General features: G+C 38.4%; 5 protein-coding genes across 5 annotated transcripts; 4 read left to right on the forward strand and 1 right to left on the reverse strand.

Annotated features, from left to right (window-relative positions):
• Positions 1-926: 926 nt before the first annotated feature.
• LOC117291373 (snaclec 8-like) lies at positions 927-2825 on the forward strand. Its single transcript, XM_033773023.1, has 3 exons — positions 927-1113; positions 1877-2129; positions 2797-2825. The coding sequence occupies exons 1-3, from the start codon at positions 985-987 to the stop codon at positions 2823-2825; spliced, it is 411 nt and encodes a 136-aa protein (XP_033628914.1). The 5' UTR covers positions 927-984.
• A 3735-nt stretch (positions 2826-6560) lies between these two features.
• LOC117291438 (histamine N-methyltransferase-like) lies at positions 6561-29449 on the forward strand. Its single transcript, XM_033773122.1, has 3 exons — positions 6561-6592; positions 26885-27211; positions 28897-29449. Exons 2-3 carry the CDS (start codon positions 27139-27141, stop codon positions 29283-29285), a joined length of 462 nt encoding a protein of 153 aa, XP_033629013.1. The 5' UTR covers positions 6561-6592; positions 26885-27138; the 3' UTR covers positions 29286-29449.
• LOC117291437 (sorcin-like) lies at positions 13146-22010 on the forward strand. Its single transcript, XM_033773121.1, has 9 exons — positions 13146-13611; positions 15288-15344; positions 16038-16082; positions 16232-16301; positions 16431-16474; positions 18158-18305; positions 18758-18871; positions 20039-20097; positions 21342-22010. The coding sequence occupies exons 1-9, from the start codon at positions 13543-13545 to the stop codon at positions 21366-21368; spliced, it is 633 nt and encodes a 210-aa protein (XP_033629012.1). The 5' UTR covers positions 13146-13542; the 3' UTR covers positions 21369-22010.
• A 1885-nt stretch (positions 29450-31334) lies between the features above and the next one.
• Positions 31335-41802, reverse strand: LOC117291106 (transmembrane protein 138-like). Its single transcript, XM_033772633.1, has 5 exons — positions 41554-41802; positions 37540-37681; positions 35717-35888; positions 34614-34689; positions 31335-32622 (listed from the first exon to the last, which is right to left on the reverse strand). The coding sequence occupies exons 2-5, from the start codon at positions 37662-37664 to the stop codon at positions 32513-32515; spliced, it is 483 nt and encodes a 160-aa protein (XP_033628524.1). The 5' UTR covers positions 37665-37681; positions 41554-41802; the 3' UTR covers positions 31335-32512.
• Positions 41803-42094: 292 nt separating this feature from the next.
• On the forward strand, positions 42095-60442 carry LOC117291739 (deoxyribose-phosphate aldolase-like). Its single transcript, XM_033773611.1, has 8 exons — positions 42095-42228; positions 48155-48252; positions 49731-49878; positions 50543-50641; positions 52485-52619; positions 55474-55602; positions 56103-56215; positions 58670-60442. The coding sequence occupies exons 1-8, from the start codon at positions 42198-42200 to the stop codon at positions 58874-58876; spliced, it is 960 nt and encodes a 319-aa protein (XP_033629502.1). The 5' UTR covers positions 42095-42197; the 3' UTR covers positions 58877-60442.
• Positions 60443-60948: the final 506 nt, after the last annotated feature.

Below are 60948 nucleotides of genomic sequence, written 5' to 3' on the forward strand. Positions count from 1 at the left end.
CTTGCTCTATACCAAATTTCTTGTCTCAATAAAGTGGATTAAGATCAGCAAGTTGTCTTGCTTGTTTGAGTTACAGTGTCAATTTGATTGTTCTCCCAGTATAAACACAAAATTGCTAATTTTGGCACATTTGATTTGTGACTTTGTCTCATTCTCATTAACGTGGTCAAGTCCAGCAACATGTAATCATTGCAATTGTGGTATCATTTTAAAGAGGAACAGTTCAGCTTTGCAATGATATATACCATATACAAAGAGAGTATTAAATAATAACAAATATACTGGATTGAAAAAAGTTTCCTTACTTTTTGTGAGCAGGGTACATACAAATGCACTCTGCATGCAGAAGACCCAAAGTGCACCTGACAAACATCATCTCGGACCAATCAAAACACAGAATATGGAAAGCTTTACATCACTGCAAGTTTCTCCAACGAAATCATTGTATCCAATGAAATCATTGGAAGCGTGTAGACTAGTGCCAGTCAGTCTAGGCCTGCAGGTGCACTTTATGTATAAGCATGGAATTCGTAAGACAATAGTTGTTGTTTTTAGTCTGTTAGTGGTATATTGGCCATGAGGCTTGTTACACTTTGGTAATCTATATTGTTTTTAGTCTTTTAGTGGTATCTTGACCATGATGCTTGTTACACTATGGTAATCTATAATGAATAAAACGATATAATGGTGTTAAGAAACACAAAGTGACACTTAATCAATGGACATCTGCGTCCTTCAAAAAACTATAACAACTCGGTTGCAATATCCTCACTACCACCTCGAGGTGTCAAACCATTCTATGTTAATCATTACCCCCATTCCATACCCCTTAGTCTATGAATACCCATACAACCAGAATTTACCTGTGGGGAGGGTTTTTTATTTACAGTAGTCTCAAGCTAGTCTCATCATTTATTCTCGTAGTCGCAGACTGAGTGAAGCCAGACTCTACAAGAGCAGTAACACTGTCACTACTTATCAACAATGGCCGGGAAAAAGTTGGTGTTCGTAGCCGTGCTTCTGTGCATAGGCATGCGATGTGAAGCCAGGTGTACTGCTGGGGAGTGCCCGCTGCAAGGATGGGTGAAATTCGGCAGCAATTCGTGCATTAAGGTATAATTGCGTTTAACTTAATCGTTTATAATCCCATTGTAGTGAACACGATTTGGGTAATTAAATAAACTATTCAAACTTGTTGTGAAATCACATTTCTGGGTTTTTGTTTCCAGTTATAGGCTTCGTATTATAATAAAAGTGTGCATTGGACAACAAACTCACATAGGATGACTTCTTCTGATCTTGACTAAATACTGTTCAAACTGGAAGTTGAAGTTTTATACTGGAAACAAATCTAGCCCCTGTAAAAGGCCTTCTATATGTTTTGTAGTTGGCAAATATGAATGTAATTTGTTTTGTAATTTCATTTCTATATTAATACAGTGTAATTATAGTAATAATAGTAACCCCACTTGGGATTACTATAGGCCTAATGTTTGAGTAATATTTTTAAAGGGACACATGGTCGGAACGAATAGGCCCTACTACTTATTAAAGCGATAATATTATTATACTCACAAAAATGGGTTGTATGGGAAGACACTGATTCCGGATAGTGTGTCCGAGCTATTTCCAGTTTAGTGTAACCCGGATTCGGTGTAAAACTTACCCCCAAAACTATAACAAAAATATGGTGAATCTAAGTGAAATTTCCATTTTAACTATTTTCCGGCTGAGCCCGATCCAGTAATGCATCAGACCATCTCGGACCTCAGCCTGGGGTCACTTTTCTGCTAAAGTGGCCTGTGGAACTTTTTGTAGAATTGTGTTGTTGTTCCTATTGTATGGTTCGTTACTAACAAAAGATATCCTCCCACAGATGTATCCTACCTTGATGAAGAACTGGGCGGAAGCAGAGGCAATCTGCCGGGTGATAGGGAGGGGATCCCACCTAGTCCGAATCAACAGCGACGAGGAGAGTTTGGCTATCAAACGTGAATTAGACTCGCTGGGTTTGCAAACCAGGTATCTCTGGATTGGACTGAATGATATTGAGCAAGAGTTGAACAGGACCTGGGTTGGGCACAAGTACGAACAGAACATGTACCAAAGTATCGACAGTTGGTTTCAAGGTCAGACTGACCCGGGGTCTAATTGTGGATGTTGGTCTATAAGCAATCCCACGGTCTGGTCGTTTCAACGCTGTACTGAACAATTTGGTTTTGTTTGCCAGCAGCCCCTTGCTCAGTTGTAGTAGTCAAAGTGAGATTCGCACCAGTTGCATAAACGCTAAGCTGTCACCATTATTCATGAACTAAGACGTCATGGGTGTCAACACTTAAATTTTAGTGGTTTGTAAAATCGGCGTCTGAAAGCTAGGTCTGGGGTGGTATTCGAACTAGGGACCACTCAGGTAGAAGGCAGTGAAAGAAACCACTTACATAATATACTAAAATGTACACACAAACGTTCACAGAGCATGTATTGTGTCTAGGAGATTAAAAACAGATTATAAAATGTAAGGTTATATGTGTTTTTTTTTTATTTTTTTTTATTTACTGTTTACATTGTTGTCAGTCAGTTTGCTAAAATTTTCCGAAATATAAGAAAACGAGCATCACCATCAAACTAAAATGGTACACATTTACATCTAATCGTTCCAGCTTTTCTGTATAGGATTTACCTATAGGTCAGCTGAAAGTTCAATGGATGAGTCCTAGGGAAGTTCTGAAGTATATTCGTTGTTAAAAAACTTGTAAATATTAAAAGGATTGAGTTTGAATTTGTCTTGGGTTTCAGAGATTTCACTCTCATGGACCTGGGGGTAAACTGCATTTACTTCGTGCAAATGAGCCCACATCTTCCTACTTAAACTTGTTTGTGGTTAATTCACTTTTGCACAAAAACAACAAATTATCTGGCTAAAGATGGTGGAGATTTAATTTAACCTACAATATGTTAGAAAAGGTAGAGGATTACTAAGACAAGCATGAGCTCATCGAGTTGTTACTAACGCTCAACACAAGGCCCACTTATAGAGCTGCTAACCGTGAGACTTCTTCTTGCGCTGCTAACCGTAAGAACACGAAAAGGCGTGCTAACTTTTTAGTGGTGCTTACAGAACGAAAATAAATGACGTCACAATGCAAATCCATGGTGAATGCGCAATATGACCGCATAATTATTCTGCTAACCTGTAAAATACGCCTATACCTTAGCAAATTTGTCTGATACAGTAAGCACGACAAATTGCTTATCGTTAAGCAGCGCTATGAAATTGGGCCCGAGTGGCTGGTCAGCCCTGCCCTACAACTCAAGTCATGACAGCCCCTTTCACACGTTTTAAAACAAAGCAAGGACAATATCTACTACGACAATTCAATTCTGTACACCAAGAATTTACCTTACATCTTTGGTGACGAGTTGGCAAAAAGAACATGCATCGATATCAGTACCAAAGAGTGTTGTTTACCAGAGGGCCCAAAATTCATAGAGCTGCTTCGTCACTAAGCAGATAAGCATAACATGCTTACCAGAATAAGGGATCCAATCAAACTCACCATGTCGCATGTACAATGTGAGTGGTTTCCTGCTAAGCAGAAATATTATGTCAAGCATCTTTTCTACGTAAGCAGTTATATGAAATTGGGCCCTGGGGTATTCTTTAAAGTTTTAGGTTACATGGCCGGAAGATTGGACTTAGCCGACGTCCTAGTCACATAAGACTTATACAAACATTCCATGTTCACATTAAAAGTGATGAAATGACAGTTTTGCGCAATTGCCTTTTTTGCCCATGAATTGCATTGTTACATGATTCCTTTAAACATTATATTTTCAAGTTTGGTATTATGACCCATAAATACCAAATTGAGTAGTTTCATTTGATGTATCTCAACATATGCGTGCTTTCAGATGCTTTATATCGAGACTTCAAAATCTAATTCTGAGGTCTCGAAATCAAATTCGTTGAAAATTTACTCCTTTCTCAAAAACTAAAAAAAAATGTGTTATACTATCAACAGCTTTCTATTGCTCATTACCAAGTTAGTTTATTAGCACAAAACTTTACTTGGTGACGAGTGATGGGGAGAGGTTGATGGTATAAAACTTTGTGAGAAACGGCTCCCTCTGAAGTAACATAGTTTTCGAGTAAGAAGTAATTTTACACGAATTTGATTTCGAGACCTCAGGTTTAGAACTGGAGGTCTCGAAATCAACCATCTAAACGCACACAACTTCGTGTGACAAGGGTGTTTTTTCTTTCATTATTATCTCGCAAGTTCGATGACCGATTGAGCTCAAATTTTCACAGGTTTGTTTTATGCATATGTTGAGATACACCAACTGTGAAGGCTAGTCTTTGACAATTACCAATAGTGTCCAGTGTCTTTAACATTATAGAAAATAGACAGAGCTGGGCCCAATTTCAAAGAAAATACTTCTGGCTAGAAGTATTTTATTTTTTTAGTGAGAAATTACCTCTTTCTCAAAATCTTTGCTACTTCAGAGGGAGCCGTTCTCACAATGTTTTATACTATCAGCAGCTCTCCAATGCTCGTTACCAAGTCACTTTTTAAGTTAATATTTGTTTTGAGTAATTACCAAACGTGTACCTTCCCTTTAACGTAACTTTTTTGCCGCATCTTCTCGTCTCTTCTTCACTGTACTGTGTTGTAATAAAGTGACGCATGCAGGTGCATGTGACAAAACGTGTTTTGTTTCATGTACTGTTGGCTTCTTATCGACAGATTATAAAGACCGGTAATGACTAGTAGGACATTTTGTTTAAATGATTAAAATCATTACGTCATTGTTGAACCTATAGATTTCCCAAACGACAATTTGTCAAACAACTTGAACATTAATGTCATGCTCCGAGTTGTATTCAGGAGACCACGTTTGCATAACCACTGGAATGGAAGACCACGTGCGCAAGCCGAGGTGTGGCAATCGACTGCTTGGTTTCCCGTTCCAGTCGATTGGGATCACGGCTCTCCAAGCAACGAAGGTCTTGACTAAAGGCTAAGGTTTGGACGGCGTAAATGAGTATGGCGTTAATGTTGACGTCATTCTTTTTCGTTACTGTGTCCTCGTGGCCTTTTTATAATTTCGGAATGTGTGGCAGTTAAATGAGCTGGGAAAGATTGGGTGCCAGTTAAATAGATCAAATCCATTCATCTCCAATTGTCGACTGAGTGGCATGACCTTGCACTCATTCAACTGTCAGTTTTTGTAGTGAATAGACTCAACTGTTTTTGCAATGAAGATATACCCACACTCTGGTGGAAACCCATTATAACACCATGAGGTAGGCCTACGATCAAGTACTTCACTTTAATAAGGCTGTTATTTTCGGAACAATTTAGTATCAAACATCAGCAATAGAGGCCCTAAAGGGAGATGGGCGACAATTATATATAGGAGAGAGGGGAGCATGCCCCCAAACAAAAACTCCTTTATCATAAAGCTCAAGTATTAAGAACATCTCCAATTACATGTACCACGATTAGTCAATTTAAATTAAATGATTCACATTAGTTATGGTAAATCACTCTTAATATTTGGATTGAATGCAAATACTTATGTGAATTAATGCTTTAAATATTAGCTAATTAATTTGTTAATTTAATTAAGTAACTAATCATACATAAATCATAGTTAGGAAAAGGCCTATCGTGCAAAACTGAAACTATCGTAAAATCAAATACAAGTATCAGCTAAATGACGGAATAGTTCTGAAATTGAATGTACAACGGTTGGGAATAACTAGTTAATAAAAAAATCGTTAATTTCTTCAACAGTAAAGATTAATTAAAATGACATCTTACGTCTGTATCGAAAGTTGGTGTGTTCAGAGCGCCTTCTCCAAAGGATGGTCCACGCATCCAAAAGATAGTCATCATTTCAGTGGGCCTCCCAAGAGGAAAACAAAACTACAACAAACGGCCCAGGGACATGTCGGACAAATAAACGTGTATAAAACAAGGCAACAAGTGCATTCTTTTAAAAAACACGATATTTCAGGCGGAAACGTTTTTTTATCCCTGAAGACTTGAAACTAATCAATATTTGTTTTGATAATTAACTAAAATGTACTTAAACAGTATAGTTCAGAACTCGTCTAGAACTAAACAAATGTGTATTCTGCACTGTTTGTCATCAATGTATTTCTGAGCATAATTGACCTAGTAACAACTTTCAATCCGTCCCAACTTGCAATTGTCACAACTGTATTGTTGGACGCTTCAACTTGACCACTCAAGTGGAACACCGATGTCAATGAGAGCCCATCCTCTTTCCCGTAAAGCCAGATTAACATAAACAAATTTCACTCATTCGGGCAACGGGAGTCGAAACAAAATGGACGGACAAATCGAGAAGTTCCACCCAACTCTTCAGCTGGACTCTGCCTACTACCAGAAATGTTATCAAACTTTTGTCAGATACATGGAGTTCAAAGAGCCATACGAACCATGGTACAGCAAAGTTCTGGGAGTGGCCATACGGGACAAACTGCTCGGAAGTCCGGTCGTTGTGTCTGCTTTGGCAAAGGACGGAAAACTCAGGCATCTCGGTGTTGGCAGCGGGTCAGGTAAAACCATTGGGCTTGGGTAGAATTCTGGAGCCAGAATTCTTTATTCAAATTTAGGGTAGGCTTTATGACTTCCGAAATTACAAATTCAGGAGAGTTCAATAGAAACAATAGTGCTTTTAAAAACCACAAACGTAAAAATTAAGTTTAATTTCATAATTGGAAAATGTTTGTACAAAACAAGGGCTAAGTGTTAAGTGAGGTGCATGCTGGTCTAGCTAAGGGTGCGTTTTGGCGACCCCAACCAAAAACTGTTTCGGTTGTTGGTCGTTGGTTCTGTTGTTCAGAATGAACGATAACCGAGTTGTGAGCTCGGTTTCCGTTTTTGTTATGACGTCAGAAACAATTATTGGTTACAGCCGCCAAAACGCACCCTTGATCGCTAGAAGACCAGCATGCACCCCATTGCACGCCGAGTTCACGCGTTATACCGAGTATTTGCGCTATGTTCTATAACCAGAAGATCAAGTAATTGTTTGCTTTCGTTTCGAAAATGAAAGCCCAAGAAAATTGTTGTCTGATTTACGCGGATAAGGGACAAGAAAATAATGGTCCAAACAACGCCATCATTGCTCACAACAATAATTATAATAACTTCGAAGCTTCCTACCTGTGATGAAAAACATTGTCTCGCAAATCAGGATTTGTGGATGACTAGAGCAAGCTGTAGTCAAAATATGAGAACAATCGTAAGAATTCATTCCACGGATGGTGAAGTTAATAACGATCCATTTATATAAAAGCTATAAAGTAGTAGTCCCAGCTGATTTTCTACCTTCCGCCCAGGTAGATTATAAAGCAATCTAAAGAACACAATCTACCAAAGTATAGATACACACACTGTCATGGTGCCTCCGCAAGCCAAACATTTATTGATATCTCACTATGCAATGCCCTAAATACCATATTATTTAAGAATAAATCATTTATTGAAGCAACACTTTTAGGGATGGTTCACACTTTTTACAAGCAACCCAGTAATAGGGAACATCCACCTCGGTAATAGGCGTTTGTTTTATCGTTGGTTTATGAGATAGTCGATCACAGCTGGAAATGGTGTTATCACTTCCAAACTTATCCAAAGCCCATTAAGTCATTTGTTTTTTTGTATAGATACACACCAGACCAGTGCACTCTTGTAGAGTCCACCATATTTCAAAAAGGCTAATATTGTGTCTGCCTGGAGTTTGGATTGATAAATACTCTTTAATAGTAAAGTAGCAGTAGGTTATCAAAATACAAATAGATGAAGTTTACTATAAGCCAGTTCTTCGACTTGAAGTTCATACTGTTTGGCTCAGTGAACCCATGCATGCTTCGAGTTTAGTTATAGTTCATACAGGTTTCGATCAATAGGCGACGCATTTTTTCTTAGTCCTTCAAGGGTGTCAATAGTATGGCATAGAGAAACCTCTGAGTTAGGCACATCAAAACAAACACTAAATCAAGGGTATTTTGTATGCAATTGACTGATGAATAAGCTTGTTATTTCATCTGACCTAAAAGAACTTCAATGAAGAGTAAATATCTATTGTGAAGGTTCATTGTTTGGATTTGATAGAAAATAGGTCAAGAGTAAGTGAAAGTACAATGCAGATTCTGTAACAGTCAAAGCAAGGTATCATTTCCATGACAGATGATCTGATCGTCTATTATTATCTTCACAGAAGACCAGTGCCCTGCACAAGTTGTGGCCACAAACAGACTTTATAACTATGTATGCCTAAGTCATACACAGAGGTTTTGTGGGAATTTGATTTCAAGTCTACATCTTCAAGTTATACCAGAGTCACACAACGACTTTATAAGTATTAATAAACCCATATTAATAGTACACGCTTCCCAGGATCGCCGATTGCTACTGAAAAGTGATTGTGACACTGGAGTCTTACATAACCTACACCCACCCACATTTTGGAAAACCATCTTACATAAAATGCACCCACACCCATTTTGGAAAACCATCTAACAAAATCTGCACCCACAACCATTTTGGAAAACCATCTTACATAATCTGCACCCACAACCATTTTGGAAAACCATCTTACATAAAATGCACCCACACCCATTTTGCAAAACCATCTTACAAAATCTGCACCCACAACCATTTTGGAAAACCATCTTACATAAAATGCACCCACACCCATTTTGAAAACCATCTTACAAAATCTGCACCTACAACCATTTTGGAAAACCATTTTACATAACCTGCACCCACAACCATTTTGGAAAACCATCTTACATAATCTGCACCCACAACCATTTTGAAAAACCATCTTACATAACCTGCACCCAAACTTTTTTGGAAAACCATCTTACATAACCTGCACCCAAACTTTTTTGGAAAACCATCTTACATAACCTGCACTCAGACCCATTTTGGAAAACCATTTTACATAATCTGCAGCCACACCCATTTTGGAAAACCATCTTACATAATCTGCACCCACAACCATTTAGGAAAACCATTTTACATAACCTGCACTCATACCCATTGGAAAAACATCTTACATAATCTGCACCCACACCCATTTTGAAAAACCATCTTACATAATCTGCACCCACACCCATTTTGGAAAACCATTTTACATAACCTGCACTCACACCCATTTTGGAAAACCATTTTACATAATCTGCAGCCACACCCATTTTGGAAAACCATCTTACATAATCTGCACCCACAACCATTTAGGAAAACCATTTTACATAACCTGCACTCATACCCATTGGAAAAACATCTTACATAATCTGCACCCACACCCATTTTGGAAAACCATCTTACATAACCTTCACCCACAACCATTTTGGAAAAACATCTTACATAATCTGCACCCACACCCATTTTGGAAAACCATCTTACATAATCTGCACCCACACCCATTTTGGAAAACCATTTTACATAACCTGCACTCACACCCATTTTGGAAAACCATTTTACATAACCTGCACTCGCACCCATTTTTGAAAACCATCTTACATAACCTGCACTCACACCCATTTTTGAAAAACCATCTTACATAATCTGCAGCCACACCCATTTTTGAAAAACCATCTTACATAACCTGCACTCACACCCATTTTTGGAAACCATTCCACATAACCTGCACCCGGCCTGTGCGTTCCCACCTGTAGCAGATTTCACGAAATGCTAATCATATCTCGAGTTAGGACGAGTAGCCTGCCCCAGGCTAACTTAACTTGTCCCAAGTCCCTAAGATTAATCCCAAGTTAGGAACAGTTTGGTGAAATCGACGGATGGACTTATATGCCTATCTCAGAGTGCCGTTTGCGTAGCGTTTTACAGCATGGGTGCGCTAGGTTTACAGCCTGGAGCTGTTCCCGTTGGACTTTTTTGGATCGGACGAGTTGGTCTTTGAAAAACGTTTGAAACCTTTTGTTATGAAATGCATATAGTTAGAGAGATATTTTAAAAGTAGAATATGATGATCCACACAAGTATCACTCGAAATTAGGAACATTGCTTTGTTAAACGTGTCCCATTAAAATTGTATCATTTATGCATGGGCCATCTATTTGCCATCGGACCATTGAGATTTCTAACATTTAAAATATAAATTATAAATAAAACGGTTGTTGGGCCTGGTCACGGTGACCTACTTAAAACAACAATTATTTTTGACAAAAGGATTGATTTTAGCATGTAATTCTCAATATTTTGATACCAATTGCATATTTTGTTATGTGATGAAAATTGAAATGGTTATGACATACTTTTACCAAAAAGGTATTCATTTTACCCTAAAAACGTCAAATTTTAGTGGTTTCTGCCCTGACCAGCATGGTAATTCGGATCGGGCTAAAAATTGGTGTGAATTCATTGCTCATTGCTACAAGCACAGTCATTGCTACAAGCACAGCTAAAAAAGTGGTCTGACATTACCCATTTGCCTTAATTTTAGACTGACATCATACGACAATACACTCTGTTTCTGAGATTGTTAATAATGTGATGACTGCGGTCTTTTTACTAATTGCCTGTGTAATTATAATTATTTATTGATTACGTACTAGTTATAATTAAGTGAGGTCGATTATTTCAGATTAGAAGCACGCCATCGTAAAACCCTCGGATTAGAACGTCTGCCATCTCTTTGGTCTGGCGACTCCCCTGCTTTTTCCAGATACGTTGGGATTACACTATAAACTTAAAAAGAAGAAAAAACTGCGGGAAAATGCGCACGTATCTATCACAGGGACCAAATTTGATAGAGCTGCTTGCTGTCGAGACAGAGAGTAGCTAACCCCAACAAAACTTTGCTTACTAGAATAAGGGGTCGTATGAATAAAAACTAGTATTATTTTTCACTTGAAAATTTGTTTACTACCATATCCGTATGAATAAAAGGAAGTAAAAAGCTTTTACTGGAAAGTATTTACTAAAATTCTAAAAGTAAATCCTTTTCGTTTTAGCACTTACTTACTTTCACATGAACAAAAAGGAGAAAATACTACAAAATGCTAGTAAGTACTGGTCATTTTCCAAGGTAGCTCCGGCGCTAAAATCGACTACTTTCGCTTGGTGAGCGCAGGCACAGCATGACGTACTACCCTATTTGGTAATCTGGAGCTCTGAGTACGCCGGAGCTCCGAGACCGCCACACCGGAAACCGAACAGCTAGAGTTTGTTCACAAACACCCATCGCTAGTTTTTCTTTTTCTTCATATTTTTCATCTTCTTCTTCTCAGCGTCACTTGCCCACTAACAAAAGCTCGTATGAACTTGAAACTTCACACATAGTTAGCGATTTATTAGGAGAAGAAACCGTGTGAGTTACGTCATGATGACGTCATCAATTCTTGAGTTATGATTATTCAAAGTTTATTAATTCAAAAAATCATAACTTTTGATCTACATGAGGGATTCTTACAATCGAAACATCATCGGAATCTTCATTGAAAACTCCGTAAACGCCCCACAGACATGACCCCATTTTGATTTTGTCTTCCGGCTCAAAAGAGAGGTTGAAAATTTCAAAATTCACGTCTAAAGAACAATGTAAATCCTATTGGTATGTGCATAGAATACACACAACGTGTAGTGTATTAGCGGTGCAGCAGAGTCACGCTCCAGTGATCATCCAGCTTCATGAAGAATATTCTTCGTTCAAGGCGGTTAAAACATACATGCCCATTGCAGTCTCTTCTACAGTCGTCAATATTTGCTAAGTTTTTCATATTTCCTAAACTGCATAAGCTATACTGACAATCTATACATCATATGAAAGGGCTTTACATACTTTACAGAAATGGATATTGTGGTAAACTTTTGTTGACCTTTTGACCTGTTTAAACCGGAAGTGACTGTGAAATGATTTGAAAGGGCGTTGTTTAATGCCTTTTAGGCTGAAATTATACATCCTTTGATGCTTTACCATCACAGCATACAAGTCTGGCAAAGGTCTGGTTTAAAAAAATATTACCGATGACGTCACCAAAATAACACTTTTACTAAATGACGTAATCATGTTGTTTTGACAGTTTTTGCAATTTGAATAATTTATTACAAATCTTGAGAACAAAGCAAGGTGTAATATTTGTTTTTTAATCCAGGCTTTTACTCCCCCGGAAACCGAACACCTTGAGTTTGTTCGCAAACTCTCAATGTCTAGTAAAATATGTTATTGTTGCAAGTTTACACAATTACAAGGGAGTTGTCATAAGATCATTGCATAAGATGTGTTCAAAATCTTTCACCTCGCACCTCACACCTCGCGTTATCGAATATCCCAGATAAAAGAGTTATTTTGGCAGGGGAAAAAATGCGAATGGCAAAGGAAGAAAAGAAAGTAGTTCCACCGGAAATAAAAAACCAATAACTACACACGCATTTGCGACTTTTCTCCCTCGGCTCTTTTTTCCCTTTCCCCTTCCCCCCCTCCCCCATTATTAATTTGTCATTTCGTCTTCCTACCTTCCCTCTTTCTCCCCCCTTTTTTTCTTCTTTTGGGGGACCCTCTTCGGGGGGGGGGGGGCTCAAGTCGTTGTCCCTATGTATATGTAAATGTTTTATGTTCCGACACAGGTGCTGTTCATAAGACATTTTTGGCGCAGACAGATAATAGAGAGTTTTTGTTTACGACGACGGTTGGTTCTGCGACGGTTAGTAGTTTTCAGCTAATAAACGTTGTCGTTTTCAGCACAACGTAGATTCATCCCAAGTACTGTTGTAGAAATTGAAGAATGAATTTTTAAACATTCCAACATTTAAAATAATTTCATGATTCTCTTTTCAAATAAAGTTCAATTTTAGGAGGAAACAAATCAGCAATTCGGTCTTAATCTTCTATTGAGGTTGCAAACCGAGGATTTCAAAGTTGTGCACGCTCATAATGCTATCGGGTTGTAGTAGGGCCCTACTTAAAACGGCTGGAATTCAAAGTAGGCCGATTGTAACTAACTTAAAAAGTCGTGTTATTTCTCCTTACGTGACCAGTAAGTTTATGTTTTCAAAACTGATATCAAAACCGGCCATATTTGATGATCAAGTGAACTATTTGCATCTCTCACGTGATTAGCGCAGGATTGCTGGCTCCCCACACAGTTACCACGAGAGCGCCGGAGCGATCTCTCACGTGATTAGCGCAGGATTGCTGGCTCCCCACACAGTTACCACGAGAGCGCCGGAGCAGGATTGCTGGCTCCCCACACAGTTACCACGAGAGCGCCGGAGCGGGATTGCTGGCTCCCCACACAGTTACCACGAGAGCGCCGGAGCGGCAATTATGCCTTTCACTACCAGAATTACAAAAGCAGTCAAAATGGCCGAAACTCTCAAAATGGCCGCCAATGAAAGGCCTATACGGGTCTTTTCTCTCTTCATGTCAGATTTGCATAACCAGATTCAGTGCCGGTTCACTCGTCCATAAAGGATTTATCGCAAAGGAGTGCCTTTACACAGGACCTTGACTAGTGCATGCAGGTACAGTGAGATGTTTTCTTCTTTGACGAACAAGGTTCAGCAGCACACCTACAGCTACAGGATTCCACGAGGCAGCATGGTAGGTATCTCTGACTCTTTTAGCCCATTTGACGAAATGGTCCTTGTAAATTATACTAGGCTATACATTGTCGTTCATTTCAGGGAATAATAATGATTAGACTGTGTCAAGAAGAAAGTACGTTCATTTTCACCAGGTTTATGTCCTGAAAAGTTACAGCGAACATAAAGGACACGCACATTTTTGAACTGTTTTCCCGGAATAACTGTTTCATTCCAGGCCTATGTATCAAAGATGAATGTTTCTGTGTGTATATAGTTCTTACTTAAAAGATCGTGATGGGATCGAATCCATCATGAGTGATTTGGGTGTTTTCCCCACTGACCCCGGGAAGCTGTAGAATAAGCAGTTCTTAATAATCGGTGTAAAAACAACTTATATGGGGGTCAATTACATACATTTATTTCCCAAACCCTATCAAAAAAATCCGTATTAATGTTGTGGGTTCTATATAGTCAGCCCCCAGTGCTTGTGGAGTGGGTCACTTGGAGGTGACCTGAGGTACATGCCGTCACCACGAGAGGGCGAGTGTGATCGTTCGTTTCACCGAGTGAGCACTCGGGGTAAGACCCAGCAGGACGTACTACTTTACATCGACCAATATTCATGCGCCAAGCTAATTACCTTAACTTGTGAACCCATAACTCATTTTAATTCTAACGTTTTTGGGTAAAGCTACTTTTAAATTTTGTAAAACATAACAGTCCATCACAACCTGGGGTTTTGGGTTTCAATTTTTCAAAGAGACTTGACTAAACTTAGGCTTTAAAGTTGGTCCTCTTTAGCTTAGGCGTTGGATGAGTGCCTGTTGAAAACTGGCGGCAAGTCGGTTTGGAAAAACAAATACATTTCCGGGCGGTTTTTCTTGGGTATTGATAACTAATAAGACAAAATTCCACAGAAAACGGCTGACCTGCCAAAAGTTGAAAAAAATCAAGTTTAGCTGTTTAAAAAATACATTTGTTTGTTTTCAAGAGCCTGAGAGACTCAATATTTTGTTGTTTTAAGAATAGTTGAATATTTAGCATTTAGCATGGCTTCGTATGTAACTGTTAGAGAGGTGCAACCCGCGAGTCACATTGAATCCTAACCCGTCACAAAGTGTCCACTGAGATGAGTGCGGGCAAAATGGACAGGTCAAGTTACAAGCAAAACCGGTGGGTATTTGAAAAAAATGGTTGACAGGATATTTCCTAAATTGTTTCAAATTTGTTTAGCACTTGTTAGCTCCAGTATTTGTTGAAACACTAATTTATACTCAGGTTGGATTCGAATCGATAACCTTTGCATTGCTAGAGAAGATGTCGTACCAATAGACCACTGAGCTAGCCCTGTAGCTACAGAGACAATTCGATTCGAATCCTAACATTCACTGCTCAAAAGAGGTCACAAGAACAACGCATAAACTTGCCTATTCTTCTGATTGTCCGCTATATAGAAACAAACCCATTTTTAAACTAAAGCGCTTAAACCTATAATATATACAGTTCCTGCTCAGACTAAGTCTTAACTTGAACAGAAATTCGTTACATAAACATGTAAACTTTCTTCAGTCGTTCGCTTCCGAAAAACAAAATAAATTTAATCCAAACACGGGCAATGCATCTTCGGGATCACTGACAAAACTGTTGAATCTATACACTCTTTTTTTCTTTACATGTTTCTATTTTTTTTAGAATATCAAAGTTGTAATCATCCTGCTAGTGTTACCATCCATATGTCTCGGACAAAATGTAAGATTTTAAATGGAGGAATCATATTAATTCATAGAACGTCAATAAATAATATTTGTGTATAAAACAAAACAGTTTGTTGGTAATCACGTATATCCGTTTCAAATAATGTATGTTAGATTACTATAGTTACCGGAGTGTTGATGGGTGGATTCTACATTCAAATTAAAGCTATATTGTTTCTAAGAACTGTGTTATTATAAGCCCTTATAAGTGTGGTTCTTCTCAATTTGTCGATAGAATGGCGAATATTTAAATTTGCAACTTGTTTTGTTCAAGCGTTAAAATAAAATGGAAATAAAGTGGCTATGTTCCCGTTTCAACAATTCGACTTTGGCTATGAGTAGATCCATAAAAAGGAGCACCGGGCCGTAATTCACGTATACCTTATTTTGAAGTCATTGCATTTTCATTGTAGCCTATGTCTGTCTATGTTTGTGACCATGTCTAAACGTTCGTTCCGGTACGAGAAACCTTGGGACCTTGAACGAGAAAGGGTTTTAAGGGGGGGGGGGGCTGTATGTATAAGCCTATAACATTCTCCACAGACTACAAAATGGATCTAAAAAATTATATTCCATGTTTATTGCATACAACTTTACGCGGTTTTGCTCATTATAATTGTTTTATTGAAAACACCAAAACACAACATCGTTTGACTTCTAAGAACCATTGCTTTGCATCTCTTAACAGGCTCCAGACCCACTATACGGCTATTTTGCAGAAGTCGCTGGACAAGTAAGTATACAACAGTTTTAAATGTTTTACGCTCATGAAAACATAATAGTAAAAGTAATAACATCTTTACCCTTAAAGCCTTATGAAAGACACATTTTTACCGATGCTGTCCTCCGTTTCTACTCCTATTTGTTCGATCGTGTCTACAGGATGGTCAAATAAGTGTAAATGAATTGCAGAGGGCTTTGACGGCGTCAGGTATAATTGGATCTTATCGAGGTATGTAAAGGGTGGTTTTAATAGCATATATCACGCAGTTCAGCCCAACAAACACGTGACCATTCAACAACATAACTCTTGCCAAACCTCTGGTGTACCTAACATTATGCTCTTCTTTTCGTTTGTCAGTTTTTAGCAGAGCAACTTGTGCTATACTGATTAGCGTTCTGGACGTATCCTTTAAATTTATAGACACTGGCACTTTATTTGTTTTACTTTCTTGTTTTAACTTACACCGATATGTGTGTTGAGCAATGTTCCTGTATTAGCATGGGCCATTGATGTGGTTTGGGATTAGGCCTATGGCACTTGCTTTCTTGTAAGGGATGTCACCATTGTTATAGTACACGAACGCGAAGCGAGGACAGTCCTCTCTATGTCACTTTATCAGACTTTAAAAAAAAAAAAAATTCATCGGTTGATACGTGTTAGCAGCCATGTTCATATAATTATATACCAAGGCGTGCAAAGTGTTTAACGCAATCGTTACAACTATTTCATTCGTAACGGCCTACGAGCCCCACATTGGGCTAATCATTGAGGAAATGTGCTAATAAGTGTCTAAAAGGATACTTATCATGCTTTTCAGTAGTTTACCCCCATTGCAACAAAACAAAACTTGTTTTCAACTGAGAAAGCAAACCCTGGATGTGAACCAAACACAGAGCTTGTTCCCTAAATTTTCATACATGAATAAAAATTGCTTTCTTGAACTTCTACATCTCAGTCGGTAAAGCATGGGACTCTTAATCCCAGGGTCGTGGGTTCGAGCCCCACATTGGGCGCACATATTTTTTGCAAATTAAAAAAACATGGGAATTTAATTTTAACTTTTTCAAAATTATGTGTATGTATCAATAAATAACGAATCGATTTACACGAACGACAGTTCAAGAAAACTGAATTTTCTTCACATTAGGCCAAATCATTCGTTGCTCCTATTTTTGTGCAGAATGCAATTATTGTGTTATGATCGATGGGGGGACTATTAGTGTCCTAAAGGTTTATAATTGTCAAGCTTTTCGGAATTTAACCACATAAAAAGAAACCCTTCAGCTTCAGCTTTTTTCAGCGTTATTGACTGAGAGAAAGCGTGAAGCAAAAACAAATATACTAACTGAGGAGCCTATTTGTTTTGTTTTTAAACGGGAAAACATTAGTGTCGCCACACCAAAATCAGTAGGTTGCTTAATTTTGGGTTATTGACCTTTCTGTACATTGGATGTTTGTTCATGAGTGATATATAACTCATCATATAATTATATACTTTTGTAATGGTTAACTACAATGTCCAAACGATAATTATGACAGAGGTAAACCCAGGGGGCGGGGAGAGGAACAGGGAATGGGGGAAATGAAAAAACAATCTCCTAAATTTGCTTTAAAATATGAATAGCTACTTTCACATGCTGTTTAAGTACAAGTCATGCTTAAAGGCATGGTCACCTTTGGTAATATTGTCAACGACCAGTATTACCACTATAGTGTATCTCAATATATGCATACAATAACAAACCTGTGAAAATTTGAACTCAATTGGTTGTCCAAGTTGCGAGAGAATGATGGAAGAACAAACACCTTTGTCACACGAAGTTGTGTGCTTTCAGATGCTTGAATTTGAGATTTCAGTTGAGGTCTTGATCTCACTATTCAAATGTTTTAGTGAGAAATTACTTCTTTCTCCAAAAATGCGTTACTTCAGCGGGAGCAGTTTCTAACAGCTCTCCATTGCTTGTTACCAAGTAAGTTTTTATGCTAACAATTATTTTGAGTAATTACAAATAGTGTCAAGGCCTTTCATTCACGTCTTGCTGTTGATATTGTTTGACCTTAACTCACAATCTGAATGGAAAAAGCGTGATTATTCTGGTAAAATGGGCTTAAATGAGTTTCAAGAGATGTGGACTGCACTCAATCAGTGGAAAGAATCGTTCGCGCGCTTTGACAGTGATCGCAGTGGTGAAATAGAAGCCCATGAGTTACAAAGTGCACTCAGTGCATTCGGTAAGTTGTTCTCTTTACGTCGTGAAATAGCACGGCACGCCATTTTGTTGAGTGAGTTTTTGACTTCTGGCCGATCACGTGTCAGTTCGCAAAGTAAAGGGAAAACCGTGCAGTTTCGTGGATATTTTTTGTGGAACCTTATATTCTACTTTTCAAATATCTTTCTTACAATATGCATTTTATTACAATTGGTCACAAACGCTTTTCATAGACCAACTCGACCGATCCAAGGTAACGTGTCCCCATATAACATCAAGCAACAGAGGCTAGCATCCTCCTGAAGACGTTTAGAACATTTTGATCTTCTCAAAACCAAAAGCAATTTCTGATTACATGATGCTACCGCAAACCTTACCTGAATATTAAAAGTCATTGTGGTTTAATTTTTGTACATCGTTATGTTTTTACAATATATGTTCTGTTTTGTTTCCCCTATTGGTTTATTAATTTAGGATATGACTTATCACCGCAAGCACAGGGCGTAATATTCAAACGATTCTCTGAAGATGGGAATATGCCATTTGATGACTATGTATTCTGTTTGGTCAAGCTGAGAGCAATCACAGGTAATTACTAACCAATTACAGTTTTTTAGTCGAGCAAACGACACCACACTGAGAGCCTAAAGACACAATAAACGAAAGTGAAATTTAAAACAGAACATTACTCAATTCATTCATTCGAAATAGTATTTCCTTGAAACACTATTTTCGTCCCCAGGAAATAACTTGGTTTGGGAACAACATTATTTTGAGGAATCGAAACAATACTTCGTAGGAACGAGAAGTAATTTGCTCGATCGAAATATCCAAGTGATTGGTACTGTTCTCCGAGATTACCGTCTGACAGCTGGTGTGTGTTTTTTGTTTAAGAAGCTAAACATGTAGGGGTGCGATAATAGTTTTATATTTCTATTCAATAATAGTCGTAATATTTGGGCATAATAATAATAACAATAACAATAACAATAACAATGTTCGTCGTGTATGTAAATTGTGGGTGGAGCTACCCAGGGAGAGCTGTTCATTGGCTCTGACGTGGTCGACCGTACGTCGCGACGTACCGCCAAAACCTGTGAACACTATACATGTAGTCAGAAGCCATCCAACCGTTAACTGCCGTCACACCCAAATTACGATACAACCTGGGAAGCGGCAGCCAGGGGATCACCTTAAGGGGATGCGACTTTTTTGTTTCAGATATCAATATAAACCACAAGGGAAACTGACTGGGTAAATTTTGAGGTTGAACAAAGAATTGACTAGAGTGGGATTCGAACCAACGACCTCCGGATTAACGTGCCGGCGCTCTACCAACTGAGCTATCTAGCCCTATATTGGCGGTGTCCCTATTTTGTCAATATCTTTGTTCGGGGGTGCTAGTCAGAAGCCATACAACCGTTAACTGCCGTGTAGCCAGGGATCACACACAAATTACGATACAACCTGTGAAGCGGCAGCCAGGGGATCACATTAAGGGGATGCGACTTTTTTGTTTCAGATAATTATTTTTAATGGGCAAATGGAACGTTCATTCCCCAATGAGGGTAGAGCCTACAAAGTTATACTTTTGTTTTAAAAATGATAAGGCTTTATCCAAGCAATCAAGTCGAGACCACACAGCATCTTGAGCAATGCTGTAACGTCAACGGCTTAGACTTGTGTTGCCATGTTAGAAGACTAGGGGACGATACGCAAGAATTAACCTCGTTATTTCTCCCTATTTGGTTATAGATCATTTCAGAAGACGTGATGCTAGTCAGAATGGATATGCAACCTTTAAGTATGATGACGTAAGTACAAGCACTTATTAAAGGTTTTTCCGGTCAATTTCAACAAAAATCCATTCATTTTAACTCCTGGCTCATTAAATTTCGTTTTGAAAATGAATGCACTTTGAATCAGCATTCAAGAGTCAAAAAGAGTTATTAAATTTCAACAGTTAAGCATTCACTGGTCAAATAAAATCATTCAATTTCATCAGGCCGCGAGACTCATTCAATTTCGTTAAAGCCAGCAGCAAGAGCTGGTCAACCATTCAATTTCATTAATGGGCAATTCAAATTCTATGTTATGTGCTTATACTTATTCGTTGCTGCCTATTATAAAGGCAGAAACTTTCAGGGGAAACTCATTTCTACACTGGCTTGACGTTTAAGCCCATACGGCCGGTTTTGAATGAAAAATGGCTGCCTGAGGTCGGTACAGAGCAAGATCAAATTGAGCTTAATATGCTTTCAAATTTTATAACGATCCATTATAATTTTAAGCTTTTTGTTTCCCTAATTTTTGTTGTTACCTTCTAATTTGACATGTTCCGGACATTAGCAGACAACAACATGAATACCAGTGCACCAAAATCTCAAGGCTAAAGCAAAAGATTTGGTTTCCATTTTAAAATTATCGGATACAGGCTTTTTTTAAGGCTAACAAAGCAAAATGAACATTTATTTCAATTAAGAAAAAAAAATGATGTAAATATAATGTGAAGTACATGGAAACACCTCTTATAAAGGACAACTTATGTGCCAGTAAAGGAGCTTTAACTTCCAGTTTACTCACAAAGCCATAACTCATATTTTAATTGAATGCAAAGAAGTTGAAATTCGTTGCACAGAAATGAAAAAGAAAACTCAAACTAGCAGAAAAATCATGTTCGCTTCGGTGGGTCTTAATTTGAATACATCAATTGCAAATAGATAGGAGAAATTCAACTTAAGAATGGTCAAAGTGTAGTCTTGAATACCTATAAATGAAATAGAATGACTGAAGCGAATCTGAACGAGAAAAATGAAATCACGTGTGCACGAAAAAAGAGACTAAATGCATTAAGAGCTAAAAAGAAACCCTGGTTTGAGAGGATTAGGGGAAAATGCGTGAATTTGAATGCATGTTAATAAAATTAAATGATTTTTTGCTGAAATTATTAATTTATAGGTCCATGTCGCTTTGAGTAACCTCTCGTTCAAATCAATTTAAAATATTTTTAAAAGAGCACTGTTACCAACTTAAGATGTATTTGTTTATTTAATTTCAGTTCATCCAAGTCACCATGATCTATTAGCATGAAGAGTCTTGATATGACTGACTGTGAAGCTGTCATCGCATCTTATGCCAAATTTCATGACGCTGCTAAGACAACAAATTTGCTTAGCATGAAACTGATTCCTTGATAAAAACAGGATTAGGCCTACCAACCAAATTTCCATTTGTTTGAAAATCACGTGAACATTTTGGTTGATATTCTGTTTTTCTCAAGGCAAACATGTCACGCTAAGCAAATTTGTGTGCTTAGCAGCTCTATGAAACTGGGCCCAGGTTTCAGTGAGCATCTTACAGAGTTACCCTAGGATTACGTTATGCTAAAGGGTTGTTGTTTGGGTGGATGGGTGGATGGGTGGGGCTGGTTTTGAAATGTGAAATCAAGTTCATTTGTTGTATACTACGGGGCGGTTGTAAGCACGGTCTGAATGTGGCTGCTGCTTGATGTTGTGGCTGCTGCTTGATGTCACGAAGCATATGTCCATCATAGCGACACCCCGTAGAGAGCAAGTTCGAGTGGGCACATTTAGTCGACCCGTGGTCGACTACTGACCAGCATCGTACGTGCGCCGTGATGCACTCACTCAAACGACTCATTTGGAAGTCTAGTCAACCTTCCGCCTTTTCGCTTCAGTGTCACTGGTTCCCCTCTGCGCTTTACACACATTCGAATGGAACATTCATGTTGGGACCAGTGAAGAAACCATGGGCTCGAGGCTGCAATCCCGGCCATATCTCGTTGGGCCCCCCTGCCCCCTTTCAATGTTGGTTCCATTTGCCGACTGTCTTCCGAATTCAGTCAACATTGGGCGGGGGGCGGGGGGCGGGCAAATGTTTTTAATGTGAATGTGAATGGGAAGTGCACAGGGAACTGTTGTTTTAGGAAAGGGTGGCCAAAGCATTTTGGCCGGGATTGTCTGAGTGGTTTTTTGAATTTTTTTTACATGCAAAGAACGCTTTGAAAAGATAATGAATGTCCAAACAAAGTGAGTGTCTAATTTTAACAGTGATTATTTTATGGGGGTAGTGGTGTTTTGTTTTTTGGCGGGGTGGGGTGGGGGGGGGGTGGGGCGGGTGAGGGACTGGCAGAGAGTGTTTATTGCTGGGTCAATGGGGGTAGTGGTGTTCTGGGTTGGTTTTTTGGTGATATTTTTTTGGGGGGGCTGTTTTGGGGGGCTGGGGGTTGGGGGGCGGGTGAGGGACTGGCAGAGAGTGGTGGAGGAGAGAGAACGTGAAGCAAAGCATTTCGATACATGGTTACAGCAAGCAAGAGCCTTTTTTCAACATGGTGTTTCGTGGTTTAATATCGAACGAAAACCGTGCATTTATTCGTCTTTTGCAAAGGAGCGGAAAATCACAGAGAGAAATAGCGGCAACGTGCAATGTATCCCGTAGTTCCGTTCAACGGATTTGTCAACGTCAAGGCCAAGTTCACCGGTGTCGTCAGCGTGGCCGAGGTGGGCGAAAAAGACTTATTTCTAAGCGGCAGGAGCGTCTTTTGGTGAGAAATAACCATGAACTTAGGAAAACAGAGGGGTCATTTACATCGGCAAGAGTGAAGTCTGCATGCGGACTGATGCACGTCTCCGACAGAACCATGAGGCGTGCCATGAACAGACTTGGATTCAAGTACAGGCAAGCGCGTAAAAAGGGACTTGTAACAGATTTGGATCTAAAGAAGAGAGTGAGGTTCGCCAAGAAGATGACCCGCCAATACCCGCCAAATGTCTGGACAGAAGTCGCCGGTTGAGTGTACCATTGTGCACACTCGAACATGCTCAGAGTTGCCAACTCTCGCTGATTCTGCAGAAGGTTCCCTGAAAATGAACCAATCTTTCTACGTTCTAATGAACATAATATTATTATTATGAGCAAATGTTATTTGAAAATCTCTCTGATTATGGAAACCTGATCCCTTCTATGTTGAATGTAATTCTAAATATCTCCCTGATTGTACAAAATTCTCCCTGATTGCAAGATGCAAATGTTGGCAGCTTTGCTGCAGTCGTAGCCACAACCGTGTACTCGGACATTATGGGATCGGGAATGCTTACAGAGTTACTGTGATTTCAATATTGAATGGAAGTTGTTTGAACTATTTGTGTATTTCTGCTTATACTCTCGTATTCTCTTGTTTTCGAAAAAGAGAGGTCACACTGCAAAACCCGGCATTTCAACGTTACAACGATTTGCAAATCCAACAATTATTCAACGTTGTTTCAACATAGAAACTTAACGTGGAAACAACGTATAAATGCCGACATTGAAACAACGTTAATATTCCCACGTTGTTTCTACGTCAGCATTTCGACGTTAAAACGATTTGCAAATCCAACTATTATTCAACGTTACTTCAACGTCGGGGTATGACGTTGTTTCAACGTTATTTCAACGTGTTTTGCCCATTGGGTTAGCTCTTGTCAGGGGCTCACCCGAGTGAGCACTGCAGGGTTGACCCAGGGAAGCTAAACGAACGCACCCTTTGTACATCATCCTGTGCAGGGCTAGGGGTAACTAAATTTTTAAAGGGTTTCCATAAATTGCAAATTAAAACCTAAAGCCAATCTCACACAAACATATTGCAGTTGTGAAGAAAAAACGAGTTGTTAAAAACTGTGATACAAGTTTAACTATACAAATTAACGACACGTTTATGGTTACGTTGTAGAAAAAGTCATCTTTATGGTTCAATGTTTTTGCACTACGTCATCACGTAACGTCCAACCGAACATCGTGTTTTTGTAATTAACAAAAATTCTATGTCTAGTTGTTTTAATGTTTTCTCAAAAAGTAAAGCATTTCATGGAATAATAATTCAAGAGAAGTCTTTTACCATTACCTTCTGTAAACCCTGTAAGTTATTTGTAAATCTGTGAACTTTTTTTGTTCTGTTCCGAAAGTGTATAATGGCTTTATAATGGCTTTAAGAGCCATTCAGCCTCGGTATATCAGAAGTATTTACTTTGTAGTAAAATAATAGTTTTATTCATGCGGAATTTAGAAGATGTTATTACTGAATGCTTCTACTTGGAAGTTTATGCTTTTACTTTATGCTAGTACTTGTCAGTAAATACTACTTTTTATTCATATCGACCATTGTGTTACTTTCCATGTGCGTCAATCGGGGGGGGGGGGGGGCAGGGGGACATGGTGTTTCCCCCCCCCATCTTTTGGAGGATAGGGGACACAATATCAAATGTCCCCCCCCATATTTTTGACCACCTTTATCATGAGCCCAGGTATTGCACTGTGATAGACCAAACCCTGTGTCCCACCATGGGCATTAATCCTGAGGGCAAGGATGACACAACTTTTTGAAGGGTGGGGGACATATCAAATGTCCCCCCTCAAAACTGGCCTAAGATTGCACCACAGAGCATCTAGAATGCAAAATTTCAACGGACCCTTAAGCGGGCCCGGACCCTTCAGCGGGCCCGGACCCATGCCGTCAAGGATTCACACTTGCATGCCCACTCTTAACAGATTTACCCCCTAATATAAAACTTGTGTCATAGATCCGCAACTGAAGATGCTGTTAACCCAAAAGGTTCTACTGCTGCTCACATATTAAAGGCTTTATGTTCTGTTCCATTCTTTGGTTGCCTCTTAATGACCTAAGATTGCACCACAGAGCATCTAGAATGAAAAAAAAATTCCGGGCCAGGACCCCAGGCCGTAAAAGGCTTCGCGTTCCGCTTTATAGCATGCCCCCATCTTTAATATATTCCCAACAACCCCCCTCCGTAACATTTCATTTCTTGTCTTAATAGTGATCATTCGTTTTACACGTTCAAAGCACCGTAGCACGTCCATATCTTGCCAATGCCCAATCACAAACTCGATACTGAAGGCTCCACCTTACTCGGACCGTTGTGTTTGTTAAACGCTATACATATTCATGTATACGTTATTCAATAGAGGCAGGAGAGCTGGAGGCATGTGTAAGCCCCAGGAAAATTCTCTTATTGTCTGCTCCTTGTAAAGCATGCAGGTAGCGAACAGTCACTCCCAAGGCAGTGTAGTGCTAGCATTCATTATAAAGGAAAGATTTACTAAGCAAGCAGGGTGTGTAAAAAACATGCAAACACTGCAATAGCCTATACAGTATAATACCACTATATACTTGTGAGCCCAATATAACATGTGCAAGTCCCTTTGGTTGGGCAGTTGGAGTCTAACAATGTAGGTGTACTCAACTTGTAAAGAAAAGGTCTGCTGTTCACATTCAAATAAGATTACGTTCATCTGTAATGATATTCAGGACTGCTGTTCACATTCAAATCAGATTACGTTCATCTTTAATGATATTCAGGACTGCTGTTCACATTCAAATAAGATTACGTTCATCTGTAATGATATTCAGGTCTGCTGTTCACATTCAAATAAGATTACGTTCATCTGTAATGATATTCAGGACTGCTGTTCACACTCAAATAAGATTAGTTGGTCACTTGCAAAATTATATTCTTTTTTTCATTTCTTTTTAAACCCTACTTTGTGTGATCCCTACTGGATTTTGGAGTTTCAATCCAACATCTGAGTGATATGAATATCGTGTTTTTGTGTCTGCACATAATAACAGTATTAGTAAGGACGCTGGAGTATCAGCTTTAACCGTTATAAATAAATCCTTATGTTATTCGGCCACAGTGACACCCAACATGCTTCGCCCAGGCCCTTCTTAACATACATTTCTTTGCAAAATAGTTTAAGAGGGTACTAAAAAAAAAAATTTGCTCCTTTTCGCCTTTTCCTTTGGTTATATTTGGCTGGGCACTAGTTGACAACAGCAATTCTTAGTAAATATTTCTTTTATATAATGAATGCTATCACTACACTGCCTTGGGAGTGATTGTTCGCTACCTGCATGCTTTACAAGGAGCAGACAATAAGAGAATTTTCCTGGGGCTTACACATGCCTCCAGCTCTCCTGCCTCTATTGAATAACATGAATATGTATAGCGTTTAACAAAGCTACGGTCCGAGTAGGGTGGAGCGTTCAGTATCCAGCTTGTGATTGGGCATTGGCAAGATCTAGACGTGCTACGGTGCTTTGAACGTGTAAAACGAATGATCACTAATCCACCCTTCGATGCTAGTGATGATATAGGGATGAAACGCCGTCTGAGAATTAAAATATGCAGAAATAATATGGATACGAAGCTGTCATTGAGTTGTTTTTTAGGTACAATAACCATGATAGCAAAAAATTGTGTATCATGGCCTAAAGCGGGCCCCGGACCCCACGCCGTAAATATTATGACTAACGGTGTCCCCCCCCCCAAACTTTAAAGACAGATTGACGTCCACGATTATATTGCTCATTTCTGCTTAGCAGACAATTATTTTATGCTTGAATGTGCCCAGACCATGAGAGTTCCCGATTACAAGAAGTCACTTCCAGTCAATATTGATTATCAATTATTCCTTGGGCCTAATATATGAATGATAAATATTGATGAATGAGCAACTGCATTTGTGGGTTTTTTAATTACTAATTCCATCGTTTTGTCCGGTTTACTTTCTGTCCTTTAACAGGTGAACTTGAAAAGCAAATATTTGTTCCTCTTTTGGACAAATTTAAGCACATCCACAACCACGTGATTGAACCAAGTGAAGAGCAAATAAGCATCTACCGTAAATCACTTCAAACTGATCAAGCAACAGCCGTAGGTGTTGAGTTTGACTGGCACCAGGAGTCATTGGAAGAGCACCAAGCCCGACACAGCAATCAAACTCTTGAGCTGTTTCATGTCGTCACCGCAGTACATTCCATTTACTATGGTGGCCGTATGGAAGTCAAAGTACCATTCCTGTACAACCTTTTGGTGGACGGTGGAGTAATGGCTTTTGTAGTAATATCAGGTATCTCTCCATATTACAGAGGCGTATTGTCACCACATGAATAAAAACAACCTTTATCTTCAAGTACGCGTTTATCATCCAATCAGATTCGCAGAATGGAGTGGTGATAAAAAAATTTATCTTCCAGTACGCGCTAATCCACCAATCAGATGCTTCAACTGGAGGGGGTATAAAAACCTATATACTACTTCCTCTGTTTTTAATGCACAGTGCGTATTGTGAATGTCAATGCGTCACGCTCCGTATATGAACAGTGCATAACTTACATTCTAAACTTTGTGTGCTTCGTCGCAAAATAACGTTCTGAAACTTTAAACCTTGCGCGTTGTGGTGAAACTGGAAGATAAGTTATAACCATAGATATAGAATAGAATAACTAGATCGGCCGCGCGTACATACGCGGGTTCTGGCATGGGGGCTGCCATTGCCTATCTCCCGTGTACATTTTCTGTGCGTTGCCGTCAGCACGTGACTTTTTGCCGTCAGCACGTGACATTTAGCGCGTCAAAGGCCTATCTCCCGTGTTAATTTTTGCGCGTCGCCTTTCGAACGTGAAATTTTTACCGCGTCCATGGCAAACAATTTTATTTTCTACACAGGTAATGGCGCGTATGTACGCGCGGCCGATCTAGTTGTTTAATTCTATATCTATGGTTATAACACGCACCCTCGTTGAATACGAAAAAATATAGCGCGTCTGCGTCTCATATCCAAATCGACCTTCGGCCTCGTTGGATATGGGACGCAGAAGCGCTATATTTTTCCGTATTCCACTCGCGCTTGTGTGATAACTTATAATATCTACTCGTGTGAACGTACACGATAACTAACACACGTACACGAAAAGTTTGGATTTATCATATCTGTACTCGACACATTTAGACGGATCATGTAAGTACGTGATAACTTATCGTGTACGTGATAACTTATCGTTTATTGATGTGGCGGCAATACACTTCCGTACATTTTACAAGCTATTATAGTGCCATTTATATAAGACCTTATGCATTGACGTCATCCAGCGGCCATCTTAGTGGAAAAACGGTGACGAAACAATTGAAACGCACAGATTTGTACGCGCGGCGCACAGGATTGGCCAATGAACAACCTCCTTTTGACCTCTGGGTGAGGGCGCCCTACTGAAATGACGTAATGTGCATAAGGTCTATTGGAAAAGTACGGACACATTCATTTTGGTCAGCGTATGCAAAATGATGATAGAAGTTTTATTTACAATTGTTCGAATGAAGCAGATAGAGCAAACACAACCATAAGAATCACGAAGAACAGTAAACTCAACATTCAATAGCGTAATAACCATTAGCTTTGTCACTCCTGAAACCAACCCAGGGCGCGATTGGCATCATGGCCCGAGGGCTTCAAATGGTTCGATAATTCATCACCAAGCCCCCCTCAAAGTAGCCTATAGGCTATTAGACATTTGCCCTATATTTGCAATTTTTCAGAATGCACGCCACAGGGCTTCACTGGAATGAAGCAAGTTATTGTACCCGAAATTGAATGAAAAATATGTCACAAGACATAATATAATGTGACCAATCTACCCGAATTCCTACGCTCCTTTTACGGCACGAGGACTTCCGAATTAGCCTGCTGCCATTTTAATGTTCACTTAATTTTGATGATTTAATAACTCAATTTGTATGACTTAATTTTTCATTCAGAGACCGACAGTCTGTGCAAAGTGCAAGGGCAGTTTCTCTCCCCAAGCATACCCGGCTACCGTTACTATACCAAACAGAGGCTTCAAGCCTTTCTCGAAAGTAACAACATCCCATATGAAACAATCGATATTCCACGGTGTTTCCTTGACGTCACAACATGCTTCGACGAACACTCAACAGAGGGCGCTGAGCTTTTGGATTTTCTTTCCCACAAGAGGCACTTTCGAAAAGACGGGGTTGAAAGAGAACAGCGGGAAGAATTTATGCAACTTCTTCGTCAGAATGCACACATGGTCGGGGAAAAGCTAACGGTAACCCACGACACGGCGGCGGTTATTGTACAGCGTGGCAGTCAAGAGTTTAGCTCCACTCTCGTGTCACAGGCCTAGAAAGAATTTACCGCCTTTTATGGACCTCTGGTCAATTTCTATGAGGGGCAGTTTATGACTAAATGAGCAGTTACAAACAAGAACGGCCCCTTATAAATTTAAGTTTTTTGTCCCTTTTGTCGTTGATCCTTTATATATTTTCGGTGGTCTTTTATATATTTTTGTTTTTATCATTATAGGCGTATGTTTTTATTTGCTTTAAAATATATGGTATTGCTCCTATATATATGGTTTTGCTCTTAAATATATGGTTTTGCTCTTAAATATAATGGTTTTGCTCTTTTATATATAGTTTTGCACTTACATATGGTTTAGCTCTTATATATTGTAACTGCTCATTTAGTCACAAAAGTCCCCTGATACTCGCTGAATGGAGATAGAAAAGTCTTTGTTCAGCCCCTCCTCACAACAAAGAAGAAAAGGAACAATAGTAAAAAACACAATAAAACACAACAATGGTGGAGCCTTTACAAACTAATGAAAAATTATTTTAAAACTGAAACAGAATGAACCATCAAGTCATGGACATATCTGGTGTTATTTTATTAATAAGCAAAACCAACAAGGGTATAACAACACACAAATTACAATGAATAAGTACTGTTTAATGTAAACAGCTGACTTTACAAGCGCACACGGGTAGGATTAATGAAAGTTGTTACAAACTATAAAGACAGGCAACACAAACGTGTGCTTGTAAGAATTAGAAATGGTTTAGTGTCTGCAGGAACACAAGACCCTCCAACACCCAAATAATTTCATTGGCTGGGGGCATATATAAAACACACCAATTCATCAATGCTTCCTTCACATTCAAGTTCAAACTCAACATTCTTTGTGTTCCCATTTTGACATGTTAAATTGATGTGCTATATGCAGTGGTTTTGTTCCCATGTTAAGTGTACATGAACATTGCACACAAAGGAAAATGTGGAGTCAACAAATTGGCTGTCATTTGACTCCTGCCTTTCAGTTAGAAATAATAGAAACTTCCTATGAGGATGACAACATTTTCAAGCAGTAAAAGGTAATTTTGGGAAATAACATTGCCAACATTGTAAAGTTGTTAAAGGATTTGGTTCTTACACACAACACAATGTCTACAGAGTTACAATAAACTTACACAGTTTGAAGATGATGAGAGTAGAAAGCTTACCTTGAAATATTACTTGCTGAGGTGCTGTAGTCTTTTAGGAATGAGTAAAACAATGTCAATGAAAAAAATATTTGTGTGACTGTTTTACTCATTTCTCAAAAACTGCAGCACCTCAGCAAGTAATGTTTCCAGGGAAGCTTTCTACCATCATTATTTTCAAACAGCGTAAGTTTGATGTCAATCTATGGACATTATTCTTTGTGTCCTAGGTAGTACCAGGCTGAATTTTTTACTGAAATTGAATTTTAGAAGTTGTTCATGCTAAACTGTAATGGGTTATTCCTATGTTATTACTTTGACTTTTATCTAAGCATAGCAATTTTAATTTATACATTACAAATGGGTCGTAAATTTTAAATTGGTAAAGATAAAAAACAAACATAGACATGAAGAAAATGTACAGCTGAAATAACCTTTTGCATGATGTAAAATCTAGTTGCTTAAAAAAAGTGAAAACCACAAGGTAACAAGCATAGATGTAAGGCACAGTACTGAGAATATTAAATGGGTTTTATATGCCCTGGTGAAATTGGCATTACATGTAGTAAGCATGATTCATCATGTAGTACTTAAAGGCAGTGGACACTATTGGTAATTACTCAAAATAATTATTAGCACAAAACCTTACTTGGTAACGATTAATGGGGAGAGGTTGGTAGTATAACACATTGTGAGAAACGGCTCCCTCTGAAGTGGAGTAGTTTTCGAGAAAAAAGCTATTTTCCACGATCTTGATTTCGAGACCTCAGATTTAGAATTTGAGATCTCGAAATCAAGCATCTGAAAGCACACAACTCCGTGTTTTTTCTTTCATTAATATCTCGGAACTTCGACGACCAATTGAGCTCAAATTTTCACAGGTTTAATATTTTATGCATATAATGTTGAGATACACCAAGTAAAAAGACTGGTCTTTGACAGTTACAATAGTGTCCACTGTCTTTAAATGTTGAAATAATAATGAAAACAACCACATCTTGGGTTGTTTTAGACACCTTACCATAGTATTCATCTCAACTTAATATTGAGTTGGACACACAAATGTCAGTTTGGACGCTATACCTGATCCGAATTAAAGGGGAGAACATAAGTGTGGAATATTCATTGAACTGTGGACGATACACTGTATTTTAGTCAAGATGTCCTCCAACTGTCTTAGTACTATTTACAAGATCCTTATTGCAAGCTGTGACGGGATGTACCAAAATATTCAGCACGACACAGTGTGAAAATACAGTGCCTGACTGTGTTTAAGAATCAACAAGAGACATTAGACATTACGTCACTGCGAGGTGGAAGCAGACTTACAATGGGTACATGCATAGACCAAGGACAAGACATGCCATTCTGGTGAACAACAATGCAACATTGGGGCGTGTTCTGGCCAAAAGAACAGTTTTATTTTTAGTCAAACAGGTCAATACACTGCAAAATCACTATAAGTTGTTGCATTGATTTGTCAAACAAACTAAAATGAAAATGCATTTTAAAAATCTTAAGTAAATTTTTAAATTGACTGTATTTTTTTTCAAATTGAAGGCACTGCCAACTGAAAATTTCCTCAATTGACATTAACAGATTATGGTTTATTTTTACTGCATGTTTTTTCTAAATCAACAGCAAAATAAAACAATAATGATAAAAAAACGTATTTACAAAAACTTGCATCATGGTCAATTTCACACACGCTCTCTAGTGGTAAAAAATGACTACACATTGGTCATGCAGATGTTTGCCAGAGTGGAATGCACACAAAAGCCAGAAATGTGTAACAATGGAAGTTTATCCAGCCTACCGTCGCCTAGCCTCACAAGTATTCTTTTATACATGTTTGCTTGAGCCTTTTCACAAAACTGAGTTACATGCACAACTATGTTGGACCGACATATTGAAATTGTTTTTATTTTTATTTTCTATTTGGCAATTAGTAAGTACACATGAAGTAGCTGGGAAACATTTCAAAATTATCTACACATTAGAGTTAATTAATTTAATTCAAAATACATATTTCAGTTGCTGATGAACACAAAAGATAAGAGATGAGAACTATGTGATAGAGGTACTGTTTAGTTTACCGAACTTTTCCAAATTGTCTTCTGAGCCAGGCTGAATCTTTGTAGAATCGTGGGTCACCTAATCTTAAAGCTGTCCGTTTGTAGTAGTAATAGTAAAACACGGCACCTGCAATGTAACAATATTATACATACATTATATGTGGCCATTAAAAAAAAAGGACAGTGATATTGCCTTCAAGGAGTGTCAAATTTCATAGATTTTAAAACAATTTACTAACAGCTTTGCTGATATTTCTATCCCGCCTGATTATATAAACACTTTATTTATGAGTGCATTTTTACAGCATCATGAGGTGAATAGGAAAGTGAACTGTGAAATGCCAGATATTTCTGATGATCATATTCTGTGACAGTGAACGAATTAGATGCATTCAAAATTGATTTATATAACTCACACATCCAAACATTCTGAAAACTCTAAATCTCTCTATTGATCAACATGGATGGCTCTACCATGGAGGAACGACACACTTCCATGGCTCTTTGTAGACATCCACCTTCCTTGTCCACCATGACATGACCTTGCTCATTTGAGTAAAAAGCGTACACATAGTTGTGGTGACTTTTACATAATGGGACCATATGGAAAAAGTCCACATAAAATTTGTCTTTGTTAAACTGTGTCCCACAAACAGGATCCTTTAAAAAAGGGAATAATAGAATAGCGAATCCCCACAACTGTGTATGTGTAAAAGACTAGATGGACAAACAGGGTGGGAAACATTTATTTTGGGAAACAATGTTGAAGCCTCCGAAGTGTCCTTTAATTACGCATATAGGACTCCTGTATTAAAGTTTGGTGCGTATCATTAGTATATATGGCAAAAAAAGGATGACACATGATTAGGGCCACTGATTTTCCGTTTCAGAAAAGTGCAAATTCCGTTTGGCAAAAACATGAATTCCGTTTCAGGCACAAAAAATTCTGTTTCATGTTTTTTTAATTAGATAAAAGGTTGTTTAATACCCAGGGACACACTTATAAAAATCAATTTGAGATAAGTTGCACTGTTGACTTCGTAAAATGTTCATTTGAACTGACAAATTTCAAAAAAATACTTTTTTTTATAATTGTGGATTATTTTGTATACTGCTGTTCTAAAAAGGTTGCATTGTGACTGCAGTATCAATGCACATGATGTGATAGACTTGATTCCAAGTCTAAAACTGCAGTTGATTCTCTGCATCAGCCACATTGTAGGCTAATGACAGGAGTGTATCCACAAGAGGGCGCTGTTTCAGCATGATCAAAGACTTGGGACCAAGTCTATGGACGTGACCATTCTCCATCCACAAACAAAATGTCAGCCATTTTGTTTTCGCTTTGGCGACAGAATGTTGACAGTTTACGGTTTTATTTTAGACCTTTCCGAGATGAAAAAACATTGTATGTGTTCTTATAGATCATAGGTAAGCTAGTTTGTGTATTATTGTTGGTAAAAGAGAGGGACAAAATGCAATTTGGGTGAACAAAAAATGTTTAAAACGTGCCGCGAATAATGCCCTTCGCTTAACCATGTTGACAACGTGTGTACATCATGTGTGTAAACATTGAGGATGGTGTGAAGTAGAACAGAATGATCCACGGTTACGATCTCGTACTTTTTAATGGTCTGATTTCTGATGCCTTTTTAGTTTAACAAAAAGAATCTTAAATAAAGAATGCAATTTCAATAGTTTTGGCGTCAAGAAAAAAAAAAAAAAAAAAAAAAATCTAATTTTCTGAAATCCCGTTTTCCGTTTCAAAGGGCGGATTCCGCGAATTCCGTCCGTTTTCCGCGATCGCGGAAAATCAGTGGCCCTACATGATGCTTGTCTCACCTCACCAATAAAATAACAAAGATCCGTGTCCATTGTATATTAAATCACAATATCAAATAACCATCACACACTTCAGGTAGCTGCTATCAGTTGTTCGTAACATTGTTGTTTTCAGATTACTCATGCCAGTTCATACTTCTGCGAATGTGATTGCGAGTGAATTTTGACGTCAAGTCTTTGTTTTTGCAGAGAATGTAACTTGGCAAGTCATTCGAGTTGAGCCTTCAAACACTGGTCCCTTTTAAACATACTTTGACTATTTGATGCTTTACCTACCTACTCTCTGGAAGACATAAAGTGCTTGGTAACCTTCATTCCATATGTATGCATCAACATCTTCCCATCTCAGGGTCTGAAACCAAAACAAACCCTTCAATTAAATGCAATGAACATCAAGGTGTACACAAATCAGGGGCCCTCTCAGGGCACATAATATTCACATGTAAAACCAGGACCCAAGTGCTGTTTAAGCAGACAATATTGTTCTTACAAATTATGTGCCAAGAAAAAAATATCAGGATACCAGTCAGAAATGGTGCCCATGCTATCGTATTTTGCCTGGCAACCTAATACTAGTAAGCATAGTTTTGTTGTGATTGGCCACTTTTGTGCTTTAGCAACTCTATAAAATTGGGCCCAGGAAAAAGAATGCAAAGTCAGTCATTTTCCAGCCAACTTGGACGAGAGACTATTTCAAGACTGCATGCGGCCATTTTAGTTTTCTGCAATTATTGTGCACATCTGGCAAAATAACATCACACGGCATACCTGTAAGGCAAAATTTGCCAAACAGATGCCAAATGAAAAACTGTATGTCACCATTCTGCCATACACGCATGTCTAGTGAAATCATTGGCCATGACATCAATATGGTATCCATAAGCTGTGTCCACAGCAGGGAATCATAGTGCAATCAAGCTCAGTAATCTATGGGTTCTGTTTCTATGGTATACAAATAAGCAATATTGGCAAGTGACATAAATTGTCAATATTTGAAAAAAGGAATGTTCCAACGATGTCGAGTAAAGTAGAATGGAACATTCCTTCTTTTAAAGCTGAGTCACACCAAACTAGTTCTCAGAACATCCGAACCCATGCACACAAAAAAAAAAACGGGTTTGGTCTGGCTAGAGTGTATACCTGTGGTCGGACAGAACAGCTATATTTGACCCTTTAGACTAGTTTGTTAAATTCTATTAAACACCGATTGACCAATCCCGGTCAACTTCTTTTTGACTTGCCCTGTAGGTACTAGACACTCACTCAAAACGTCAGGCAATTAATTTTTAGGTAACATAACGTAACATAACAATTACAATTTATAAGGTAATGGGTTTTAAAGCACAGGTTTTCAAATATATTGGTTTAAATCTACTTACCATTGTCCATATATGAAGGCCCAAGCATAGAATGAAATACAGGAACAATATAGCGATTGTAAACTTGAACTTGTTGACGAGGTATCCAACCAAGCCGGCTTGAAATACGTATGTGTTGAAGAACATTAAGAATACAACTATGGTTGCAAAGATGAGACATATGTCTTGAATACTGGAGTAAGAAAGTATAAATGACAAATCATCAAATTAAGTTACAAGATTTATAAGATATTTTAGTTCAGACTGTCAATGAATCTTTATCTTGATGTCATGCCATATCATATTGATAACCAAGGTTAGTCTTGGTGCAAACCACCAGTAAACTCTAACCTGACTTAGTCAGATTAGTGTTTACAGGCAGCTTGTGCAATATACCACAGGCCTGATACTTCTTGAGGCAACGAAGGAGATTGCCTCCATGTCCCCTGGTCATTGCTTTGGTGCCCTTGAAATGCTCCAGTCAAAAGTTACAATACCCCTCATCTCATAGTGTGCCCTTTACCAAGGAGAAAATGCCTTGGTGCCCTTGCCTTTAAAACAAAAATGAAGCATACAGGCATGATACCATGGAGCTATACACAGGTTCGTGGGGGGGGGGGGGGGGCGCTGTGAAAGGTAAACGAGAAGCATCTTGTACCAGGGATGCACAAGATACAAACGTCATGTTGTTTTTTCCACTGATCCCATAGATTGGCCCCAAGCTTCAGAGTAGTTTGCAATTTGTGAATGTGTTTGGCAATGATTTTGGTACACAAAAAAGTATTCAGGAAGGGCAAATGAGATTTAGAAATAATCACTCAGCCATAAGCATCAACTAGTCTTAACTTAAAATGTGAAATACACGAAACTATTGTATTACTCATTTTAGTTGTTAGCACCAAAACTTAATGAGCAATGGAGAGCTGTTGATACTCCCTCTGAAGTGACATAGTTTTTGAGGAAGAGGTTAATAATAATAATAATAATAATAATAATAATAATAATAATAATAATAATAATAATAATAATAATAATAATAATAATAATAATAATAATAATAATAATAATAATAATAATAATAATAATAATAATAATAATAATAATAATAATAATAATAATAATAATAATAATAATAATAATAATAATAATATTTATTCGAGCAATCACATTTACAAGCACATATACATTAAAAATGTTTAAGAAAACAAAGTAAAACAACAGTGGGGTGCCCAGGAGAGCATAAAAGTAAAAAAAATAACTTTCGCCAAAAGGCGTATGTCTCCTAAAACCCTTAAAATACATTAAGGCAAGAGGGAGCATATAAAAAAGCACAGAAGATAATACAAATCACTAAACAATTTAAAAAGGCAAACAAGCATAGACATACACAGAAAAACACACATAAAATGATATACGTTAAAAAAGCAAGTCTATACATCAAAATGGTTTAAGAGCAATACAACAAAATTCCGATAAGGGGACACGTATGAAATGACATTGTAAACAGGCAAGTAACTCTATCTAAGAGCAAAACTGCAGGGGTTGAAAAAATTTGAACAATTATAAAAATAATTAAAAAGCATAGAACATGATACAAATCAAGGAACAAAAAAGGCAAACAAGCAAAACATGAACTTATTTCTCACTCAAACAATAAAAGTGCAACAAAGGGTGTTTTTTCTTTCATTATTCTCTTGCAACTTCGATGAACAATTGAGCCCAAATTTCCACAGGTTTGTATGGGATACACATGGATACACCAAGTAAGAAAACATGTCTTTGACAATTACCAAACGTGTCCATGGCCTAATCAGATGAAAAAGATCTACAAAGATGTTACTTACATAAATAAGACCAATTGAGTAACGTTGTCAAGTCGTAGAAGATCAGCAAAAGAATTGACAAATAAATCCACAAATATTAGAAGATACTGGAGGTATAGCACCCAGCGATACTGACTTTCCCTCATGGTGGAATTATCACAACCTGCAAAAGTGAGAATTAATCATTAATTGTTAATTGACCATAGCTATGTTGAATTTTAACTTATGCACTTTGGAATATCTACATTCTCTGATCTCTAAATGGCATGGGCATGGGGGTGGGGGCAAGAAATATAGTATATGGTTGATAGTATAAAACATTGTGAGAAACAGCTCTCTCTGAAGTGATGTAGTTTTCGAGAAAGAAGTAACTTTCCACGAGTTTGATTTCGAGACCTAAGATTTAGAATTTGAGGTCTCAAAATCAAGCATCTGAAAGCACACAACTTCGTGTGACAAGGGTGTTTTATTTGTTCATTAATATCTTGCAACTTTGACGACCGATTGAGCTCAATTTTTCACAGGTTTGTTATTTTATGCTTATATTGAGAAACAGCAAGTGAGAAGACTAGTCTTTGACAATGACCAATAGTGTCCAGTCTCTTTAAACTTGGACACTGTCTTGCCATTTACTAATAATTGGTGTGGTAGACTGTGGTACTACTGTTCGGGAGGAGGGTTACGTTAACGCAACTAAAACCATTTGTGATTCTTTGGGAGAAGAAGTTTTGTCTACACCCAATGTTCTTGTTTAGAGTATGTTTGTACAGGTTAAAGGAATGGCCCCTCATACTGGTTTTCCTGGCTGTCTTGAAGAATTTCTTGCTAACATTTTTTTCTAGCCCCTTGGCCAGAAGATTTCTATCTGGGGGGAAAGTTTATCAGAGCGGCTGATTACATAAAACCATGGAGGTAGTTCAACCTCCCTGATAAAACATGATGTTTTATGAAATTGGGCCATGGTGTGGTTCAAGATGGGCTGCACAAACTTCAAGCTTTTGGGAGCAAAATTTGCGTGAGGAAAATTTGCGCAAGCAGATGAAGTTTGCGCGCTTCATTTGGCCAAGCTCCTAAGTCCTAGTGTGAACTACTACTCGGCATAAATAAACATTGCTGCCGTGTAACTCAACTGTAAGCTTGCTTGCCCAGTTCATGGACATTGCCATTTGGACTTTAGTAAAGAACCTTTTTAATTCTTAAAGATTATTTTTGAAAAATTATGATGTGGAATATAAAGTTGCAGGAATGACTTTTGATTCGTCGTTCTACACTGCTGAGCTAAAGCCTTTTTTTACATCACCAAATTTGCACAAGGCTTGAAATTTGCGTGGAATATCTGGTGCGGCAGGCTTAAAAGTTAAACCTGCGTGCAAAAATTTAGGATATTTTGTCTGTATGGCGCACCTACCTTTTCACTCAACAAAGAAAAAGGGATATCTCAATGAGGTGAATTAGTACTATTAGTAGTTGCAACAACGTAACCCTCCTGCCGCCGTCAGCAATAGGTTTACGTTATCGCAAAACTAGTAAATTAGATACTATATTAATTTATTATTTCATATCGAATGAAAAAGTGGTGCCACCATACCGAAACTTTCCCCAAATTTCAATCAGGCCATCAAGTTTGCGCGCTCAGCGGAGGCTGAAGTTTCTGCGAGGATTGATTTGAAGTCTGTGCCCAACCCAACATGAGAAAAAAGTACAGATCTTACTTAATACTACTACCCAGTAACTGGGGCGCTGTACCATTTTTTTGAAATTTTGCCATTAAATATCGACAAAATTTCGGTGGCCGACAATGATTTACTCAATACTCACTCACTATGTCAATGACAATGACAACATTTTGAAAAAAGGAGTATCCTTGTTCCATCCCAACTTGATAATTGTCCCAACTATAGTTGGGACTGGTCCCAACTTGAGTGTTAAACTTGGGGCGTCCCAACTGTAGTTGGGATTTCACATAGAGCTCAACAGTACATAAGTGGATTACTGTACTGTCGGGTCCAAACTGTGTAGACTTAATTACAAGTCTGAGACTGCTGTTATTTTTCTGCATCAGCAGACTGCCGTCCCAAACTGTACCAATGGGTTGACGACTGTCCCAACTCAGTGTAGTCTGTGGGATAGGCCCGGGTTGATAATATTTTAGCTGAGTGGTAGGGATGGTCTCCTCATAGAAGATGGGACAGTTGTTACTCTAGTTGGGACCCCCAGTCCCAACTGTAGTAATGACTGTCCCAACTGTAGTAGGGATAGACCAAAATTATAACACAATATTTTATTTGGTAGAGATGGTCTCAACTATAGTTGGGACAGTCATTGGTACAGTTAGGACAGTCGTTACTGTAGTAATGACTGTCCCAGCTTTAGTAGGGATAGACCAAATTTATATTATAATATTTTATTTGGTAGAGATGGTCTCAACTATAGTTGTGATAGTCATTGGTACATATAGGACAGTCATTACTCTAGTTGGGACCCCCAGTCCCAACTGTAGTTGGGAAAGACCAAATTTGTTTAATAATATTTTATTTGGTAGATGATCTCAACTATAGTTGGGACAGTCATTGTTAACAGTTAGGACAGTCATTACTCTAGTTGGGACGCCCAGTCCCAACTGTAGTAATGACTGTCCCAACTGTAGTGGGGATATAGACCAAATTTATATTATAATATTTTATTTGGTAGAGATGGTCTCAACTATAGTTGGGACAGTCATTGATACAGTTAGGACAGTCACTACTTTAGTTGGGACCCCCAATCCCAACTGCAGACATAACTTAACTTCACTTGTTCAAGTTGTCTTGGCCCCAGGCATGTTTGTTTGTTTGTTTGATGCCCACAAGTTCATCTCTATTTGTACAAAGGCTCAAACTGTAACACTGTAATTTTCAACATAAAACTATATTAAGAATTTCTTGAGAATAATTAATTTACCCACTCAACAAACCCTTCTACTATGCACCGCCACGCTCCAGCCACAAAAGTACCGTCCCTTAAACTACACTGGAACAATAACTACCGACTTGATTTCAAGACTAGCTCACACCACGAGGCTGTGCACACACGTCAACCACCACCACGCAGCATGCATCAGAAAACAACCCTGGTACCCTGCAACGCGCTGGTACCCTGCATTACTGTCCCAACTACAGTTGGGATGCCCCAACTTTAACACTCAAGTTGGGACCAGTCCCAACTATAGTTGGGACGATTATCAAGTTGGGGCGTGACATCCTCCTGTAACCTATATTCACGCACTGAAGATTTGAGAATGAGATAGAAAGTTAGTTTAATTAACAGAACCAAGAACAACTTTGAGCTTTATTTTTATTTGTCCGATGTCATAGCCCACCTGAGAGGAGAATTTCAAGCCCGTAGAACGCCATCGAAGCACAACAGAGGTCGTCGTATGCAAACGACCCCAAATTGTCGGCGTACGTTTTGCGTTACATAAATTCACGCATTTGTTTTCAAACGTCAATACGGGGACCCATTCTTTGTCGCCTTTTCTTCTAAACACTCGAGTCCGTGCGGCAGGGAAACTAGAAGGCCAATACTGCCAGTTATAACTATTTACCCCATCAATTGTTGGGTTTCTACCAGGCTAATTAGCTGAACCCCCATCTTACACCCGGCCGAACCTGTGGTGAAGCCATCAATTTACAAAACTAATTAGACAACACTAAAAAATGCTGTTTTTTCATAGTTAATTGTATTATAACAAATTATGAATAATAAATGAACGTATTTTTTATCAATAAGGCTTCTGATGTTTTTGGGGTGTTTTTTTTAACCCACGTGCAATTTACAATAAAATCGTAATTTCTGGAAATTTGCAACCATCCACAGTAACTGTTGTTTGTATCCCCTCTGTTGTCATGTACAAATCATGTGATCTTGTAATTGAAGTAGTGAAGTATGGCAGACAACAAACGCAAAGAACTTTCATGGTTGTTTTTAAGTCATATCGGATCGGATACAGAGCCCCAGTTAGGCCTACTTCTCTAATCTCATGGTGCTTATACTCACTTTACTTGTACACGAACAGTTTGTAGTACTGCAGTGGCAGTGGTTGAAGGCTCAAATCAAAAGTTGTGTGTATCCATAAAAATATCACAAACAATGACATTTCACAACTTAAAAAAAGAGCCGAGACGTTGATTTGATTGTTGACAGGTCTAAGTTCTGTCCCTATTTCAGATGCAGACCGAACTATAGTTCAAATTAGCCCAACTTCCGTTGAAGCGACCGTTTTGATGTTGTGCACAGATCAGAGTGGGCGTTTGAGCGACTTGGGCACAATAACTGAAGTTGGGATTTTTGTCTAGGCTGATTCTATAATTGGGTAGAATATATCCACTCGCTTCGCAAGATTTTTGTATTTAAAGAAATACAACGTTTGTGAGCTGTTGTCAAGTCAATAAAAAAAAATAATACAAAGGAATAATTATTTCGTGATATTTTAATTTAAAAATATATAATTTTGACAACATATCAGGACTAATTAAATAACAGAATCTGGTGAAGCCTGAAAAGTGACTGACCTCAACCTCTGGAGTTTGAGGTCGCAAAGCAGAAACGTAGAGAGCAAGCAAGCTAGCTCGCGCTCTGCTGCACGAGAAGAAGCAAAATAAGCAAGTGGCGAGAGAAACAGGGAAACACCGATCCCAACCATGTCGGCTCGAAACCCTGGCACCGAGCTTGGTAAACTGAATTTGTGTGGTTTACATCAGTGTTGTTTTGGAAAAGTTTCCGTATGGCGCCACCACTTTTTCATTCGAAATAAAATAATATAGTATCTAATTTACCTGATTGATATATCCCTTTTTGTAAAAATGAGTGAAAAAGTTGTGGCGCCATACGGAAAGTTATCCTAATGCCTTTTTCTTTGAGTTGGGAAAAATATAATGATGCCATATATCAACCGATGCCCTAATTATCTTCATTTGTTAATATGAAGTATGCAAACAATCATATATTAAAACTTGATGGATATTGAAATGTTCACACCACACACCGATCTTCGATGACTTCAACTGGCCCCATTTGTTTTGAGTTTTTCCTGTTTTCACGGCAAACAAGAAAGTATGGTTTCCCGGTGAAGCCATACATGGAAGAAACATCTGCAGTGACTACAAGTGTTCTTTGAGACTCTGTGTATGACTCTATAGCCGGACAAGTTTCCGTATGGCGCCACCACTTTTTCATTCGATATGAAATAATATTGTATTTAATTAACCTCAATGAGATATCCCTTTTTGTAAAAATGAGTGAAAAAGTGGTGGCGCCATACGGAAAGTTACCCCTATAGCCAGCAGTTGCCTTCATTTTATTCAAAATATTTTGTTTTAATTAAATTTTAAAAATTACCATGGTAACTTTACCAGAACAATCTTTTCTGTGGTAGAACGAGTTAAGTATTTGCGGATAAAGCCCAGATTTCTTAATTGATACCAAACTGATTTACATATGTTAGAAACCTGGTTAGACATTGACATAGCAGAGTCAAATGTAACACCTAGATTTTTACAGATTACAGAAGGCGTAATTTTACAATTACCAACGTTGATATGAGAGACTTTGACCTTAGCCAGATGAGCTACAGAACCAAGTAAAATCATTTCAGATTTGTCATCGTTTAACTTGAGTGAATGGGATCCCATCCATTGTATAACATCAACTAAGCATGATTCTAGTTTGTGGTTGGCACTAGAAGCATTCTGTTGATTAGGAACAAAAGAAACATAGATTTGAACATCATCAGCATAGACCTTTTCGCAAATACCGGGGCGCGCGCGTAAAGCTTGGAATTAGGTGCATTGTGGTCTAGCTGGTATCCAAATTTGATCCATATATATCCCACAATGCACCTCGTTCAACAGTCTGCGCTTGCGCATTGGTATTTGCGATAAGGTCTATAGCAATGGTATCTAATGTGATGGCGATCAAAAACATCCCTGAGTTCACTCAAATATATAGAAAATAACATTGGCCCACCAACTGAACCTTGTGGGACACCACAGTTCAAGGAGATAGGATCAGATTGAGTCCCATTTATGTACATGACTTGCTGGCGATCAGTCAGGTAGGATTTTAACCAATCTAGCACAACGTCTTGAATACCAAGGGATGAGAGAATATTTAAGAGAATGTCATGATGAACAGTGTCGAAAGTGGATGAAAGGTCTAACGAAACTAAGACAGTTATCCGCCCAAGGTCCATCTCCATGAGAATGTCATTAGATAAGTTCACGAGGAGTGTCTCAACACTGTGGTGTGCCCGATACGCAGACTGTCGACTATCAAGAAGATTGTTTTCACGGAGGTAGTCTGACAGTCTTGAGAAGACCACTCGTTCGAGTACCTTGGATATGTATGGAAGATTCGAGATAGGACGGTAGTTTTTGAGCAATTCTGGTTTTAAAGATTTTTTGAGTGTAGGATGAACGTGGGCTAGCTTGAGAGCTGCAGGAACAACACCATTGTTCATACTCAAATTAACAATCTCCGCAACAATGGGTGCAAATATATGAGAACAATCTTTCAACAACATAGTGGGGATGGGGTCCAAGTCACAAGATTTCCCAGGAGTGTGACGAATGAGAGACTCAATTTCCTCTGTAGAAGTAGGCTCAAAGGAATCGAAAACTGTAATTGTTCTAGAAGGTCGTTGCGAGATGTCAGGAGATAGGCTGGTGCATATAGCATCGATCTTGTTTGTGAAGAACTCACCAAAGAGCCGAGCAAGCGATATACTGCAACTGTGAGTAGGAAGTGGAGAAGCTTGCTTGCGATTAAGAAGTTAATTAGCCACACGAAACAGACGTTTTGTGTCATTTCCACAGTCATCAACAACTTCATTATAATAAGCACGTTTATACTTGCAGTTGAGGGAACTGACGTGCTGACGTTGCTTGCGGTAAAGGTCACGATCCACCTCCAATCCAGAGGATCGCCACCTTTTTTCCAGTTGTCTCCGTTTTCGTTTCTCGACGGTAACAGTGGGGTTGTACCATGGGGCATGAGGACGAAACTTGACGGGGCGGGATTTAGCAGGAGCATGGACATCCAGTAAAGTTTTAAGGGTGGAATTATAGCAATCGATCAGATTGGCAATCCCATCAGAACAGCTCGCTATAATGTTACTCTGTTGAACATCCGCAGCGAAGGAAAGTCTATCAATGGCTTTGATGTTTCTCAGGACTTTTGTTCGACAGACGGGGCGTGGCTTTTTTAAGTGTAACTGGCCTACGATGGCAGAGTGGTCAGAAATGCCAGGAACAACATCAAGGTCAGAGAAGAAATTGCCGTCAGCAATGCGTACGATGAAAACATCAAAGATGTGACCATGGTCATGGGTCGGCGACAAGATTCTCTGCCTGAGACCATAACCGACAAGCAAGTCATTGAAGCGTTTGGTGTTAGGAGCCTATACATTATCAAAATGAATGTTCAGGTCACCAGTTATTACAAGCGGAGTACACTTCAAGGTAGAATCTTCGAGAAGGGGTGTAAACTCATCCACAAAGTTGGCAAAAGGATGTTGGTGCCCAGGGGGTCTGTAGACAACAATAAGGTCCACACTTCTACCGGTAGAAGTTATGGTAGCAGCCATTGTTTCGAAAGATTGATAGTTCGGAGAAGATTTGACATTGACATTCAGTTCATCAGTTCGAAATAAAATGCCAACTCCACCTCCTCGTTTAAAGATGTAGCCAGTTGGGGTCAGATCAGCAATTACTGCGTCATCCAATGGAGTCAGCCAGGTTTCGCAAATGCACTATATCAAAGCCATTGTCATTAACATAGTCTTGAAATTCCGTGGATTTGTTTCGGAGTGAACGTGCGTTTATGGTGCAGAGCAATAAGGGTTATTATTCAGTTCAGGTGAAGAATAAATACTGGTTCGATGGAAGAGATTCCTTCTAATAGCAATTTCCTCCTGTTTTCTAGGGGATCTTCGCCCGCGATGTGTCTTTCCCTTCTTAGAAATACTAAGAGATAACATTCTTTCCCATACATCTTTCTCCAGTCTGTGGGTACGTGTATGTAGATTGGACGGATTGAGGCTATGGAGAAAGCTTTGCTCGTAAGTAACATTATCATTCAGTGTCATTGAAATGTTTCCATGACTGTCAGGTTCATGAGATGCAGGACCAGGGTTGGGACAAATATCCCGATCTTAAAAGCAACAGGTTAAATGTAGCGGTTGAGTTGGCGTAATAACACACAGGGCTGCCATAGCAATACTTGACTGTCGCTAGTGTATTGTTCTGTGGAAGGGGGGTGGAACACTGGATACACTTTCCACTGCACAGAAGGACAGAGAAGACAATGGTCGTGAAGTCAACTTGCTCCATTGTTGAACAGTAGTTGTATTGTCAAGGCAACAGTAGCTATAGCGTTGTGTACAGGGGTTGAGTAAGCAAGCTGTAATGGTGGGGGTGTGTGGAAGAGATGGCATATAGTTTTATCAGCAAAAGTCAAAAAGTTACCTCCTCTACTGATCAGTCAAAGTCCACTCAAGAGCCTTTAAAATTGTCGTACTGGTTCCACAGGAGTTTAACTATCAGATGATCCAACAAAAATATGCTTACTTAGGATGAATGCAGAAAAGACACCATAATAAACGAGAGCAGTGTGAGAGGGCAACACGGAGGCGCACACTACGTGTTTCTAAGTTTTGGTCAAGGGAGAGGAGACTCTTTGCTTGGCAAATAAAACCACACAATTTTTATCTAGGGACTGTTTACATCGCGCACAGAGAGGTAAAAGATTTGCCACGATTTTAGGGACACCTCGAAAACAGGAACTCCTACGATATACGTGTTTCTCGGTTCATTTTTCAGAATCAGATGATTACTTGCATGATTATCATCATCCCTAAATAATCATAACCATTATGGATGGATGGTGGATGGAGGTAGTATTTGTCATTGCTAAGTTATTTATAAGAAACAAAAGTTTGTCATCAGTCATTGGAATTACAACCAAAAAGACTTTGTTTTTAATTATAATTGAATAGTCCTTTTGACGGTTAGCTCACCTTGTTGAGCTGTAAATGGCTCCGCTTTTAACATCGGTCTCATCACTGTCGCCATTACAGCCCACCTTCGGTACATGTCTAAAACGCTAAGTTTTCAAAGGTCGCAAAATGCATTTTGGTTTGATTGCAAATTTCTCCCATTTAAAAAAGTCCTATAGGCCTACTACTCCAACGTACCTCATTTTATTCCTTACATTTGTGGAATTACTATGACACATAACAGGGCTTACTAAATGATGACTTTGTCCAGATGTGATGATTTGAAAAATTGTCAAAAACAAACGTGTACAAAAATTACATTTGACGTGACTCGTTCATGGGCGCCGCCATCTTTTAATGTTATATACTCCTCTTACCAGTTTTCACGGTAATGCCTTTTTCTTTGAAGTGGGAAAAAAATAATGATGCGATATATCAACTGATGCCCTAATTATCTTCATTTGTTTATATTAAGTATGCAATTATAAATTAAAACTTGAGGGACATTGAAATTTTCACACCACACACCGATCTTCAATGACTTCAACTGGTCCCATTTGTTTTGAGTTTTTCCTGTTTTCAAGGCAAATGTGAAAGAATGGTTTCCCGGTGAAGCCATACGTGGAAGAAATTTTTGCAGTGACTGCAATTGTTCTGTGAGACGCTGTGTATGTCTCTATAGCCAGGGGTTGTCTTCATTTTATTCACAATATTTTTTATGACATTTTAAAAATTACCATGGTAGGGGGGGGGCCCTAATTTGCAAAAAATAAAGTGTGAATAATTATTGGCTTTTAAATCTGATTTTTATTTATTTTTAATAAAAAAAATTCCCCTTAATATTTATAATAAAGCGTAATAGTAAAAAAGTGATAAATGAATCACCAAGCTGATGTTTAAATTTTAATATTTATAATAATATTGATACGAGGGTTAAAACAAAATCTCAAAAAATATTAGCAAATAATATAAGGCACATGGCTTCTTTAAGCCTCTGTATGGTAATATGAATAAATGTTTTGCAAAGAAAAAACATGTCACGGCAGAGTGGGAATCAAAAACATTTGTGTAAGAGTTGTTTTTTTACCCAAAGTCGGGTGTTATAAAACATTGACATCCTTGGCTAATGTGGGTCCAATCCACTTCGTAATCATATCCCTTGGGCCTAGCCTGTATACGTACATTGTAGTGTTACTGGTTGTATACCAATTGCATGTACACGTACCTAGTGATGGTCTTTGAAAGCTTTTTAAAAAGACTTTTTCTTTTGATACATGTAAGTGGACATATTTCAGTTTAAAGTTTGCTCTCCATGCAATTTTTCAACATTAACTTTTCCTTAGTATGTTTTTTTTGAATGAATACAATTTATATAATTTGTTTTCTCAGCAGCCAAACAAAGTGGGAAAAATTGAAAATGTCATATATTTAAAGCTACTACCAAGGCTGGTATTAGTTAGGTATTAAAGACTAATTATCAACATATTTGGCAAATTGGTAAGTTATCATGAACTAGTCGAACTTGGCTAATGTGGAGTATCTTCAAGTTAGAGTCAACAAGCTCTTTGTTAAACAATATTATGTCTGTTTGTTTTCTGATGTTAGATCTTGAATGGGTTGAAAGTGTAAGAGTCAATAAACCAGCATGCTTCAAGAGGGCAGATGAGCTGAAAGTACGCAGAGGGGTCAAGAAAAATTACCAGGTATGTTTCTCAAAAACATTCTCCAGACAAAAGTTTGGTTAGGTTACAACCATTAGGGTCACCTGGAAATATAATTTTTTTTTATGTATATGTTTCTGAACAATAAAATAATTTTTTTAGTAATTGTTTTTAACGATTTATATGTAAAAAAAAAAATAATAAAGTTGTGTAGGGGGTGACTCCACCTACCCCTTTTGTGACAACAATCGAGGCAGACTTTGCCTTGATCGAACATCGAACACACGTACATGCAAGTACATTCAAGTCCTAGTCGTGAGTTAGTACGTTTCAAACAAGTTTTTTTCTTGCATTTTTCCGGCAATGTTGACCAGGTGTATTGCTGCTGGATGCAGCAAAACAACTAAAGGTGGGGTCAGTTTGCAAAGTGGTCCGGTCCAACGTCTTTTCCAGCGCTGTGCAGCAAACACTTCGAGCCGTCGTGCTTCGAGAATCAGGAATACACTACACATTTTGACATGAAGAGAAAAGTGCTTTTCTAAAACATGACACCATCCCAACAATTTGTCCAGCTAGTGGGGAAGTCGAAGAAGGTACCTGAAAGACGTAACGAACCTAAAAGAGCATTTGCCTAACGTAAAAAAAAAAACGGGTATTGTTTCAATTTTGAGGCATGTTTTTAGCTTGCGCCAAACGTCACTATCTTGTGTTGGCACTGCATGCGATTCATCGCGCCTCGATTGACGTCAAAAACAGCTCTCTCTCGGGTCGGGCTTATTTTCAAATTTGTAAATAACATGGCAAGTAATTTTTTAAAACCTTAGTCAATTGTTAATTCATATTCCACTCATTTAAACACATATTTTAGTGACAAAAGCTTTATTTTGACAAAATACCACTTCAAGGTGACTTAATTGTTTGCTTTAAGACCTGGATGTGTAAGACAAAGATTTGAATGTGTGAGCCAAATACACTTCTGTAATTCTACCGTGCGTCCCACCTGGACTTAAGTTTACATCGCGGAGCTATTCCCATTTACTTATAGCGGCTAGTTTTACATTACCTCGGTTAGTTTTACATCACGATTGCGGTAAGTTTACATCGTGGAGCTATTCCCATTGTTAACCAGCCCATGCGTGGAAGTCTTCCGCAATCTTGGTTCGTTTTACATCATGGTTGCAGTAGTTGACGATTTCGTTGGCTCCACGCCAATATCTTTAAATGTACTGTCAGTGTAAACATTGCAAGGAATGACTGCTGTTTGAGTTGTTTTATAATGTTTCGATAGGCCTTGTCAGTAAGTTAAGCATATTTACATTGGATGTGATCCAACCATGTTACCTCTTATTTAATTAAGTCATAGCAATCTGTGATGCTTGGTGATGACACGGATTAACCGGATTGTGGGGCTAGTTGAGACAGAATGAGCATCCACAATATCTACCTTCAATAGGCAAAGGGTTACAAATGAAAAACAAATTAAGAAGCTGAAAATCTGTGATTGTTTTTGCTGTTGACAGATTGCATGGTTGCTGAAGGCAATGACCTGTATTGACCTTACAGCCCTGTCTGGCGATGATACAGAAACTAATGTGCAGAGACTGTGCTTCAAGGCAAAGCAACCAATCAGGAGAGACCTTCTGGAAGCAGTTGAGATGCACAAGAAAGGTAGATTTTCATTGACTCTGTACAGAGCAGTCGTCTTGCTTTGAGTTATAATTATAGGTACATGTATTAGGTAGATTTTTCTGGTAATTTCATTTGATTCATGTGTTTTAGTTTGATACTTGGAAGTTCTGAGTGCAACCTACCACTTACAATTAAAAATGATTGCTCTGTTTTAAAGCCATTGGACACTTTCGGTGAACTCTATTGTCCAAAGGCCCACACTTATATATAAAATAATTAACGTGTGAAAATTTAGGCTCAATCGGTCATCGGAGTCGGGAGAAAACAACGGAAAAACCCACCCTTGTTTCCGCGCGTTTCGCCGTGTCATGACGTGTTTAAAATAAATCCGTAATTCTCGTTAACGAGAATTTATATTGTTTTGCTGTTTTCTCAAAAAGTATTTCATGGAATAATATATTAAGAGAAGTCTTTCACCATTGCCTTCTGTAAACCCTGTAAGTTATTTGTAAATCTGTGAACTTTTATTTTTTTTTCTGAACCGAAAGGGTCCAAGGCTTTAATGATTTATATTATAATTTAGAGTACAAACAGTCCAACGATTCCAAGTCAATGTTCAAACTTGCCTGCAACAAAATTCAAGAAGAATATCAAACTTAAGTGTTACCTATATTCTTTTTATTTTTTTATTTTGTGTGTGTAGGTCTAACAGTTGGTGCTGTTTGTGTCTATCCTGCAAGAGTTGCTGATGCAGTGAGAATACTAAAAGGACTGGGAGCTTCTCATATTCCGGTTGCATCAGGTATACAAACACTCTTGTACATCTACAACTTGTTCTTGCACTGATTCATCCTCATAAAAAATGTCATTGCCTTTTCTAAATTGAAGATCAACTCTTTTATTTTCATTAACTCTTTTCCATTTAGTCTTCAAAACCATAACCCCACGCAGGCCTGATACTTCATGGAGGCAACAAAGGCGATTGCCTTCATGCCCCCTGGTCATTGCCTTGTTGCCCTTGAAATGCTCCTGTAGAAATTACCACAATTTCCTCATAGGGTGCCATTTACCAAGGAGAAACTGCCTTGGTGCCCTTGCCCTTTCAAAAACTAAGCATACAGGCATGCTCATGACTGTGGACTTCTTCAATACAACTGCTTATAATTATCTATAGCATAGGTCACAAGTTTTTTTGTTTGTTTTTTTAAATAAAAAAGTAAGACCCTTTAGAGGAAGTTAAAATTGTACTTTACCATAGCTGTAAAGTCAAAAAAGGTTTGCATCATGATTAAAACCTTGGGATTTCTAGAAGAAAAGGTTTGCATCATGATTAAAACCTTGGGATTTCTAGAAGAAAAGGTTTGCGTCATGATTAAAACCTTGGGATTTTTAGAAGAAAAGGTTGGCATCATGATTAAAACCTTGGGATTTCTAGAAGAAAAGGTTTGCATCATGATTAACACCTTGGGATTTCTAGAAGAAAAGGTTTGCATCATGATTAACACCTTGGGATTTTTAGAAGAAAAGGTTTGCATCATGATTAAAACCTTGGGATTTCTAGAAGAAAAGGTTTGCATCATGATTAAAACCTTGGGATTTCTAGAAGAAAAGGTTGGCATCATAATTAAAACCTTGGGATTTCTAGAAGAAAAGGTTTGCATCATGATTAACACCTTGGGATTTCTAGAAGAAAAGGTTTGCATCATGATTAACACCTTGGGATTTTTAGAAGAAAAGGTTTGCATCATGATTAAAACTTTGGGATTTCTAGAAGAAAAGGTTTGCATCATGATTAACACCTTGGGATTTCTAGAAGATGTTATAATATTGATGACATAACCAAAGATGTTTTCCCACTGGTCTTTTTTTATTTAAAGTACTGCAAGAATACTAGAATGACGAAGTTAAGTCCAATGGGGGCTCATGGTTAACTGACCTCCCTGTCAACTTACTGCGACCATTATTTAAAACTAACAAGACGAAAGAGGTCGCGGAACATTTCTGCGCAGCCCCAGTATTTATACGGGCTGTTAAAAAGTCCAATAGGAACAGCACCACGCTGTATATTTGTAAACCCACTGCTACTATTATGCAAACAATAACACTTTCTGTATACGTCACGAAATTTAAGTCCACGTGGAAACGCACAATAGAATTATACAAAGCCAGTCACGTTGACTTTCCACAAGGCCGCGGAAGAAAAAGTCCAGTGGGAACACAGCTAAAAATGTGTGCAAATCCTGATGCCAAAGCTTGTCATTTTATGTCCAAATTGGAAATCACTTATTTGAGTTTTAGTCTTTGTGGACGTGAGCCTCTTTTTCTTCCTTGAGAATTTTTTTTCTTCAATTTGAAGGAAGAAGACTTGACTTACCTTAGATCACATAGCAGTATTGAATTGATCAGATTAAATGTTGATATAATGTCATAATGCTGTTATCAGAATTAATTGCATATTATTTCATTCGACATCACAGGACTAGGGTCATTATTTCTGTTACTGTTTTTCCTACAAGTTATGAACCTTTCAAGTTGTATTAAAATGCAATTACTGGTATGACAAAACTCTTATCAATTGCAATAAAAACTGGAAGTTTCACCTTCTGTAAAACATGTTTTTCCTTCTTGTGTTTGTTTCTCTCCAGTTGCTACTGGTTTCCCTGCCGGTCAAACACACATCAAGACAAGGCTTGCTGAAATCAGAATTGCTGTTGAAGATGGAGCCAGAGAAATTGATATCGTTATCAACAGAGCTTATGCTCTGGCAGGAAACTGGAAAGGCATGTCATTTATTCTTATTTACCCCTAACCTCACTATAAGGTTTTGTTTCTAAAAGTCTTAAATAAGATCAGTTTGGCTGAGCCATTCAACAGAGTCTGTGAGTAAAGTCTTATGGTTTTCTTATTGCAGAATCCCATACTGGAAGGCTCAATAGGACAAAGTAATTGGCACACTCACACCCGGTCTAATGTATGAGAGATAATTTTATTGATCACCATTCAATTCTGTAAAGAATTAATAAAATAGTTTGAGTGGATTGAAAACCACTCTCCAAAAAACTCTCTACATTGAATCAATTATTATATAAATTACACAAATTTGCATATGACTGTTAACATTCTCAAATCAATAACAAGTCAACCATTGAAACAACTTATACTTAAAATCCAACTGTATACAATGTACATGTAACACTGTATTATCTTCATTTATCTTTAATGAGTACAATAAACGTACCACTGTGACCGGATGCAGTTAAAGTCACTGAAAACACCAATGTGGTCACTTTCACAAAGGTCATGAAGGTTAGCAATGAGTGCGTTCAATTAGCTTCCCTGGGTCGACCCTGGTCTGCCCCCGTTCGAATAGCTTTGACCTCATTCCAGGGGCTCACCCGGGTCAGCCCCAAGGGCCCTGCTTGTGATGTGGGTCACTTGGGGCTGGCCCCAGGTGCATAACGTCATCACGAGAGGGTGAGTGATCGTTCGATTAGCTCTTGTCAGGGGCTCACCTGAGTGAGCACCACGGAGTCGACCCAGGGAAGCTAATCGAATGCACCCAGTACATACAGCCTGTCGTAACACAACTTACAGCAGCATGAATACATGTATCCAAAACAATTATCACAGTCATGTAAATATTATACAAGGACTAGAAATAATTCATTGAAAACTATGATGTAAATTAAGCTTGACAGAACCCAGAAAACAGCACAAAATGATGGCCCCCCTACAAACCAATTGTAAAACAAACAGCGTTGTGTAGTGTACATTTTGCCTGAAAATTAATGTGTCTTTTCCGTAGTTATCACTCAATCACATAACCCATTATTATTATTAGACTACATATAACATAAATCAACTCTATAAAACTCGCCCAACAATTCACCATAGCATTATCGGCGGTAAATAGCCCCAAACTGTACTTTCAGCTCATTTCATTTCAACAAACATACATGTCAGCGACTCGCCATCTTGTTCTGCCTTCAGAACCTGCATTTGGATGAGCGCCCACTATTGAAACTAAGCAATCTCAGTTTTACTCAAAACATCCTCCCCCAGAGAGCAATACAGTTGCCTCGAATCTAGGTTCTGCTCCGCTACTAGAACCACATCATCCACCTTCACATTCCGTCTGTCTATGTTCCACTTTCTTCTAGGGACCAACAGTGGAAGTACATCCTGAATCTGACAATTCTTGCTTCAGCGTTGCATTACAGTCTGGATGCAACGACAGCGGCTTGTAACTCAAATGGAGGTACAGACAGATTTGCCAGTGGTGCCACACGAGACTCCCAGCAATGAATCTCACGCTGTGGGTTCCATCATCCTCTTCCCACCTTGTATGTTTGTTAAGCAACTGCACCAAATGCATCTTCTGATGCATCACAAAATAACATAATCTCAGTCGACCTCATTGGTTTCGGCGTTAGACATCTCTCCGAAGATAAACCATTCAGTCGTTCCAATTCAGTAAAAGAATTTTCTCCACTCGGTTCCAACATCAGTACACAAGGATTCATCCCAGCCTATACCAGTTTGCCACAGTTTCTGCATCAAGATTTTGCCTCTGATCAGTAGTGCTCCAGTGAACCCAATTGGATCAAAGACTTTTGCTAATTCACTTAACACCATCCGTTTTGTCATTAGTTCCTTGTCCTTGTTGCTACTGGTTTAACCTTGTACTTCAGAAGATTGACTTCAAATTGACTTGCACCCTCTGCTGCCGTTCACCTCAGGGAAGTCAGTGCCATAGCTGGGGCCGGTTTGTCACCAAAGGTCACTACTTCCTTTACATAAACATCAGGCTCTCTTGACTCGTAACTGCTCCACAGAAATCTATGAACGTGTTTGTCTGCTTCTGGGATCTGGACTTGGTGGTACATTTTTGATATATCGCCTGATATAGCAATTGGGTGTTGCCTAAAACGCAACAATACTCCAAAGAGATCGTTCAGAATGTCTGGACCTTTCTCTCAATATTCGTTCAGAGAATGACCATTGAAGGTAGTCGATGAGTTAAACACAATCCGCACAGGTGTACTTTTCTTCTCGGGACGGATGACTGGGTGGTGTGAAATATAGTGAACTGAACACTTGTAGCTCTTCATCTCTTCAAATCTTAACTTTCTGGAGAGTCCATTTTCCTTCATTCCCTTCATCTGATCATCATACAGTATGGCAATGTTCTCATTCTTCTGCTCAATCGGTACCAGTTTTGCCATACATTGCTTCTTATTGTTAGGCAGCTCTCTGGGATCTCGTTTTCATGGATACAGAACTAACCATCTATCGTTCACTTTGTTGCGTGACTCCCACATGTGGTTATACGATCTGAGAATGACTCCATGTGGTCGTTCACATGGAGTCATTCTCAGATCCTCAGATGGCTTACAGTCGCAATTTGGATGCTTTCTTGTCACAATAAATGAAGGGTTTGATAGTAAAATCCAAGAGAGATTGTTTTTAAGTTTGTTTTGACAAGTCTTGATATGGCCTAGATTTAATGTGGCTTTCATTTTCATCCCTGTATTGTTTACGTGGAAGAAAATTGTTGAATACCTTTTAATAAAAGCTGACATGTCAACAAAAAGTTTACTTGAGAGGTTGTCCTTTTTCTGTCTGTTATCTTAGGTGTGTATGAGGAGGTGAAATCATTCCGCGAAGCCTGTGGGCCAGCTCATATGAAGGCTATTCTAGCAACGGGGGAACTGGGATCACTAACAAATGTCTACAAAGCAAGTCTAGTGGCTATGATGGCAGGTAAGGCAATAGTTACTGGTAACTTAACCAATCAGGAATCTGTTTACACATCATGTGACTACCAAGATGTACTAATTAAGTAGATTGATGAAACTAACGCAATTCAACCACATTTTTGAAAGGGCAAGGGCACCAAGGCATTTTCTCCTTAGTAAAGGGCATCCTATGAGTAAATTGTAAATTTCTACTGGAGTATGTCAAGGGCACCAAGGTATCAACCAGGGGCAACGGAGGCAATCGCCCTTGTTGTCTCCGTGAAGTATCGGGCTTGCCACCATTCCAATTTCTCTACTGCACTGGGGTAGTTGTCAAAACCTAGACCTGTTTACTGTTAGATGTAGGTGTAGTTTCACTAGGATCTACAAAATGCTCTACCTGAGGTTGCTTGTCTCTTTCACTATTTTTGCTATATATTTTGCACATTCTGAATTACTGTTTCAGATCTTGCTAATTCTTGCCTGACAAAGCCTTTTACTGGGATTTGTTGTTTTTACTTTCAGGCTCTGACTTCATTAAAACCTCTACTGGTAAAGAAGGAGTGAATGCCATTCTACCTGTTGGCTTGGTCATGGTACGAGCCATTAGAGAATACTATAAGAAAACAGGTGTCAAGGTATGTTCAATTGAAATAGTAGATTAATGTATTTGTTTCTATTAAATTGGTTTGCAGTGAGGCAGATAGATAGATGGAATTAGCCATTTGCAAATTACATTTGAATAATGTCTGGTTCAATGACTTGCTTAAGCCCCTTTCACACAGGGGCAAACCAATTTAGCAAGGGTCCCTTGCTAAATTGTAGCATGGTTGTAAATTTTTTGAAAATGTACCTTGTGTGAAAGGACGAAAAAATCTAACACTAGCGAAAGTTTTGACCAAGGATGTGGGCTACATCATCCTGTGAAAGAAACCCTTGTTTATTGAGCGTTGCCTAGGTGAAATTGCCCATACAGTGCATGCTATTGTGGGTGCTATCTTGTCCCATCAAGGTGATCAGGATTACCAATGAGTCATATCCCAATGACTTTGTTTTTCAATTTCTTGTTCTGACATCCAGCACCAGCAGTTGGCAGATTTACGATTTTTTGAGACAGTATTTACAATTTTATTTACAAATTTAAGTGGTAACTTGTGATCAAGCATGTAATTGTACCAGACAATATTAAATCCCTAACACTCAAATGACCTATTAAAGTGGCCTTGACTAAGAACTGTTACAGATACAATACAAATGATCGGTAACGAAAGGTTTAAAGGTTGTTACAAAGGCTTGAAAAGGATGTCAGATTGAAGTACTTCTTGGTATGCTTTGAGATACTTGACTTCTGGCTCAAATATTTTAATAAGCAGCATCTGAGAACAATGTTTTACAAACAATTGTTCACAGACTGTCAAGAAAACTTTGTAAAGCTCACAGACAACAAGTGACCTGACAAATACATGAAATAACCAACCTGTGAAAGCTTAAACCTTTGGAGACCACAGCAGCTTGCCCAAAATGCCCATAGCAGTTGCAAGTGGCAAGATCTTGCCTACAACAAAAATCAAAGGTTGTGGCCTAAGGTTATTTACCAATGTTTGTTGTTGTTGACATTTTATCTTGATATAACAATTATTTCTGACAGAATCCCAAATCTCTTTTTTCATATGTATTGGAAAAAATGTTTTTTTTAAACCCCCAACAATATGAGCCAAATCTGGTCGTATTGTGACAATTATACAGAAATGAATGTTCTTTAAAGACACTGTACACTATTGGTAATTGTCAAAGACCAGTCTTCTCACTTGGTGAATCTCAACGTATAAATAAAATCATAAACCTGTGAAAATTTGAACTCAATTAGTTGTCGAAGTTGCGAGATAATAATGGAAGAAAAAACCACCCTTGTCACACAAAGTTGTGTGCTTTCAGATGCTTGATTTCGGGACCTCAAAATCTAATTTTGAGGTCTCGAAATCAAATTCGTGGAAAATTACTTCTCGAAAACTACGTTACCTCAGAGGGAGTTGTTTCTCACAATGTTTTATACTATCAACAGCTATCCATTGCTTGTTACCAAGTAAGTTTTCATGCTAACAATTATTTTGAGGGATTACCAATAGTGTCCACTGCCTTTAAGGTTTGAAGTTTATTTTAATCAGTCATCGGAGTTACAAGATAATGATGATATGTTATTCCTCTTTTAAAAAATCAGAAGATCAAAACAAATTTGTCACTACATTCTCAAACACTATAGCATTTCAGGCAATGTATATGTCAAGTGAATATTACCACTAAGATCATCTTAATATCATGTATTGGGACATTCAGAAAGATCAATGTTCAAAAATTGCTAAAATTAAATTTAAATGTTTTGACCCGCCCACCACAAATTTCGATTTTTAAATATTGAATCTCTTCATAAAATAATCCATACACTGAAGAACAATACATTACAATGCCTCAAATGAACCCAGTTTTAGGTAAAAAGTCTCCAGCATCAGTAGTTTTCAATGGCTTTGTCGAAATTTAGGCAAAAAACTTTGTTGTTTAATCAGGAATGAAATTAGCGATCTTGGACAGCTGGGTAGTTTTGCTTCTTTGATTTTGCTTATAATTATTTAAATAAGAATTTAAACAAAATTTAATAATAATAATAATAATAATAATAATAGTGGCTTCTTATATAGCGCTCAGGTCCGTCACGCAGTGACACTCATGGTGCTTCAACATTATTACCACTGGTCACTGGGCCCTAAATCATTCCTTAAACTATCTCATCTCCCTGGGGAGTATACAGCCAGTGCTCCTAAATATGTTGCGCATCAAAGCTAATCCATCACAAGAACCAACTCTGCCCTCATCACAGGTACCCATTTACCCCTGGGTGGAGAGAAGCAATTATAGTGAAGTGTCTTGCTCAGGGACACAAGTGTCATGACCAGGATCCGAACCCCGCTCTGCTGAACAGAATCACCAGAGCTTGAATTTGATATTCCGTTATTTCTTTGACCCACCCACCCACAATTAAATTTTTGTTTAAATATGTAAATATTTATGTTTTCAATCTTATATTTTGTTCTTTGCAGGTGGGTTTCAAGCCAGCTGGGGGTATCCGTACAGCTAAGGATGCTTGTACATGGTTATCTCTAATGAAAGAAGAGCTTGGTAATGACTGGTTAACCCCAGACCTCTTCCGTCTAGGAGCAAGCTCTCTACTGGGTGATATTGAACGTCAGCTCTTCCATGGTGTAACAGGTCGATATGCTGCAGCTCATGAATTTGCTATGGCATAAATATATTCTATATTCAAAATGAAATTCCCTTGATGGAATGTGTCTGAGTAAGACATGTTAAAGGACCTTGAAGGAACAGTCTCCAACCTTTTAGAAAATGACAAGGGGCTCTCTACTTTTATTTGAATGCAAAATATTAGTAGGTTAGCCCTTTTCACACTACATAAAGCCAATCCTCAGGAAATTCCGTGGAAGTGTTAACCCGACTTCACCCTCTGTTCGTTTGACATTTGATGCAATTTTCCTTGGGAAAATGAACACTCGGCATGCCCTTTGGGTTACCTTCTGTTTAATCCTACTTAAGCCGTTTGGACACTCTTGCCCCCCAGGGATTAACGGCTGGCCTTTTCACATTATGGTCACTGGCAAACCTCGGGGAGTAGCCACCCCTGCTCTGGAGAAGGGGTAAGTGGTAAAACCCTGGGGTGTTCTTGAAATGTGCAGCTTGAACCCTGGGAAATAGGGACCAGTGTGAAAGTGTGCCAGGGTAAAATGTTGGGTACAAACAGTCTTGGGGCCTCCCCATGGCTGTATTCTACGGGGATAAGAGATACAGTGTCAAAAGGGTTTTACAAACAGAGGAAGCTCATTCCTGGGAGCTTTGTAAAGCCATGTTGATTTTACCAAAAGTACTTCTAGTAAGCAAGATCTTGTAGTGCATAGAAACACAAGGACTGGGACAACAAACTTTGCTATACATGTAGCCTTCATGACCTCTGTGAAATTCTAGGCCTTGCGTTGACCACACAGCCATAGTGGGGCAAGTTGGAGCAGCGACCATTAGTCAACCACTAGTCAATGTTCCATGGTTACCTATGCATGCAATACATCCTGGGTACCAGCGAAGTCGCCTAATGGTTGACATTAGTCCCTTGCTTGAACTTACTCTAGGTGGCAGCAAACTTACCAAGTAGATTTCCATTGTTTTGGGCATGCTCTCCAAGAACAACGGATTTACCTGGTAAGTCTTGAATGGTACTAAGGGCCCTTTTGCAAGATATTTGCATTAAATGGAAAGACTCTTGATATTGGGGGGATGGAAACTGATGTTTTTTTTTAATACTCATCACCAAATTAAAATAATTGGCAATCAACAGCAAAAATGTTTCAAGTTTTAATCTAAAATGTACTAACTGCTTGTAAAATATAATGTCATCTCTTCAAAGCAACAAACCTTTCATCCTAGGAGCTTGTACTACATGTTGACCTTTTTCTGACACCCATTGTTCCTTCATACATAATTGCATTTATTTATTGCTAATTCAACTTATCAGGTACATATAAATTAAGTTGCACTGTGAAGAATTTATGAAAATTGATTTCTTACTTTCTTTGTGTGCTGATAGTTTATATGAATGAATGATTCAAAAATGTTCAAAAGGTTGAATTGAGTTCTTACTAATTATGGTGTGATGTATGTGAATAGTTACGGCAGCGATATGTAAGGATTCAGTTGGCATTCCTTTCCCACTGATAGGCTATTGTTATGAATGATCTAGGCCCAATTTCATAGAGCATGACATTTCTTTCTTGATAAAAAAACAAGATTACAAAATTTCTTGTTGTTGCATATTGCTTGTTATTGGTATTCATCTGTTGTTTGCTTATCCTGAAAATCTTGTTGAAATTTGGTTGGTTATCCTGTTTTTATCAAAGGAAGATTATTTATTATTATTTTATTATAAACGTCACGTTAAAAAACATGAAAATCGTTTTCCAGTATGCATCATACAATAAAAACACTGAAAGGAGATAAAATGGTAACAAGAAAGGAAGAACCATAAAAAGAAGATATTTCATGCGTAGCAGCTTTATGAAATTTTGGCCCAGCTCCAATTTCCAATCTCAAAGACTACACTTGGGGTGAACAATTATTGTTATTTTTTTTAATATGTTGTTTTTTTTAAGCAGAGTTCAATATTTGTGCCTTGAATGTGTGGACACATAACCTCGAAGTACCTCGGAGAAAGAAATTATTGATATTTTTAAATACAAGTTTAAAGTTTATTCTATTAAAAACTAAACACTGACAACAAAATTGTGTAAATAAAATTCGGTGAGAGGTTAATGAG

The sequence above is a fragment of the Asterias rubens genome, chromosome 6 (assembly GCF_902459465.1).
Source record: "Asterias rubens chromosome 6, eAstRub1.3, whole genome shotgun sequence".
Lineage (NCBI taxonomy): Eukaryota > Metazoa > Echinodermata > Asteroidea > Forcipulatida > Asteriidae > Asterias > Asterias rubens.

Excerpts from the sequence above, each read along its gene's own strand:
- LOC117291373 (XM_033773023.1), top strand. The coding sequence starts at position 985 with ATGGCCGGGAAAAAGTTGGTGTTCGTAGCCGTGCTTCTGTGCATAGGC. Across the intron at positions 1,114-1,876 it reads GCAGCAATTCGTGCATTAAG|ATGTATCCTACCTTGATGAA; the intron begins GTATAATTGCGT and ends ATCCTCCCACAG. Across the intron at positions 2,130-2,796 it reads TATCGACAGTTGGTTTCAAG|AGATTTCACTCTCATGGACC; the intron begins GTCAGACTGACC and ends CTTGGGTTTCAG.
- LOC117291437 (XM_033773121.1), top strand. The coding sequence starts at position 13,543 with ATGTTTTCTTCTTTGACGAACAAGGTTCAGCAGCACACCTACAGCTAC. Across the intron at positions 15,345-16,037 it reads CCATATGTCTCGGACAAAAT|GCTCCAGACCCACTATACGG; the intron begins GTAAGATTTTAA and ends ATCTCTTAACAG. Across the intron at positions 18,872-20,038 it reads CAAGCTGAGAGCAATCACAG|ATCATTTCAGAAGACGTGAT; the intron begins GTAATTACTAAC and ends ATTTGGTTATAG.
- LOC117291438 (XM_033773122.1), top strand. The coding sequence starts at position 27,139 with ATGGAAGTCAAAGTACCATTCCTGTACAACCTTTTGGTGGACGGTGGA. Across the intron at positions 27,212-28,896 it reads GGCTTTTGTAGTAATATCAG|AGACCGACAGTCTGTGCAAA; the intron begins GTATCTCTCCAT and ends TTTTTCATTCAG.
- LOC117291106 (XM_033772633.1), bottom strand. The coding sequence starts at position 37,664 with ATGAGGGAAAGTCAGTATCGCTGGGTGCTATACCTCCAGTATCTTCTA. Across the intron at positions 35,889-37,539 it reads ACTCAATTGGTCTTATTTAT|TATTCAAGACATATGTCTCA; the intron begins GTAAGTAACATC and ends TTCTTACTCCAG. Across the intron at positions 32,623-34,613 it reads TTATGTCTTCCAGAGAGTAG|GTGCCGTGTTTTACTATTAC; the intron begins GTAGGTAAAGCA and ends GTTACATTGCAG.
- LOC117291739 (XM_033773611.1), top strand. The coding sequence starts at position 42,198 with ATGTCGGCTCGAAACCCTGGCACCGAGCTTG. Across the intron at positions 42,229-48,154 it reads AAACCCTGGCACCGAGCTTG|ATCTTGAATGGGTTGAAAGT; the intron begins GTAAACTGAATT and ends TTCTGATGTTAG. Across the intron at positions 56,216-58,669 it reads ATAAGAAAACAGGTGTCAAG|GTGGGTTTCAAGCCAGCTGG; the intron begins GTATGTTCAATT and ends TGTTCTTTGCAG.